Below are 71,450 nucleotides of genomic sequence, written 5' to 3'. Positions count from 1 at the left end.
AAGCGTTCATTCGTGTGTAGACTCACACAATTATTGTGTTGCGCACTGTCTGAATGCTCACTGCATGAATCTGCTTTCTTTTGATGTGTTTCCGTTGTTGTGGCTTCATTGTAGAGACTTGTTTCAGTCTAGTGCGTAATAGCTCAGTGTTACTCCTCAGCATATAATGCAGATGTTAAGTCTGTCTGTATGGTCACTTTGTGTCATGTCTATAAATAGTGAAAATTTACTCTATGACTGGTTTTATTTCGCCAAAGTGTTTCCTGACAGGAAGGCCTGAGATGCTGAATCAGCTGGACAGCAAATATTGCACCGTCCCACATACGAATGTCTCATAAACCTGAGAGATCCTGAGAGGTCTGTGAAGTGACTTCTGACTGAACACTGTGTCCTCCTCTCCCCTGTGTTCAGCCGACACAGTTCACCTCAGATCCTCAGCAGTCACATTTGTGTCATCCTGAATTCTTCACATTTAATCTGATTGTATTCCATAAATGCCAGATTTTCTGCATGATTGCAGCTTCTTTCCAGTGAATTCTTGGAAATATGAAATGTACCGTCCAATCTGGCCATGTGATAGAGCTGGTGGATCACGTAAAAATCAAGGCAATGCGTCAGTGCTGTTTAAGGTATAAAACCTCAAATATCTCTAAAGGTTGTGAATATTTGATACGACTGAGAGAGTTAATCCACTATAGTTAGTTTCGGCACATTTGGTTCCGCTCTGATTGTTGACTCAAATCTCCCAAACAGCTGGCTGCCCTCTGCTGGCTGTGATCAGACCTCAGTTTGAGAAGTTTTGATCCTGCTTGGTCTCTCTCTCTCTCTCTGTTTAGACCAAAAAACAGGTAGAAAACACTCACGTACACATTCATTGTTTTCTTGCTTGAATAATAATAACAAACTTGAAGGAAATGTTCTATGTTTCTCCTTTGTACATCAAAGTCATAGTGGCTTTCATTCTCTTGTGCTTCATCCATGTTCAAGATGTACTACCCTGAGCCTTCCACTTAGCACTTATTGCATTCGTATTAGTTTGTTGCACTTATTGTATTCGTATACAAAGACGAGTTTGTTTCTGCACTGTACTTTTGCTCTGGTTTATGTTCTTAGATGCTTGTTTAAGAAGGGAGATGCACTTATGACTTCTGGTGACTAGTAGTTCTCTTGAATACCTATGTTGAATACACTTATTGTAAGTCGCTTTGGATAAAAGTGTCTGCTAAATGACTGTAATGTAATGTAATGTAATGTCTCTTTTTTGTCACATTTCAAGGCAGAACCCAACTGCAGACTTTGGACAAGCAGGTAAGATGAAAACAAATCTTTATTTGTGAGAAGCAGGGATAGTGAGTTGGTGGCTTGGTGGAGATTTTTGGCAGAGGGCGTCCTGATGTAGTTAGCTGGCTGCAGTGCTATGCAGTTTAGGATGCAGGTAATCATGGAGCCATAGATAACAGGTGTAAGGCAAACAAACTATCAACTAGACAGGCAAGATAGTGTTTAGTGTTAAGCGCTGTAGTGACACAAATAGACAAAGCTGGAATGGCACGATGATGCAGCAGGAACCGGCTGTTGGTGCAAGTTCTTGTAGGGAGGAGGGGATTGCCTGATGACAGCCAGGTGTGCATAGAGAGAGGGAGAGAAAAGCTGAAGGTAGAACGACCAGGCAGACAAAACCAAAACACACCAAGCACACGTCACTCATTCTAAAATTGACAAAAAATTACAAAAACACACTCATAGCAAGCAGGCAGAGACTGTGGCACTTTATTATACTGTTATACAGAAAAGTTTCAGTGGTGAAGTAGAAAAGGAAGACATGCCGACAAAGGAGAAACTCTTTAAGGAGGTAAAGAAAGTTGGTTTATTATCTGATAAATTAAAGTACAGATGCCCATTATATGTGGTTTAGCTATTGATTAAATGAACTTCGAAGCCCTTTGCCTCTTTGAGACACACCCAGTAGGCCAAGATGTGTCACACACATTAACAAAGACACATTACACATTAACCCAAGTAGAAAATAACAATGAAATGGGTAAAAAGAGGAAACAAACCGGAAATGTTGCCTCTGTTTTCCACTTAGGAGACAGATTTTGTTCCTACTCATGTAGGTCTGAGGGGAAATGAGGAGGTTGACTTTTAAAAAGGAAGTAAATTCAACATTTAGGAATATTTTCTAACATTATTGTCATCTTAAATGCCATAATACTTGGTCACGCTAACTTAAACTGTACACTTGGTACAAGAGCGGCAAAGCATCATACAGGTCTATGTGAACAAAACATGCAAGAGAAAAAATTCAGGGAAGGCTGTATTTTGTTTGTCTTCTCTTATAAATACAAAAGGAACCTAGCAAGTTGTACATGCCGCATCATTTTTATTTTATTTCATTTGACTGGAGGTCATTCATCATTATATACAGTTGAAGTATTGACAATGTTAACGGCTTTAAAGTGAGTGAATGACAACAAAAAAGGCCTGATTGCATCTGGTAATTTGTCTGCACTTTCAATCTGTCGTAGAAAGGATAATTTAAACAATATTTTGTGTTAAAATACTTAATTCATTGTACAGTATTTGTTTCCTGTGAGCTCCTACCCAGTTACTGAATCACAGTTAGTTGAAAAAAAAAGTTCAATTTGGTCAAAACCCTTATGAAATGTCTTATGCAAAAGGTTTGGCAAGAATGAAACAGGATTAATTATGTTAATCTCCCTTCCTGTCCAGTAGGTGGCGGTAATGCACCTCTACCGCCAAAGAAGAAGAAGAAGAAGAAGAAAAAACAAATGAACTGAGTTTAACTAATCTGTGGAAAAGATGAACAGAGATCAACACATAAAAGAAAGCATGATTATTTATACTTATATATTTATAATCATAAAAATGTATTCACATTTGACCACAATGCTATTTTCCCTTTTCAGCAAGATTGAAGTATATCATGACCATGTTTAATATGTGTTAGTGTTAACTTCACTTTTACTTGTTATTAGTAACTGTTAATGTAAAGCATTTTTCCACTTGTGTAACATCACAGCTGGCTGTTGTTTATTCATAATTACTGTCTTATCTCTTTCAGCCCCACATATCTATCCAGAAGGGATTATTCACTCCTCCTCTGCAAAAATGCAGAAATTGCTGCTATCCTGCCAAATATCACTGTCCATTTTGTTTGCCTACTTTTTTCAAACCCTGCAAAATACTCCAGAGCGAGGCTTCACGTGGACAATCATCAAGAGAGAGCCATTAATGTTGGAGGTGAAGTTTTATGACATTTTACATTTTGTGATAGCTTGACAGTGTCAGCGAAATGATTCATCACTATTTGATTCATAATACAATGTGTTGTATTATATAAAACATTCCTTTTGACACTGTAAGAGAGATGTGCTGTATGGTTTATGACAAATTAGAAAACATTTATGCAGGAAAGACGGCCCAACCTACTTCAGACAGATGCATTGTGGGATATTACTAATACTTGGGCCTGTGTTTCTCAAATGCACAAAACAAATCAAGCTGCTGTTAAAGTCTGAAACATTTTATGTCTGTTTTTCATGCAAATAAAGCTCCCACATGTCTTTTGTATTCGGTCATACCATTTCTGTGGAGAAAGACAGAGACAGTAATCTTCTATACAAGGATTGTAATGGTTAGGAAGAGCATTCGTTGTACACAAGTTATACTTCCAATGATGTGAAAATTGAGTGATGTGACTCAGAGGGACCACAGTTTCTTCTTGGCCTGGCGATGGGATACCAAACGCAGAAAAGAGTAAATCATGAAATTAATAATTTTGTTCTTTCAACGACCTGAATGCCCCAAAACTACGACTGCGGAGGCCGATAGCAACCATCACGTCTGTTTCTTTTGCAAAACCTGCTGTATTTGTAACTTCAGATGTTGTGACAGGAGAGTGTCAGTAGAGGTCAGCATGACACCATGTTAGTGAGCTCTGTCTGTTTTCTATGAAATTGTAATTTTGCCACTTCCAAAACTATAAGCATTTAATATTACGTTAGTTCAGATAATGTTTTATGCATTCTGGCACCATAAACTGCTTCTTTAGAAGGCTGATTTAAAAGATTGAAATGTTGCCTTTTTGCAGTAGAGTTTTCAACTTTGCAGGTAGTCTGGGACAATTTACAATTAAGGCCATAATTGCAGTTTATATTTAAAAGTCTAGTGTAAATATGTATGATGTGCTTTTCTTAATTTTTTCAATTTCCTCGGCAAAAAACAAAGATTTACCTAAAAACGTTGAATCTCAATCTAAACACCGCGTGATTTATCCTACCAAACCATTCAGTTTTATTTTAGGAGACAGTTCAGACTACTAAATCTGCTTCAGAGTGAATTATAAATATGATTTTAACAAATGTGATAACATTTCATACTGCAAGGCAGTTTAGGTGCATTGGTTGAATTACTATCTTAAAGCACAGATGAGTTGTTCCAGAATCACTATTTTTCTTATTACAGTAGGGATACCCATCAGAAATAAGCTAATGTTTGTGGAGGAATATCTTGGGAGAATACTCCTAAACTCTCTAACTCTCTATAAGCAGATGTTTGTTGCAGAGCCTCTCCACATCACTCCAGCTGGTAGCTGTGTTTTTTTTTCTCCTGGTGGCTCTGTGATCTTTTATAGGAAACTGTGTTGTGTTGTGCAGAACATACAACAAATACACATCTACATTCATAGTGAGGACAGATGTGTAAGAGAAGCTCAGTCCTCCAGCGTATTCATTTCATAGAGATGAAAACTGTTGCCAGGGGCCAAACATACCAGGACTGTAAGTGTAGCATTGAGATGAGTGCCTAACAGGGTGTAATTACTCTTGTTAACAGCAGGCCAAAGCGTGGAGAAGAATCACATCATACTGCGGTTGGGACAAAGTGTGACTAAAGCAGAATCCAGCATGATCGTATTGGAAATGTGTGAGTTTAATTATGTTCTGAGAGCTTCTAATTAAATACAAAGTCATGCTGTACCTTCCTCTGCTTTTATCGTTTGGCAGCGATATGTTACAATTATATCAACTTCTGAACAATGCAGAGATGCTTCCTAAATGGACGGTTCTTCTCCTTCATGCTGCTCCCTTTGTGTCCTCTGCATGTATGTGGCCTCAATGACCAGTCTGCTCATGCAGAACATTTGGTCAGACATGGACATTGTCTGACCAAATGGGACTCTTATATAACTGGTGACATTCATTATATCAGCTCATACTACTACACGACAAAGACATGTTTTGTGTCGCTTGAAACAGAATAAAAAGATTCATTTTTTTCAAATATTTAATAAACAATTCAAGAACAACAATGAATAATAATAATAAAAAAAGAATGTTAAACAATGCCTATTTTCTACACATCTTTCTACATATTTCACATTTGATGTAAAAAGGTTTTAATTTCGATGTAACAATTTGTTAGATGAAGTGGAAAAATCTGCTGAAATGTGTAAAAAAAAAAATTGATTGACAGATCAGTGGCCTGCAGGTCAAATTTTCTTCTCTTGGACATAATCTCTCACAGGATTGTTGGAAATGCAAGAATATTGTGCAGTCCCTGCGTCCTTTTTGCTCGAGTAAGTAAACAGCAGCGAGGATGTTTGTCATCTGTCCTTCGCAGACTGTTAAACAAAAATGTGGGGTTTCTAACTGGTTAAAACTTGCAATTTAACTTTGAGTAAAACTGCAGAAGGTGAATAGCACTACTATCCCGTCTACAGACCTGAAATCATTAGCAAATAACATGAAGCGCAAATTTAGTTTTTATCCAAAGCTATTCAAATTCTAATTATTGATACTTCATACAGGACTCTCTGTGAGAAATGTCAAAACAATGTTATTAAACACAAACATTAAAGTTAGAAAGTGCTACAAGTGTCACAGTCCCAGCAGCCAACAGGACCTTTATTCCTCTGCTGTGGTTTGAGGCGACGGAGCGACCGGATGAGGATGGAGCAGTGTTAAGATGAGCGAGTGGTGGGTTTCTAATCATCGCAGCCCAGCAGCTCCATGCGCAGAGTGATGCGCTCGTGCCACTCCCAGGGGACGACGCGGACGTAGCGGGCGTAGAACGGAGGCTCGAATAGATTCTTCTTGTGGGTGTTGTTGTCAATGTTGCCCTGGAAAAGCTGCAAAATAAATGTCATGGTTTAAGGAAAATATTTAACTATTGAGCAGAAGTTATTGTATGAAGCATGCAATTTTAACAATCATTCTATCTGTTTATATCATATTTTAGTTATTGGTTGTTGTTTTTTACGTTAGAAAACGTAAAAAACAACAACCAATTACTTATTTATAATACTTGTTTTGATCTTGTTTTCTACTTATGTCTCTTATTTGTTTGTTTGCACCGTCCACTCTGCTGCTGTAATCCTGAAAATGTCCCAGCTGTGGGACTAATAAAGGATTATCTTATCTTGTGTTCTCTCCAAGTTTGTTCAGTTTGCAAAGAGCGACAATTTGGTTGTAAGAAGAAACAGGTGATGATGAAGAAAGGGAGCATACTGCAATGTACATGTTTGGTAAATACATCCACTGAAAGTCTTATTAACCATTTCTTATCAGGGTCTGTTAATCAAACTGAGCTGTGCTGCCTTCTGACAACCTTACGACCCCGATCCTTACAGCTCCACCCAGACGTTCTGAGCTTCTCAGACGAAGCCCCCGGAGGCAGCATCATTATGTCATGAGCCAACTGCAGCTCTGCGCTCAGTAAAAACATCAAAGCTACAGTTTTATTGGATCATCTGGGTCCAGCTATTGTAGCTAAACATGTCCTAGTTCTCTCAGAGAACAGAGACATGGCTCCACTTCTCCAGCAAGAGACATAAAATATATCTCATCATCATCACGAAGGAAAAGAGATAACAGAAGGGGAAGAGGACACGTTTGACTTCTTTTTGCAGTTCTTTTTATGCAAAAACACATCAGAAATGAGGCTCTGCATTGAAGTGAGACTCATTTCTGAAGACGTACATACTGTATAAAAGATTCACATATTTCTGACCTTATCATTGCCGTTGTTCTCCTCCTTCACCATACTCCACGACTCTCCATCGTTACTGTAAGCAACTTTAAACAGTGACACAAACTGCACCACCCCAAAGTCCTTGGCCCCCTGAGTGATGATGCCTGTGAGGCGCTTTGTCTTCTCTAGATCGACCTGGTGAAGGAGCAAAGGAAACAGTTATTCTCTGCAACACCTGCTGGCTTTTTGGGGACACTTTTACCAGTAGTGACATTTTCTCCCCCTGCCTCACCTGGATCCACTCTGAGCGGTTGTTGTGTGCAGGAGACCAGGCGTTTGTCTTTCCCTGCTTATCCAGTCGGGCGAACTGAGGATGCCACGTGAAGGTATCGATGCCCCACGTGCGGAAAGTGCTGGAGGCCGAAAGCTGGCCGTCCGAGACGAGGCGAGACTTCATTCCGAGAGGCTCTGAGCAACCTGCCGTGTTTGAATAAACTGTGAATCAAAAGCAGACGGAAAGAGGGAGGGTGGGGAAACCCAAAGCGACAGAAAGAGAAAGAGGAAAAAAAAGAATACACCCAAAGAAAATTAAATTTCACTTTCATCCATCTGAAGAAATATTCAGAAGAATGTGATTGATTCAAAGCATTTTTAAACCCAAGACTGACCAAGAGGAAGGAGCAGAAAGAGGCGCACAGAGCAGAAGAATACATGCACTAATGTGTGTAAAGTGTGTGTAAACATCCACCATGTTTCTGTGTAAATGTTCTAAGTGTTATGTTCAAAGAAGGACAAAAAGATGGAGCTGGTTTTTTTCTCGCTCTGTGTTTGTGCTTTGAATGGCTGCTTTAATTGTTGCACAGTGAGGTCTACACACAAAATACTGTTTATACTATTCATTTTTTATCTAACATGACTGGATGGAAGCCACGTGATGTAATTAAAATAAATGATTCCACTGTCAGTTTGTTTTTCAGCGTAACCCGTGTAAGAACAAATTAACACAGTAAAACAATAGACAGGGAAAGTTAAACGAAAGAGACTTCATAATATGGGAATATTCTATATATTTTTGAACAAAAATGTTTAAAATGGATAGTCACAGAGGCTTTAACTTTTCTGTTCCTTTTCAATAAAATCTAATTTGTCATAATAATAATAATAATAATAATAATAATAATAATAAGATAATTAATCATGAACAAGTTTCTGTACTTGCTCTTGTGTTTTCTGTATATTTACCATTGAGTTCACAGCCCACCAGCTCCATCCGCAGCGTGCAGGCCCTGCGGCAAACCACAGGGATGATGCGGATGTACTGGGCCACGATAGGAGGGTCAAAAATGTTGGTCTTTGTGCCGTCGTTATCCGTGTTGCCAATGAAAACCTGCAGCACAAGGACACAGGAAATTAGGCGAGTATCTAAAGAAAGAGAAGCTTACTGATGGTAAACATTTAAAGTAACTTCGTGTTTATTACAGTGGAGGTCCTCTAACCTTGTCCCTCCGTTGGCCATCCGCTCTGTAAGTGATATAAGCGGTGCCATCGAAGCTGCTCGCCACCTTGAACGCCTTGATGTACTCAGACGTGCCCATGCGACTGGCACCCTGGGTGATGATGCCCGTCAGACGCATCTTCTTCTGCATATTAATCTGTTGTCAAGACATGAACAACAAGTGTTAGTCAGCTTCCCCGAGCTCTCAGTCGTCAGCCTCATGATTATAAAGCGATTGATTCTCCCCACCTCGATCCAGGGGTTCCTGTCGTGGGCGGCGGACGTCCAGGCATTGACGATGCCCTGGTTGTTGAGTCGAGCCAGCTCCGGGCCCCAGCGCTGAAGACCAAGAATCCCGTAGTGCAAAGAGGAAGCTGAAATCTGGGACCCCACGATCACTCCTCCCTCCATCCCCAGCAGAGAAATGCAACCTGGGACGAAGCCATTCAAATATTATCAAGCAAGAGTCACTACACTTTATCCTGTTTATATATAAAATGGCAAGAGTAGTTGGTGAACGTACTAAGCTGGCACTGCTTTCCAACATACGGGGAGGGGCATTGGCACGTGTAGTCGCCCTCGAGATCTCGACATATCCCTCCATTCTTACAGGGCTGGTTGGCACAGTCGTTCACATCTGAAAAAAAAAGACAGCAACTCATTGCATTTCTTCCAACTCCTCAAACTATCACTAATCACAAAAAAAAGATGATTGAGTGATGAGATGTGGTGCAGGTCAGCACAACAAACGGCCCTTAGACAGAGATTGGAGGGAGGTTGAGGGCAACACTTGCCTCACTGTGTCTCCAACATAAGTAGTTCCTCTCTAAATTGTTCACGATGACAGAAATGCCCCTGAGGGCAACACTAAGGAGGCGGGACACTCTTGGCAACCAGCTTAAAAAGGCACAGCCAGTGAAAGGTGAAAGGTCACGGCTGATAATTGTGATCTGTGCCATGACTCTAGGAATGTGACATACATACACATAAGATTTAAGGAGGTTACATCCATGTTGGGCCACCATTAATAAGCCCACAAACTGTTTATGTATTGTGTCAACTGTATTAATATAGTAGCAGATCTGATATCCTGACAAGCATCTCTTTAGAATATATTTTGTATTTCAGATGATAAAATTATAATAATGTCATATGCATGGTTTCCCAGCTTTGTCTCAAGCTAATTAAGATCTTGCTTTGTAGATAAACGCCTTGTTTTCCTCCACGGTAGTCATAGCAACAAAGCAAGTCTGTGGTCACTCCCTTTATCCCTTTTGAACAATGCACACGTATTGCTTTACAACCTCCACTAGATGGCATGCTAGCACAGAGTGTCTACATAGTTTATATAGCTCAGTATGATGATCGTGATAAAATGACCTAAATATTTCCACAGGGGGATGCTAAACCAATTTGTAAGATAAATGACAGTTCAACCACTAATCAGACATAAGACCAAGCAATATTATACATTTTTTCTATGCACATTTTGATTCTTGAGTCCACCGGGTAACTGCAGGTAAATAGCTGATAAGAAACGCAGCAATGCTGTTTTGCTGGAGGTACTGTATTAAGATCTGTAGGTCATTACAGTCTTTGCATATATACATTATGATCTGGTATAAACAGTAGCTCCTTCAGATTTATAGGTTTTCAGTGGATCTTAATGGATGTTTATGGTGTTTCCCTAAACCTAACCTATGCATTGAGACAGTCTTCACTGCAGCTACATCAGGTCTGAGAACAGCTCCACTTCTTGTGGCTTGCCAAACACTTACTGTTAAACACAACTAGGGAATCACAGCCAACTGAGTCTATCAATATATGTGTGTTGAATATCTGAGTATTTAACTGTGTTTTTAGCTGGTGGACCTTTTTGTTTACATTCTGGTGCATCTGTATCATGTAAAGACCTGCTATTTTGGCTACTGGATTACTCTTGATACAGAAGAAAATGTTTGAATATGCTGATTATGAGCCAAGATCTGTTAAACATTTTGTACAGCCTTCAAAACAAGATCCCACTGAAAACTGTTATTTTAAATGTATCTTGTCCAGCCTTATTTCACCTCTCTTACTAACTCTAGCAGACTTCAGGACTAAAGCAGATGACAGGTTGACGTAATGCCACATGGGACAGTTTAATTCTTGTTCCCGTAAACACTAAGAGGATTGGTCACAACTTAAAAACAAATGCCTGTATGGCTGCGACAAGAGTGGCACAACACAGCCAATAACACTGAGAAACAGGTGATCCTACCAAGAGAAGGGCCGGGAAATAGCCTCACTGATTTGATCTAGGATTACTTTATCACATGTTTCGGCAACACTGTTGACGTGACATTAGTGCCAAGTATGCCATTTTCACCCCTAGTGTTTAATTAAAATGAAATGCAACTATTGCTATCTGACAAGGTCACTTTGCATCTGACATTTACTATTTAACTTCTATCACATCATTAAATTTAACTATGACTTCTTGTACATAATATATGGGACAAATAAAGCCTCATTCCAACACTCCAGCCTGTGACGTCTGACTGAATCAAAATTAGAAAATGTTTGGGAGTAGACGACCACACTGCATGAAGACTACAATTGGTGGTCAGACCGTACAAGCCTCTGCAGTAATAGCAAGAAGTTACTTTTATTCTATCTTTTCCATCCCTATGACTTTTTATTTCATTCACACAAAGCTTTTAATTGTTTCAATTCCAATATTATATAGTTCAGAAACATTTATTTTATACCTGAAAATGTTGATAATCACATTCATGCCTAGAGAAAATAATCCTCTATTCCTTCCTTTCTCATTCTTTCAAGTGAAACCTAAACTACAGCAATAATTCCAAGTCATTACATTAAGAGGATATGATAGGATTCACTTTGATCAAATTCTTCTTCATCTGTTTTGGTCAAGCTTTAGCACAAAACAGTTGCAGTGTTGAGCCCTTTGTGGAGGGCGTCTGCATGCTAAGAGACTTGGAGTGGTCTTTTACTAATTAGCCGAAACAGAATTACCGCAGAACCCTGCTGAATGAGGCTCTTTCATGGAAATGCTGAGCTGTCTACACACCTCTTTCACTGCTGATGATGTGACAGGATGGAAAAATCCTGCAGAGAGGTCTGCTGAAAGTGGAGCCTACTCTGCTACTCTGCCTGTTGGAGAAAAAATGGGCTGGCCATTCTCTCATTTGCTTGCTTTTTTATTGTATTAGAATCAATACCGATTATAACTTTTTGTATCTAGATGCATGTCAGCACAAAATGGTTAAATAAAAGCTTTCCAAATGAATTAAATAGATTGCAAAATATCTCAGAAAAAAATGCCAACTGACTGAAATTGAATGATATTTATGGTGAATGTAAATGTTGAAATGCACAGGAGAGGCAGCTCAGACTTATGGATCACATCCACGAGTAACTTACTGATCTGGCAGTGCGCTCCCTCGAAGCCTGGCTGACACTTGCACATGTACTCGTTGAAAACGTCTCCTCGTCTGGTTGGAGTGATGATCTCGCACGAGCCCTCATTCTTGCAGGGGTTTGGACTGCAGGGTCCTGAGAAAGAAGGAAGAAAGGAAGAGAATTGCTATAAAGCGGCGGATGTAACCGTGCTTTTTCCTCACAAAAGGTTCTTGTTTGTCGTACCGGTCTCTGTCAGGTTGCAGGTGTCTCCACCGAAGCCATCCACACAGATGCAGATGAACGGATCATCTCCTATCCCCGTCACACATGTTCCTCCGTTATGGCAAACATTCACCTTACAGTAGTCACCTGAGGAATTGAGAGAAACAGGGAGTTATAAAAGTCACTTCAAACTACATCTCAACACAACTACTGCCTATGCAATTTGCATTTACATTACATTACATTACATTACAGTCATTTAGCAGACGCTTTTATCCAAAGCGACTTACAATCAGTAGTATATTACATATCATTCACCCATTCACACACTGATGACAGGCTACCATGCAAGGTGCCACCATCAGACTCTAACTAACATTCATGCAACATCCAGTCCACACCGATGGCAAGCCTTCGGGAGCAACTTGGGGTTAAGTGTCTTGCCCAAGGACACATCTACTGCCGAAGCCGGGTATCGAACCACCGACCCTCTGATTGGAGAACTACCTTGCTCTCCACTACGCCACAGCCGCATTTGACCCAGTTTGTTGTACAATGGTTGTAATTAACCTGTTACAATGAATACAAGAGACTGTAATTTCTCCACTACCAGTAGCTGCAGTGAACTAGACAGAACAGTGCAGCTACAACACATGTTGTTGTTTTGCATCAATTGCTGGTCTGTGCATGGCGAAACACTTAGCCTCCTGAACTTGTGCTATCGCTTAAATTCAAGCCACAGCTGAACAAAACAAGCTCCCACTCATTCTCTGGAGGTTGTCAAAATGAACGAATTCAGTATGTTAAATAAAAGAGAATAAAGAAGATTGAGGGGTGAAAACAAATAGTATCATCACCAAAATATTCATGAAAAATGTTTAAAAAGGTGCCCTCCAGCAATTTAGTATTGTACTTCCATAAATTCAGGGGATTTAGGAAGAGATAGATTAAAAAAACAACAGAGCCTGAATTATCCTAACATTAAGTCCCAAGTCAAGACTTATAGGTCAAGACTCCAAAATATAGGATCCCACATTCCCCATAATTCATTTCAATAGTGTAGTTTGTTAGACACTCCCTCCCTGGTAAAAGGCCAAGTCTTATAAATTCCATGCCCCCACACGCCCGAGCCACAATAACCCTGATGACATCACCAGGGTTCCCACAATAGTACTCCATGTGACGAGAAATGGGAACACAAAGTTTAAACTTGGTTGAGTGCCCCTTTAATATTAAAGTGAAAACGGTAAAATAACATGCCCAGTTTAGGGATGCATTTGTTGCACTTGTCTGACAACTTAGTGCTCAGAATTCACAGAGTTTTAATATCAGAATCTGATCTACTGTGTTTCTTTGTTGCTGGAGTGTCTGGCCTGAGTGTTAGTAACAGCGGTGCTGCTGCAGCTTTGGCCCAAAGTGCTGAGTCACAGATCCTGGCTGGATTAGGAAAATGATGGTCTGGACCGCCGGTGGGAGTGGCAGGGCACATATTTATGAGTCAGACTGAAGCTGTGAAATGTACAAAGCTTTAACTCATAATCTTGTGCGTGTTCTTTTTTTTTTTTTTTACAAACCAACCCGTTGAGTCACTATAGATGCCACGTCAGAGTCATTCAAGCTCTGAACAACAACAGGTGGAACTTTCTTTTAGGAAATGTGTATATTGACTGTTGTTGTCAATCGTCTAAGAACTGGGCAGTATGGCTTTTGCTGAGGTAGTGACATGTTACAGTAGGAGAGCAAATCTGAGCATTTTGACAGACAATCAAATTGACCAGAGGAAACAATATAAACAGCAGAAGACATGTGAGCCGTTAAGTTGTATGTAGTTAATTAAAGAGTTTAAAATGGAGTTCAATGTGGAAAAATGAAATCACCATATATATATATATATAAATATTATATATAAATATTGGAATACAATTAGTCTGTCTCATGTCTATATTTAAGAAATGGTGTCTTTTTGAGAACAGCTAGGATTTCTTGCATAGATCAGAAATGACTTTTTGGTAACGGATTTATTCTAATAGAAAATGTAAAATGAGTAAACACATAACACATATTCATGCAGACAACCCCAACAACAGAACGTGTCTATGTGAAGGATTAAGAGCTTGCAGGATTAGCCAAGGGTGCACATGCATCCAGCTCCTTCAGGAATGAGCAGTTACACAACATGACAGTGTAGCAGCTCGAGAGTGGCTCAGGACACACGGCACACCTGACTGACAGGTGGGTAATGAGCAAAGCCAAATATGCCCTGAATGTACACAAACATCATCATCAGAAGAATGACAGCCAAACAACAATCAAATTTTAAGATCTGCAGGTTGGCGGCACATTTCAAAGTTGATATAGAGTCAGGTGAGTGGACAGCCGGTTTGTGTTGTCTTCAGATAAGAGCACATATGGTGTTATTGTCCTATCCATCCTCCTCTTTGTGTGATCAGTAAGATGCCCACAGGGATAACAATATATTAAAATGTGTACAAATATTTTGTTTGCAGGAAAACAATTACATTTCACTACATCTATTTTACAAACCTGCCTCTTATGATACAAACCCTACGTAAAATAGAGCTTTGTAATAACAGAGCCTCACTTGTAATAACAGAGTAGTCTCACATTTATTCATTCTACCGTGACAATAATAAGATGGTATGTGGGGATGAAGGACTTACAAAATACAAATAGACTGTGTTCTGGAAAAACTGCATATTTTCCTGAATGAACCCTGAATTTAATTCATGCATAATTTGGTGATTGGAAATGATAAAAACGAGGAAAATTATATTATTATATTAAAACAGCTGTAAAATAAAAAATAAAAGACATTTGGCATCCAGTTGTTGATTAGTGAGGAAGGACAAAACTGTTGCACATTTCCCCTTTTGTCCAGAAGACTCCCACTTTTCCCATCACCAAGAGACATTGAAACACAGTAGGAAAAAACAAAACTGGATCCTCAAGAGTCAGTAAAAGTAATATCCTATTCACTTAAGGCTGGACTAACTTCAGGAATGGGATACATAAAGAAATGCATGGAAAATAAGACTAGGTAGGCCTGTCATAGCTCCATGCCAAAGCTCTCTATTGTATTATATGTAAAAAAATAAATAAAAAAAATAAAGTGGTATTAGAGGTAGAAACCTTTGAGATTCTACACACGTCAACAACATAAACAGACTGCAGGAGTCCTGAATGAATGCGATTAAACAGCTTTATGTCGATGGTTTATTAAAGGACTTACCTCTGACTGAACACAGGCAAAGCAGAAGAGTTAAAGCTGTGGTCGCAGCTGTTAATGCATGTCCAGGACGTCTCATAGTTGTTAACTTGTTACTTTGTTTGTCCGCAGCGACTCGGTGCTGATAAAAAATGTCTATGCTGCCTTAAAGTGCTGTCGGAAATATCGAAATTCCCACTGGGATATAAAGAGAAGGGAGACGTAATGGTTGAGGGAGCAGGGATTTCTCGATAATACCCGAGTTAAGGACGTGTGACGTTGTATGGGCGGAGAGACAGTAACGTTTCCTTGTATATAGTCATCCATGGTAGTTTATTGTGCCTTTGTGCAATTATACAGTACCAGTCAAAAGTTTGGACACACCTTCTCATTCAATGGTTTTTCTTTATTTTTATTTTATATATTTTTATTTTTTATACATATACAGTACCAGTCAAAAGTTTGGACACACCTTCTCATTCAATGGTTTTTCTTTATTTTTATTTTATATATTTTTATTTTTTATATATATACAGTACCAGTCAAAAGTTTGGACACACCTTCTCATTCAATGGTTTTTCTTTATTTTTATTTTACTTTATATATATTTTTTTTATTTTTTTATATATATATACAGTACCAGTCAAAAGTTTGGACACACCTTCTCATTCAATGGTTTTTCTTTATTTTAATTTTATATATTTTTATTTTTTATATATATACAGTACCAGTCAAAAGTTTGGACACACCTTTCATTCAAATTTTACTTTATATTTTTATTTTTTTTATATATATACAGTACCAGTCAAAAGTTTGGACACACCTTCTCATTCAATGGTTTTTCTTTATTTTTATTTTTTATTTTTATTTTTTTATATATTATATACCTTTCATTCAATGGTCTTTTTTTTTATTTTATATATATACAGTACCAGTCAAAAGTTTGGACACACCTTCTCATTCAATGGTTTTTCTTTATTTTTATTTTACTTTATATATTTTATTTTATTTTATATATATATACAGTACCAGTCAAAAGTTTGGACACACCTTCTCATTCAATGGTTTTTCTTTATTTTTATTTTTTTCTACATTGTAGATTAATATTGAAGACATCCAAACTATGAAGGAACACATATGGAATTATGTGGTAAACAAACAAATGCTCTACAAACCAGAATGTGTTTTATATTTTAGATTCTTCAAAGTAGTTGAATGAGAAGGTGTGTCCAAACTTTTGACTGGTACTGTAGATACAAAACATTCACGTTAACACTGTTTGCTTTTTAATTGTGAATAATGTTACTATGACTTTCATGACTTTAAGAACTTTTTTCATAATAGTAGCTACAGTAGCAGTCAAAAGTTTGGACACACCTTCTCATTCAATGGTTTTTCTTTATTTTTATTTTACTTTATATATTTTATTTTATTTTTTATATATATACAGTACCAGTCAAAAGTTTGGACACACCTTCTCATTCAATGGTTTTTCTTTATTTTTATTTTACTTTATATATTTTATTTTATTTTATATATATACAGTACCAGTCAAAAGTTTGGACACACCTTCTCATTCAACTATTTTGAAGAATCTAAAATATAAAACATATTCTGGTTTGTTGAGCATTTTTACCAGTTTACCACATAATTCCATATGTGTTCCTTCATAGTTTGGATGTCTTCAATATTAATCTACAATGTAGAAAAAAATTAAAAAATATAGAAAGAAAAACCATTGAATGAGAAGGTGTGTCCAAACTTTTGACTGGTGCTGTATATTGTTGTTCTTTGATTAATTTAGACAGTGCCTTGCATTTTTAGTCAAAAGCTGCCAATTCAATTTAGCCATTTACTTTTTATTTATTTGATATGTATTACTTTACTTTTATAATCCACTTTTATAATCCACTCATAAAAACTAATAACCTACGTGCTTCATTCACTCAATTCAATTTCGTTAACATAAATAAGCTTTTAATACCTGGTGATCTAAAAGTAAAGTCACTGACGAAATAAGTTCTCACCATGGCACGATACATACACCATTTTGTAATTGTAACCAGTTTTATGATGAGCATTTGAAGGCACCACTACCACCCACATTGACAGGGAGGGTTACCTGCAAACCCATTCAAAGTGAAGATGAACATATCTGTGACACAAAACACACATTACATAAGTACATAATTGCCATGGTTACAGGCTGTATTTGTGTGGTCCTCCTCTCAAAAGTCCAATTTGTGAGAGAAGCGTGAAAACATGAGTCAGCAAACATTTTTTAACTTCAGATTAATCCAATCCCCGTGGGAAAACTCTGGATTTGACCCTTGCCAACTATTTAGCAACACAGCAGGCAGAGTGCCAAACCAAGTCTAGTTCACTGTTTCTCTTTTTTTTAAAGGATGTATTACTATAACACCACACATTAGGTTACTATTAATTAACTCTGGATAAATGGCCAAACATTCAATTTGAAAGGCCATTATGATAACATTATAATGAAGCTGCAAAATCATGGTTCATTGTATCATCTCTCATTTTTTGGCAGAAGTCTTTATGAAGGTTGGAAGTATACATACAATTGAAAAAAAAAAGTCAACTTTACTTTATACATTGCATTATTGTACTGTTTTCAAATAAACTTTATTTTACCGTTTATTAAATGTACATTACTGTGATTAAGAGCTTCATAAAGGAATCTGTTGAACTCTGTCGCCCTCACGTGGATATTATGTTCGACCTGCAACACAGATAAAAACCTTTCGAGTTTGTCCTCTGACTACTGGCTAGAGGGACTAAAGACACATTTGTCACTTCAAAGCTATGATTAATTAAATATATACCTATATAGCAGTGAACTGCGCATGCAATAAGTAACAAGCTGTTGCCATTTTACAATGTGTATGCTCCTAAAGTTGTAAATTAAACATAATTTGTATTTGTTGATATATTCAACTTTATTTAAGACACATGGGTCCATACAAAAAACAACAAAAAACAACAAAAAATAACAAAAAAACAACAAATAAATACAATACGAGGACAACAAGACACAGGTATAATCATTGCAGTTAAAAAGTCACCAATGGTTAAAAGACATAAAGACATTTGTTCCAATGTTTCCATCAACAAGAGGAATACCATGTGTCACTTTGTGTTGGCTCAGTTAAGGCAATTTATGATTTCATTTTTTAAAATTCAATCAATATACATTTAAATTTGTACATACAATTCCTCAACACAGCATGAAAAATGGAAACATTACTATATATATAAATATAAATGATATATAAATCATATCCAACGTATTGGATTGTGTTACCAATGTATCAATTTAAACAGTATCTTCTGGTGCATGCCAGCATATGGAGGATTAGTGTTGAAATGTTATGTAACAGGTCTTTGCTCACGTTCCTGTCACGTTCAGAAAATATCTTTTAATAATATGTGTGACTCTTTGAAACACTGTCACAAACAATGAAACATATATACTATTAAAAAAAAAAAAAAAAAAAAAAAAAAAAAAAAAGGATACACCTAAAATACATGAGAAAGGATGTGAAACATTACATTGTAACATTTCCCGGATAAGGGGGCGTGGAAAAGTACTACGTCATCGTCCGTTTCAACCAATGAGAGAGCTCGTAATGGAGCTCTGCTGTTAATGTGGCTGTCCTCCGCTGTGTTAACTAGTGCGTACTACACAACGCTACAAACAAACATGACAGCAGCCTTAAAAACAGGAGCCCGTCGCGGTTGAGCTGCAGGGAGCTGCTTATTTTCACCTTAAAACAGGTAAGTGGGTTGAAGTTGAGCATGCATCTGTGTTTTTTTTTTTTTTTATTATATATCTCACTGCTCAGATGATGCAAGATATACCTCATTAGATCCATGACGTTAATTCTCCTTTATAAATAGGCTTTATTATTATAAGGGGGATTGAGAATGAATGCTTTCCATCTGTCTGTTATATTATTGTGAAGTTGCTGCGCCAAATATTCAGGATGGCCGGATCCAATGCGTCCTAAAGGCGACACGGTTTTCATTTTCTGGACCAGTAGGGCGAAAGAAGGTGCGTCGGGGATCGCTGGCCTGCTCTCAGATAAACACAACACACATGTACAGGTTAATTTCCTGTTATTTGCGTCCAGAAATGTGCCTATTCATTTCCATTGTCTCGATATGTTAGGCAGCATAGTGCCCTTGTGTCTGTGCACTCATCTCTGGCTTGTTATGAGTCGTGACAAAGAAAGAAAGAAAGGAAGGAAGGAAGGGGAGAGCTAGTGTTAGCAGCTGATCTGATGGATACCTTATAATAAACCCCAGCGTGGCTTATAATAAACACACTTTCTCTTGGTATTAAGGAGACACAACTGCCAGATATAGTCACTCCCTGGATTTGAGACTGGTATAAGCAGTGTGGATTCAGGGCGTGTTATTTAATTACATTACATTACAGTCATTTAGCAAACATAGGTATGAAGAGAACTACTAGTCACCAGAAGTCATAAGTGCATCTCCTTTCTTAAACAAGCATCTAAGAGCATAAACCAGAGCAAAAGTACAGAAACAAACTAATACGAATACAATAAGTGCAATATACCAATAGGAATACAATAAGTGCTAAGCGGAAGGCTCAGGTTCATGATGTTCATGTCATGCAGCTGGGGGATCATTCTGGCATCTTGTTTAATTGGAGATGAGTTGTGTGTTTACAGGTGGTGTTTGTATAAATCCATTACTTCTAAAAGACAGAGCTTGAAAACTGTTTTTGTAGGTGATACGCTAAAGTCAAAGTGTGTGAGAGCAGTGGTGGCATCTTCTCCACATCTCCTAAATGATTAATACACTTAATTCCTTTAAGGATATGTGGGAAGATAAATATACCTGCCCCTGATACATTTTAAGATCAATACACTGGTGTTAAGCAGTTATATATTCAGGTGGACTGATTTTGTTATGAGACAGACAATAATTGAGAAAAGCCAGAAACTCTTCATAGTTGATAAGCTTTGAATTGTGTTTTACGTCATAAATGACTTACAATTAAGTCATTATCAAACCCCATTATTTATCTAATCGTTTGAGTACTAAATTGAATTACTGAATGGTGACACCAGGCTCTCAGGTGCATCTTATCTAGAGTCCGTTTCTGACAAGACACTGGAACGAGAAAAAAGTAGTGTAGGCATTTATATATGACTCGCATCATAATTTAAGGAAAAATTGAAAATATGCTGGTCAATTACGATTATTAAAGGGTAATGGCATTTTCCGTGTTTGTCTTTAGGTTTGACCACATCACTGTGACTTCACCTCTTCACATTTTCAAACCTTTGGAGTTGTTGTCGGAGGCTAACTTCAAGTTAAAATGTAAGTAACAGTAACATTTCAGCTTTCCCTTTTGTTCTTGTGTAACATATCACTATCTGTACCAATGATAACAAAAACTAGTTTGTTTTTAAGTACATTTTATTTGGCTACTTCATCATAACAATGGAAAACACCGTCATATGTTTTCTATCCACAACTTCCCTTTTTTTTGTTGTGGCAGGATACAATGCAACCTTTCTGAAACTCTACAGTTCTTGTTTTTACCTGTCGACTTTGTTTATAGCTTTGGACATATGCCACTTTTAACTAAAGGTGTTAAGGTAAAACTATGTAACGTGCATTGAATTAGAAGTGATGTGTGCAGTATGTCTGCTAGATGAAAAGGTTAATTTAAAGTATTGTCAGCACCTCAATCTTCTCTGTCGTGAGACTTCCTATTGGCACTTCGTTAGCTGTAATGTAATTAAAGTGAATGTATTAAATAAGTGACCGTGCTTTATTCTGACTTTATCTGAGCTGCTCTCACTCTATATTCCCACAGATCTGTTGCTGCAGGGCCCTGGGCACCAACAGGAATATTTAGGTCAGTCAGACATTATCAGAAGTGTCCATCTCTTGGCTTTATCCAATCTTTGCTTAATCCCAGCTAACTACATACTCATGAAAACAATTGTATTCTTTTTTAATAGTCATCAGTGTTTTTAAGTGTTTTTGATTTGATATTTCAATAATAAAAAGCAGTATATCTATTTTCAAAATGCAGCTCTTAATTAATTGGCTGCGTATTTGTAAATGTATTTATTACTAAAATAGGTTCGCTTGTGTTTCACGAGGGAAAGCACTGAAACAAGTGTGGGCCACTGTTTTGTTTTTCAGAATAATCATGAATACCCACGAGTCAGACGTGCACACCATCTCTCCGGAGCTGCCAGCAATGTTCGACGGCATGAAGCTGGCGGCGGTCGCCACAGTGCTCTACATCCTCGTCCGCTGCTTGAACCTAAAAAGCCCCACAGCGCCCCCGGACCTCACCTACCAGGACACCGCCCTCAACCGCTTCCTTCTCAAATCCTGTCCTCAGCTGACCAAAGAGTGAGTAGCATTCTCAGCTCTCTGTCTGTCACTGTCAAAAGCGTTTCCATGGAAATGGCGATGCTTGTCGGCCATCTGGGGCCGTGAGCGAAGGCAGGTTTGTCTGGCGGTGTTCCCATCTGTCATCAGTGTTCCTGAGTGTTTCTGTTTTAGAGATTTCTGGCTGTACCGTCAGCTCTGGCATGAAATAAACAACAGGCTGTATTTTTGGGATTATCCCAGAGGTAGATTGGGTTGTCAGACGTACAAATATAGACTTGTTCACTGCAGGGCACACACATTTGCATGTACGACCATGCAAGTCTCCCCCTCAGGGCAACTCTGCTGCTTACTTTGATTTGAATATTCAATATGGGTTTATAATAATTGATGCAAACCAGTGGTTGTTGATTCAGGGTAGTGGGAGGCAGGTTTCCTTGTATACGCTAAACCAGGTTAGCAGCTGGGCTCTAATGTCCTGTATGTTGTGGTGAACCCTCTACCTGCCTTTTAAACAAAGTAAACCTGATTGTTTTTTCCTGAATGAGCGTCACTGTCCATATCCTGTGGTCTGCTGGTGTTATAATACTTTCGGCTCGGTAGGGTGGCTCTCTTCGAGGCTTCATCACGAGTGTCTGCTTATATAACAGATTGTTACAGAGCCATTTGCCTTTCAGCTGCAGTGTCAGTGAACCATAAGGCCACGCTGATGTTTACATTTGCACCCCGGCTTGTTATCATTCCCTTCTGAACTGCCATATTCTTCTCACAGAAATGTATGCCCCGGTGTATAGTTGAACTGAAATAACTTCCAAGTCCTGGAAACCTGTCGGCATTGTCGATGTTGCTGTTGGCATCATCTGCGTTGTGTCTCTGTGTTGTTTAGAAGTCATGTCTGTAACCCTGCTGTGTTGTATAACAGAGATCAATTACACAGTGGAAAGCATAGGAGGGGTGTGAGGTTAACAGAGTGGACAGCAATTTTGTTAAGCTGTGTTTGGGAACGTGCACACTGGGGTTTTGGCTAACGGAGAGGACAAACCAGAATAAACAACTTTTTCTGAGAATACATCTTGGTTTTAGCGCCACCTTTTTTTTCAGCTACAGGAACTTATTTTGCCTTCAGTAGTTTAATTTGACGGAGAAAGAAGCCTCAGCTGTTGGTTTAGTATTATGCAGCGTGTTTTAGTATTTGTCCATGATGTTAAATCAGCTGTGATGTTACAAGCAGCCAATAGTAAACTGACTCGATTTAAATATATTTCTGCCTTTGTTTAGTCGGATATTGGTGGAACAGTAACAAGTAAAAAGGTAAATGAAAAATATATTTTTTAGAAAAGCAAATTGTCAGGACAAGGCTTTGGTTTTTATTAATTTCTACTTGTACTGTTTGGTATTTCCCAGCCTGATAGTATCAAAGGCCTGTGACTTTACTACTGGACTTTGATCTGAACTTTAGCTCTTTGCTTTATCAAACCACAGTGGCACATCTGTTTCCTTTTCCGTTGCCTAATAGATATGAGGAACAACAGCACACATCACTGTGTTTACCACTTTGAAAAAAGAGACACTGAGATTAGAATGCAAACAAAAGCCTCCCCTACTGTTACTCCCAGGAACTTTTATTTTTTTTAAATAATTACTCAACAACAAGTGCATTTTTAAATCTCTCAAGTTTTGATTTGAGGTTAGTTTAGATCAGCATTAATAATTGAACACACAATGCTTTTCTTCCACCAAGAAGTAAAAGTCCTAAATTATACATGTATCAGTAATTAATTAATTTGACTAAAACATTTTTAATTGGGCCTATTAATAGTTCTTTTTTTTATTATGTTGAAGAGAGGGGAAAAAAACTACATATAAAAAAGCAGTTTGCATTTAAACTTGTCTGTTGCCTCCTGTGGATGAACTCCACTAACCTGGCACTGTGCTTATCCTCCTATCCACATTACAACAACAAGGTCAGCCTCTCTCTCGACTCCTAGATTAAACCTGCAGGGTACCATCCAGAAAAAAATGGGGTTAAGCTTCAAATTACAGTGCATGCTGGAAGTGATTACATTATCACCAAATGGAAGTATTACTGCTCTTTGATTGACAGCTCTCTTATGTAAGAGTGCATTTTCTAGCTGCAGTAATAGAGATGCGGCAACACAAGGTTGGAGTTCTTGTGTAACTATTGATGTGACAGAAACCTTTTGCGCTTTGCTGCTACTAACTGTATCTGTGTGATTTGTTCTGTGTGCTGTAAACACTGCAACTGGTGTCCATGTTGCGCATTGCTGCTTTACTTTTGTTATTCTGATCTAGTTTTTCTCAGTTCAACGCCTCCAAGATGGCCCACACTTCACCTCATTGTCAGAAAATCTAACAAGATTTCATATATTATTATATTCCTTTATTGATCCCCATGGGGGACATTCAAGTGTTGCAGCAGCTCAACTACACAGCCACAGACAATAAATACACATACTATACAACTACACAGACAATAAATACACATACTATACAACTACACAGACACAGACAATAAATACACATACTATACAACTACACAGACACAGACAATAAATACACATACTATACAACTACACAGACACAGACAATAAATACACATACTATACAACTACACAGACACAGACAATAAATACACATACTATACAACTACACAGACACAGACAATAAATACACATACTATACAACTACACAGACACAAACAATAAATACACATACTATACAACTACACAGACACAGACAATAAATACACATACTATACAACTACACAGACACAGACAATAAATACACATACTATACAACTACACAGACAATAAATACACATACTATACAACTACACAGACACAGACAATAAATACACATACTATACAACTACACAGACAATAAATACACATACTATACAACTACACAGACAATAAATACACATACTATACAACTACACAGACAATAAATACACATACTATACAACTACACAGACACAGACAATAAATACACATACTATACAACTACACAGACACAGACAATAAATACACATACTATACAACTACACAGACACAGACAATAAATACACATACTATACAACTACACAGACAATAAATACACATACTATACAACTACACAGACACAGACAATAAATACACATACTATACAACTACACAGACAATAAATACACATACTATACAACTACACAGACACAGACAATAAATACACATACTATACATGTTATACAGGATGTTGGATAGTTAAAGAAAAGTGAGAGAGGTGATCAAATATTTGCTAAAGTGTAATTTCCAAACACTGTGAACAAGTTGGATTTGTTGTTAAAAGCGTGTGTTTGAAGATGTAGTATAATATGTACCTGAACTTGTAAGAACTCACATGTTCCTCAATTCCCCCTTGAATAGCTAATCTATATACTCAATAACAGTGTCACATGAACTAAACATTTATTTATCACCTATTTATGGCTGCAGAACTACATGAAAAGCCTACTGATAGTTTGTTTTGGTTGTTATCCCTACAGCTCTTATTATCAGCTATTATTAGGATAGAAGATAGGATAGGCAGCTGGAAAAACAGACTTTTCCTGTCAGGTTGTCCACATTATTTTGGTCTCAGCAAGGCAATAAGATGGTTATTCACGATAATCCACAACATACAGTAAGGCTCAATATTTCAAAGAAATATTACGTAACTCACAGACTTGACTCCTAGAGCTAACTCCTACATATGTGTAAATGGAATTCAAGTACACGGGCTCAGTAAAACTTACACAGCATTTACTGACGTTAAACATTGATGTCTGTTGGGAGCATGAAGCACTCTATCAAAAGCTGCATCAGAAATGTGACTTTGTAATGCAAAATATGTACCAGGATGTTCACGTCTGTGTCATAAACCACCAATGCAAATTCCTCTGCTCAGGATAAAATTGTGTTAATGCTATTTCAGGGCAGTAACCTTGTGCTTTTATCGAGTGCATTAGCAGAATAAGCTCATGTTTCTATATCAAATTTAATAGCAGAGTCCAATTTTTGTGTTTTTCAGGTACATTCCTCCCTTACTGTGGGGTAAGAGCGGTCACCTCCAGACGGCACTGTATGGTAAACTTGGCCGGGTGAGCTCCCCTCACCCAAGTGGAGTCAGGAAGTACTTACCCATGCAGGATGGGGCCACTGCGACCTTTGACCTCTTTGAGCCACTTGGGGACCATCGAACAGGAGGTGATACTTTCGATCTATTTTTTTTAAATTATTTTTTGATCATTTGCTGCTAGTTGGATTACACTTTATAGATGGTGGCTAGAGATATGTGGATGGAAAACAGACTCAGGAAGTCAAGTCTAAATCTTAAAATGAGGCATGACAGGTTTATAATGCAGCCTGTGAGGACCGTTTTAGAGATGGATTCCTTTCTTTGAATGCCTCAGTTGAACCCTGACATCCACCACTTCAACAGTGATCTCCTTTCAGAAAGCTTAAGTTTCACATTCCCAAAAAAGTATTGTTACTATTTCCATTCTGCTTTTCTAAAGCCATATATCACAGACAAAAAGCCTTAGCCTTTGTTTGCCGTCAGCTGCAGTGCTCCTTTTAAATCTAATAATCTGCCTTTTAGGAGAGTGACATACTCCATGTGACATACTCCATACTTCCATATTTCTCTCTGGCTAACATCTCTTCGATTCCATCTTTCTGTTTCACCAGATGACATCACCATGGTGATATGCCCTGGTATTGGTAACCATAGTGAGAAGCATTACATCCGAACCTTTGTGGATCACGCCCAGAAGGAAGGTTACCGCTGCTCTGTGCTGAACCACCTAGGAGCTCTTCCCAACATCGAGCTTACCTCTCCGCGCATGTTTACCTACGGTGAGACCAAAGGGCTGACTTCAGTTTCACAGTCCTGTAACCTTAAAATCATCTTTTAAAATAGAAATAACTAGAAATGGAAAATATGTTTTTAATTTGGTCAAATCAAATGTTGCTTTTATCAAACCCGCTGTTCAGGTTGGTGCTTAAGAAGCTTTGGTCCGAAGACATTCTCATAGCAGTGAAGACAGACTTATTACTTTAAAGTAGTTTTAAAAAAGGACATCCTTTTGTAATAGCTTCACTTAATTTTTATATAATCTGACTTAGTTAAAGGTATTCTAATATAAAATCTTTGTACAAAATAATGTGAAAATAAAAGCTAAAAGGGCTATATGAGCTTGTTAGTGAACCTAAAGCTCCCAGAGTTTGATATAATAAGAGATTTAAGACCTGAGCTTGTTTAAGAGGTCTAAAAAGAGACACATTTACTGCTCTGAGCTAAAGGCACCTTCAGCTGGAACTGCTGAGCAGAGAGAAAACGCTCCGTCCTACAGAGGTGTTATGTATTGATTTGTAACCGTACCGTTTCCCCTCACAGGGTGCACATGGGAGTTTGCCGCCATGGTCGGCTACATTAAGCGGACTTATCCTCAGACCCAGCTGATGGTGGTGGGCTTCAGTCTGGGTGGAAACATTGTCTGTAAGTTCCTGGGCGAGAACAGGATGAACCAGGAGCGGGTGCTGTGTTGCGTCAGCGTCTGTCAGGGCTACAGCGCTCTCAGGTGGGTTGTTTCCTCTCATCTCGTAATTAAAATGCATCGTATCATCAAAGCACTTTTACAACACCAGCGCTTGATGTGCACACATTTCTAAATATAAATTAAGCTCAGCATAATGCCACAAAATAATTAGCGCTTGCAAAATATAATCACACGTGTAGTCTTCGGGTCTAAGCATCTCTCATCAGCTTTTTAATCATTCAGCTATTCTATTTACTATAATCTTCAGTTATACACTCACTCTGTTGCTTAAGTTGTAATTTGGATTTTTTAAAATGCGAGCAACAAGACAGGCAACCTTTTTAAAAAGCTTGTTGTGAAGGACCATCAATGGTGTTTTTTGTGTGTTCAAGCTGTGTTTTCTATAATATGAATCTTTGCCTCAATACTTTTAAATGACAACATGTCCAGGATAAACATTATGTGTACAAAGTGTCGCATTTGTGAATCACGCAGCACAAACACATGTATTACAGTGGTGTGTTTTTAAACCACGAGTGCGTGTGGGTGTTAGAGCCACACCTTCTGCGTTTCAAATGCAGCCAGCGTCTCTTGGCAGACATGACAGGCTGGGTCTGTTAAAGTTTGGATGATGGCCGTGGGGAAGGGTGTGTGTTGTAGAGACTGGCCTTTTGTGAAATTGGATTTGCAGTTTCTTCGCTTTAATGAATGCTCTGCTTTCAAATCAGTGTTCAAACCTAAGATGGCCCTTCTGTTAGCGTTCCTTGAGAGCTGTGGCTCTCCCTTTTATCCACAAATAATGTGTGCTTAACAAACACATACTTTTGATTATTTTTATTGATGTATTTGACCAGAAATGGTATTGAAATGATAAAAATAAAAACATTCTATCTAATGGTCGGTTATTTTTTAAGTGTCTTTAGTTGCTGTGTTTGTTTAGCCTGTCTCTGTCAGTGAGCTGCATTTTAATGCCTGACACCATTGCTTCTCTCCACTCGACTCTTTGTCCAGTGGATTACAGAGTACATTTAGTGTGTTGTTTGGACAGTCTGCACAAAGCTAACTTCCTGTGTGTTTGTCTTTATCTCTCAGGGCACAGGAAACATTCCTACAGTGGGACCAGTTCAGACGTTTCTATAACTTTCTCATGGCTGACAACATGAAGAAAATCATCCTCTCACACAGGTATCAAACATTTTACTACCTCCTATAGTTTTTCATTCCTGCAAAGTTCTATCCACATGTTCTTTATTGCTGTTTGCCAAAAACGGTGCTTTAAATTCTCACCAATATAACATACAACGTGGTTTGTCAATTATCTAAACATTCTCTAAACTTCCACATAAAGAGTGTGGCTCACCCTGCAGATACAGCAAAAGGGTTTTCTGGATCAGTCATGTTTAGATTGTATTCAACGGTAGAGGCAGATGACCGCTCTATCAAAGATCTGTGCAGGTTAAGCAGGTTGAGGCTGTACATTTTATTCTGCTGTTACTTATAAGAGAATATGGTTGGGGTTTAGTAAGCGTTAAACCTAAAAGTAAGGGACTGCATGCAGTTTATGAGGGAGGGGATCGGAAAAGGAATCATGATTTTTTTTTTTCTTTTACTAAAGTAAGGGGTAGTCTTACTTATAAGGAATGTACGGGAAGGTCTTTTAATTTGTTTATCCCATTATGTAAAACCAAATCCTAAAGTAATATTTTAATTTAAAGTACTCAAGGTACACCTTCTTAAATAGTTTTTTCTTTGCCTCTTTTAGTTAAGAATGGTAAATCAAGTTATACCAATACTGTTATATTATTTTGAGATATTTGTCAGACGCTATTGTAGTCTTTTCACAGTCAAGGGAGCATCCAAATTAAATAATAATATCACTGTGGAGGGTCATGCTTTTGGAAAAAAATAAAAAAAACATAAGGTTCAGCCCCCTCTACATAAATCAATCATTTTCATACAGTCCCTCACTGCTTTGCACTCGTGGTTGAGTAATATACTGCACGCTGAGCAGTCAGTGATTTCAACATGTTCTATGATTAATGTTTGTGTATGTATTTTTTGCGTGTTACAGGCACAGTCTGTTTGGGGGAAACCCAGTCAAAGTGAGAGATCTGGATCTTGGTCGTCTGTACACAGCGACATCTCTCATGCAGATTGACGACAACATCATGAGGTATGTTGAGGAACAAATTATTTCAGATTGCTTCCAGTGAAAGTCACAGCTCACAGTGTTGTATCGATGTGGGGGATTACAGTAATGTTCTTCCACTTGTCAAGGGTGAGAATATGAATTATTGGTCATGTGTTTGTTCAGTGGCACTATTTAATGACACTTCCTGTTTTTGGTGTGTCAACAGAAAATTCCACGGCCACAGCTCTCTCAAAGAGTACTATGAGAAGGAGAGTTGTGTCCATTATATTCACAACGTAAGAACTTTGCACCATCCACCTCGCATCATCTGATATGATGTTTCTCTCTTTGGTCTGTTTATGCATTTGTGTGATGTATTATTGTTATTGTTCCAGGTAAATGTGCCACTGCTGCTAGTGAACTCTGCAGATGACCCTCTGGTTCATGACTCACTGCTCACCATCCCTCGCACACTAGCAGGTAACTAACCGCATGAATCACAGCTACAGCAGCAGCAGTACAAAACCCTAGTATTAAAAAACTGCTATTTTAACCATGTTCACCTTAACACTTACAAAGTCTACACACATAGATTCTTATGATCTTTTATTGGCCATTTACTTGCTAGTATTAACTCTGAATTTCATATATTTCATATTATTCTACTTACATTTCAGTGATGGGGACAAACAGTGGTGGGCGATGCTGCGGCTGCAACAGATTTAAATAAATCCCATAGTAAAAAAAATGACCTTGAAGGACACAGCTAAGTATTTGGCTTAGCTTAAAACCAGATAAACTACACGTACCATATATGTACCATATTTATTGATTTGTTGTAAAAAGATTTCCACAAAAAAAAAGGATCTCCTTTGACGAGAAGATGGTATTCAATGCAGATTGAAGCACATATTTGCAGTTGATCCTCTATTGAGTCAACAGGTTTTTAAAATAACAGACATTTACCTATGGCTGCAGTTTTACAGCAGATTTAGAAACATGTCTGCAATCTCAAAAGAACCTTTGATGAGTTGGCTTGAACACCACAAGGTGTGGCACACAGGGCAAGTCTATGAGTAACATATTTTGGTGTGTTCCAGCAGCTGTACCAGTCTCTTTAGCTATCTGTTTAAAGTGAGTTTAACTCTTTCACATGTTCCCAACATTTTTGGTTTTATTCTCTAATGATCTATGCATGTTGTTTGAGCGTCATTTACAAACGAGAAGAGGCCGTCTCTTCCCTTCTCCTCAGCCTGTGCTATATTTAAACTTACTTAACTATTTTTGGAAAAGGAAATCATTTAACAGTGTGTGTATGTGGGTGTGTTTGTGTGTATAAGTCCTGACTGGAAGTACATGTGTCTCTATCCTTCATGTGCCTCTAGAGAGAAACACTGACTGAAATGTGGATCAGCTGCCCTTTGCTCTAAAATGAACAGTGACTCAGACACATGACTACCAGGGAGGGACTCAACAGAAATACAGTTGCTGTGTTGGTGCTGTAATTACTCTAGATTAAATATGTTTGATGATAAGAGTTAACTGCGTACTATGAAGGCAGTAATATGAAGCTAAAAGTGTTATTATATTTGCTCTAAAATGCTTAGACAAGGTATAGTCTCCTCAGATTTCCTTTACTGCATTAATGTACTAAATGTGGCTTTAGTATAATTTTTGATAAAGTTTAAAGAGGCAACAGGTTCAAAAAAGTGAAACACAGTGAAACCTTGAGACAATAGTTTTGCTCACTGATGTGCGTATACGTTTGTCTTTAATGATTGAACGTCTTCTTTTTAGTTCGAGCTGTTCTCCAGAACGTTCTGTTTCAACCTGTCGCTCAGCGCCGGTTTAGGCGGTGGCTCCAGTTGTTGGGGAGCACTCAGCTGTCCCGGCAGCTGTCAAGAATAGTTCATGAGTGGTGAAAGCCCCGTAGGGATCTTGATCAGAAGTCAACCGCACCAGGCTACCCCACTAACCCAGATAAGAGCAGGAGAACAAAGAGATTCAGACCGATCCTTTTCAGGAGACCACGGTGCCTGGTCCTTGTCCGCAGCAATCCAGATTGGTTCAAACGCCAGTCAGAAAGATTAAAAAAGAAGAGGTTATTGGTTTGGCTTCAGTATGGAGGTGACCTACCTCAAGGTCAGGGTTTATTTACTTTGGATTAAATAAAATCAGTAAGAATTAAATAAAATCAGTATGAATGAACGATGTTTAGAGACTGTAGAAAAACACAGGTGTAACGTCAGTCATTACCCATATCTCTCCCAAGTAGAGTTTTAAAACCTGGTGTGTAGGTGTAGCACTAAATTCTGTCGTGTCAGTTGGTAATGATTACACTACATGGCCAAAAGTATGTAGACACCTGAACATTAGACACGTGAATGTTCCAAAATCAGGAGCATCTAGGCTGCAGGGATTTGCTCCCATTCAGCCTCAAGACTGTTAGTGAGGTCCAACACTGATGTTGGTTGATATGTCAGTGCTGAGGTTCACTCTTAAAGAGTGTGATGGGGTTGAGGATCAGAGCTCTGCAGACCTGTCATGTTCTTCCACAGCAAACTTAAAAAAAAGTTCTTAATGGACCTTGGTTTGTACACAAAGGCATAGACAATGTCCACATACTTTTGGTCGTATTGTGGCAGCTAAGCAAGCACAAGGCTGAGTGTGAGTCAAAGAGAGACTTGTCTCAAATGTTTATATCCTATAAATCACCTCCAAGTTACACAGTGGAAGAACTAAATTAACCAGTCAGAGCCTAATCTTTGGAAGACATTTACTGATTGAATAATTCAACAGAGAAGCTGTGTTGTGTTTGAGACACTGTATCTTTAGCAACTTATTGATTGGTTCAAACCTTCCGCTGTAGTAGTGGCTGCTCATACCTGCCAGAAGTTGAGTCATGCTTTTATCTATTTGACCATGCAAACACACCCTTGCTATCTGTAATAGGCACAGAATATCCACTGGAAAACCCATATTTGGACGTGTGTCCATTGTTGGTTTTCAGATACTGCTGATTTCACGTCATGCACAGTACAGAGGCCTAATGACTGTGTGCTGTTGTGTCATCCTTTAGCAAAGAAGCCGAACGTCATCTTCTCCCTGACGCTACACGGAGGCCACCTGGGCTTCTTCGAGGGCGCGGTGCTCTTCCCCCAGCCGCTCACCTGGATGGACAAAGTGATTGTGGGCTACGCCAACGCCATGTGCCAGTGGGAGAAACAGAAACCGCCGTGCCAAAGTGGCCCCCTGAGTGAGAGCTCCTGCGCAGAGCAAAAAGCGTAAACCTCTGACCTCTGTATCTCTCTCACTCTTCCTCTTCCCGCTCACCCTCTCCAAACGCCACTGCCCCAGCACTGAGGAGACACCTGAACTAAACCTTAAAACTGCTCTCTCTCCTCTGCCTTCTCCTCTGGTGCTACTCACCGCTCCCGACCCAAACATCCCGGTCAAACACTTCTCCACGCCTTCTCCACGGTTCCCCTTTGTAATCACAATCACCTCACAGTGTGTGAAGGAACAAAAAACAACTAACTGCCTTTGTGCTCATTTCCATCGCGAAGACTTTGACTTCAGAGCAGGAACATTTTGTTTCTTTTCATATAAGACAACAATGATCCTTGGTTAATGGAGGCGTTGACCAAATATGACCAGAGATGAAGTCGAGCTCGCATTAAAAAGTGAAGCGAGAGCGCCACTTTGGAGTAGTACAGTGAAAAACAAGAGCACACAAAAAGCCTCTTATTACAGTAATCAAGGACTGTCCTGCAGTCGGTGCCCATTAATGCACCTGTAAGAAGCTCACTGCTTATCACCGCCAAGGCCATGTAGCCTAGTCTGCTGTCTTAACCAACACAGCGTCTTTGTAGTATGTATGTTGTGTGTGTGTATGTGTGTGTGTGTGTGTGTGTGTGTGCGTGTGTGTGTGTAACTGACAGATGTAGTGTGTATGCCTGTGTGCGCCTGTGTAGACCGAGAGGTGAATACCAGTGACTGAGTGTGATCTTTGTGTTTGGTAGGTGTGATCCAAAATCTCCGTCATGGTCTATTGGCCCTTCTAAAGTCCGTTCTTTAGGGGTGAACTGTTGTTCCATTGTTTGTAGAAAATGTATAGTAGAAAAGTAAAGTATTATGGTGGGATTTTAAACATTATTTCCAGCTCATAACATCCCCCTTGGCACTTGCGTTTGGCACTTGAAAGTGTTCAGTGCTTAGCAGACATGACCAGGGATCAACCCCAGAGGGGATCCATGCACATTCCCCACAGGTGCATTTTATCACTTTGATTCTTTACACCCTTTATGACACAATCTTTTCTTTTTTTTTTCATTCTTATTTTTCTCTTCACTAGCCAAAGCGCAGGTTTGGAGATTATTAATGGTTTAGCATTCCTTTGTTATCGAGAGGAAGGACTGGAGGGAGCGAGGATGATAACGAAAAAGTTAGATGACTCAAGTGTTCCCCGTGCTGTCTGTTGTCTTTGAGCCCTCTTACTCTTTCGTCTGCCTTTGATCAGCTGCAGGTCCAGCTAAGACTATGATATCCTTCTCTTACTGCACAGACGCTAGCACTCCACCTTCTAAACACCTCATTTGGTTCAAACATCTCCGTTCACTTTTGCATTTTCCAGCAGATGATTCTGTGGCAAGGACTGATTGGCCATAGCGGAACTGTTAAAAGCAAAAATTCAGCAGTGTGAAGTAGATTTTTTTTCTTATAATCTGAGCTGGGAGGTGTGATGAGTAGGAGGGCAGAGGACACCAACGCTAAACCAAATGTTTATTTTAATGGATTGTTTGTACTACTAGTAGTTATACAGGTGATTGTTATATTGTTTAATTAGATGGAGAACACTACATGCAGGAATGAAGAGACAGATTTAAATGCAAGGGAATATTTTTGTTGCAAAGACTGCATTCAAAAGCTTTTCTTTACTTTTTTGACTGGGCTAAACGGTCGTTGAAATCTATCTAAAACGTGTCTTGATGAAATCGTACTGCAATAATGAGACCTGCGGACTTTTCAAAACCTGAATTTAATTGAGATTTTTTTTTTTTGCAAACCTTGTTTAAGGGCTTAGGAAGCTTCTTCCACGGCAAAGTCCAGCCAAGTAATCTCAACACTGTGATCAGACAGATGGATGGTTTGAAATGACCAAGGGATAGGCAGTGATTGAAAGCAGTTTATTTTGTAAACCTTTTTAAGGCCAAATTAAAGACCTGGGTTTGATGGTATTTGAAACAAGTAGCGTTTGTTTTAGTTAAAGGAAGTCTGGCATGTCAGGACAATTAATTTTTCGTCTTTGTGTCCGTTTGTCGCAACATTATGACTGAAGAATAATTATCCTGAGCATTAAAGTTCATTCTTGACCTTGGAAATAGTAGTTTGAATTATATAGTAACCAGTCAACAACCACCAGTTAACAAAGCAGTTGTTGTGTGGCTCGAGGACAATCTCACAACCATAGTTTATGGAGATTTGTTGTTTTTCGAGATGTAATTGATTTAAATTTAAACTCCCATTTTTGGAGGTTATTCTGTGTGATACTATGAAACCTAGGTTGTAAAGTTCCAGTGTGTGGCATTGTGTGGGATTTATTAGCAGAAATGGAATATAATATTCATAACTATGTTTTTATTAGTGTATAATCACCTGAACCCTTCATATCTACAGCACACAGGGAGCGCATCCCGTTCTCGGAGACTGCCATGTTGCCCCTGCTGTGTTTCTTCATTAGCCCAGAACAGACCTTTTATGTTTTCAGGTTACCTGAAGGCCTCTGTAGTTCACTGAAACGCTTGGGAAGTTGCAGTAACGTGAGCCACTATCACAGTTTTGCACTTGGCGTTCCACGATACCACAGTTTTGGAAAGGGAGGGATGAGCGGTGGGGAATTCCGTTAATTGCAACCACACCACTAGACGCTGTCAATCCTACACACTTTAATGTCAGTAATGCTAACTTTGCTAACAGGGATTCATAGATCCAACTTGATCCCTCTCAACTCTGCCAATACCAACCACCAATCCAACACCAGTGCCCTCTTCTCACATTTAAAAACTGTTAACCACATTGATTGGAACTCAATCATTTGTATTTACTGTAAGATGAAATGAGAGTAGGGATTGCCGTGACAGTAAGTCAGCAGCCTGTCGTGACTGAATTAAGGAACTAAAAGTAGAAACACTACATGTTATGATGACATTGACAACTAGAAAAGGAACTCAGAGAGTCAAGGCCAAATGTCCTATCGCACAATGTCAACAAAAGTGAAAAATAGTTAGTGCATCCGCCCTTCAAAATGTGGATCCGCTCCAAAATGTCATAGGTTCTTCCTTGGCACATGCTTCACCCTTTCACCAAGTTTCATTAAAATCCAACCAATAGTTTTTCTGTAATACTGCCAAACCAAAACTCTAACTTAGGTAATGATACTGTAGTTAATGTGGATCAGTGACATCTTGGCAGATAACCAATCAACTTAAATGTGTTTAGGTCGGTGCATTCTCAATTGAAAAGTGTAGATTTGTCTCATAGACTGTATAATAGAAGGTCTGTCTGAGCAGCCACCTTTTTGTCTTTGCCTCTAAATATGGTCATCCTGCATCGTTCAAACCACAAATGACTGTCGCCATCTGTTGTCCTGGAGACCAAACTACAACCGCAAACATCCCGTCATTCATCTGCAGTGAGATTATTTTGATGGTTCATTCTGTCCATAGCTCTCATTTCAACAAAACCAGCTGTTGTTTGGGATTATTCCAGCTCTTAAAAATAATCAGATGAATATCGATGACACCAGCACAAACCCAGTGTCTGCAGTGAGAGCCATTTGTGTTCTTTTTAAGATGTTTTGCTCCCCCTAACTTTGCACAAAAATGCAGGTTTGGATGTATTGTTTGGATGTATTTTTTTGTAGTCAATTATTTAGGGTATTCTTTTGTATTTTGTACTGTTTTTATGACTTCTTGTGTTTTTTGTTTGTGCAAATGCTTCAGAGGGTGAGTGTTGAGTAAACATACAGTAGACGTTTACTGTCACCACCTCTGATTGACAAGAACCAAAACTTCTTCACTTTAACAATTAAAAAAACTAAATAAATATATGAATATAGTGTATATTAACATATTTGAGGGAACAGGTATGAAACATAAAGGCAATAACCAACCAGGAGGGATTCTCTTATCATTTCAATTTGACCTAATATAGAGTCAAAGTATGTTAGACCAAAACATGTCATGAGATAATTCTCTTGATGGAGTGTGGGATCTGAAATGTTGTTTTACTGTGTTGATATGAAAATATGCTCCTGTGTATTTAACCTAGACCCACTGCTTCAAACGTCTTGTTTTCTTTTGTGGGCTCATGTTTGGAAACTAAAGTATTAAAATCTCTCTGACTTTAAATGTCAATGGATTAAAAAGAAATACGTCTTGGATGGGGATGAACATTACTCAGTGTTGTGTTCCTCTAAAGTGATTTTTAATTTGAAAATGTATCAACCTAAGCAAGTGGATGAGAGCCCACAGTGAGTTAACCCTCCAGTAACCGTTCTACAGCTTTAATTTAACATTAACAAACATTTTGATGCTTAACGATGTGAAGGGACGTGGCAAGGACTAGAAGACGGGGCACACATCGTCACACAACATGATGTACTCTGATGTTGAACACTGGGTGTGTTTGTTGAAGAAAACCAGTGGTGTGTGTGATCTAATTATGTGAGGAAATATGGTTATTGTGTTCCAAAATAAATTATTTTCTCAAAAGAAAACAAAAGTTTCAGTCTCTCTTTGATTTTTATAATATTTTTTAAACACTATAATGTTGTTGAATAAGAAGTTATCTGGTTAATATGCAGGTTTATAGCTATATGCTGACATTATACGCAAAATTGTTAAAGGATTGAATTTGTTAATTCAAAATAAAGTTGAGCCCCCTTGTGGCCACCACTTTATATATTCTCAATATGTTTTTCCCCGCTGCCAAACTTTAGCTACATAGTTTGCACTATAAGTAAAGCCCTTTATTCTTAAAGGTTACTTAACTAAAAGTACAGAAAAATATAAGCAAAATGTACTTAAAGTAGCAGAGAGTACTCATTTCATCCATGTGACTGATCTATTATTATGACATCAGATTTTTAATACTGATGAATCAATGTGTACGCTGCATTTTTGCTCATTTAACTTCTTTAACAGTTCTGTAGTTTAGTCCAGTGGTTCCCAACCTGCTTTACACTTGTACTCCACTACATCTCAGAGACAAATTCTTCTTACTTAACTATGCTTATTTTACTCTACAGATTATTACAACAAAATACTAATAACAAATCAATTATAATTATTATAGATTACACTACATGGCAGTGAAAAAGTAATTTAAATTTAGCCCCACTTTCGCCATCTGCAACGTAAAAAGCATAAATTAATCTAAAAAAGATTCTTTTTTTAATTAATTAAATATTTGATGCTAATATTTTTAATTTTGGTACTTTAAGTATACTATCTGATGTTTGTACTTTTTTACTTTTACCTAAGTATTATTTTGAATATAGGACTTGTAAGAGAGTATTTCTACACTGTGGTATTGGGACTTAAGAGAATGATCTTAGTACTTCTTCCACCACTGGACTAGAGGAACAAGTTTCTATGGTTACTTAAGTCAACTAATTTAAACTGCCTTTATGAAACAGAATTAGCTGAAAATAATCCTGATTTTATGGTTGAACTGTCTATTGTTATGAAATACCCTCCAGGTTTGGGGATATAACAGGAAGACAAATTATTTTAAAAAAAGACAATTCATATAAAACTACAGACACACACACAAAACAATTTAATTGAAAATGTCCTAATCCAGTGCAAATTGCAGAATGTTTTTGTGGTACATCAGGCATTGAGTCTCATTTTAAACAAGGCTGTTGAGACAAATAACTGTTTCCATGGCACTGCATCAGGAGGCTCTCGCTCCTAAAACAATAATCAAATGCAGGCACATCCATAATCAGTTTTACCCTCTTCAAATCTTTCTAAACCCCTGAGACTGAAACACCTCTGTTCTCATTCAACTGAATCAACTGAATCAAAAGGCTGCTCTGTGTGATGTGAAATTATACTTTAAGGCGAGGAACTCTAAACCAAACTGACTCACATTATCAACTCTCATTTTCCCTCTACTTGTAAGGTAACAATGAATGTCAGTGCTGTGAAGTAACAAACATTAAGCACCAATTCTTCTATCTGCAACATCTAAACATCCTTTTTCTTTCCCATTTTCATATCACCATATATTTAATCATTTTCCACCTTCCCTCTGCTCCTAACTCTAGATACTTCTTTTTTGCTCGTAGCAACTGCCTGAATAATAACACAAAATGTCAACCTAGCTTCAAAATAGACCAAATCTGATCACCAACGAAGCATCTAGGGTGAAGGACACTATAACACTTGGGTTTTAAATAGCTATACTTTCAGAGAGCGGTGTCTTCAGATCCAAAAAGCTTGGTGGCGATGGCCTGGCAGTCTGCAACAGGGGCTTTCCCATCAAAATCTGCCGGCAGGATGTCTGCATCGAATTCTTTGAAGTAGTTGGTGAGCTCGTCGCCGTGGACAAAGACCTGAGGGAAGTTATGAAGAGTATTCAGATGAGGAATGTACAAATCTTAATGTTGTGATTCAGATTAAAGGTTAGATAGTCCTCCATTCATACCCTCTCCAGCAGCTTGCTCTTCATAAAGGGTTTCACCACGTTGTATGTGGTGGTGAAATACCAGGGCTGGTGGGTGACGTGGACCGCCTTGAAACGGGCTGGGAAAGAGTCCTGCACATAAACACAAAAAGAGAAAAAAAAAGAGATTTGAAGAAACAGTTCAGACGTCCTACAAAACTATGTTTCCTGACAGCCAAACTGCACTTTCAATACGTTTTGAGGGAAATATTGAACACTGGATGTTTTTGTTGAATTATTTTCTCAAAAGAAAAAAATTAAGTTTCAGTCTCTCTTAGATTTCTATAATTATTTTTAAACATCTTGAAAACCAATGTTGAATAAGCAGTTATCTGGTTAAAATGCAGGTTTCTAGCTTACATTGTGCAAAATTATGAAAGGATGGGGTTTGTTCAATTAAAATACAGTTGAGCCCCCTTGTGGCCACAACATTATAAACTCTTAATATTTTTCCCCATCAATCTTGAGCTACATGATAAATAAATAAATAAATAAACTGCATTCTCAATACGTTTTGAGGGAAAAAAAATGTCCTCGTTTGAAACTTGTAGTTCACGTCGTAAATTGAAACAAACTAAATAAAAAATGCTAAAAAACTACTATGTTAGGTTATGCAACAAAACATCATAATTTGGCATTAAATGACTGCAAAATTGAAACAATATACATGTATAATATAATATATACTTGTTTAGGCATCAAAAGTGCTCTGTTCACATGGGACACAGTCTTCTGGGTAAATGTCGTAATCAACAATGCAGTTTTGATGTATGGGAATTCTTTAGGAGAAAGGGCTACTGAGGTTAAACATCAAGAAATTGTCATCTTTTCCTTTGAGAGTCTGTTCTGACCTGCAGCATGTCCACCATCTTCTTGAGCTCAGCTGGCTTTATTCCCGAGGCGTGCTGCATGGTGAAGCCCTTGAAATTCTCAATCAAGACGAAGCCGTTGATCTGGGTTTCTTCATTCTCCAGCAACTTCTCCAGGATCACACAGTATGCTCTCAAGATCTGTTACACACAATCATTATTTTTTTTTTTTTTAACAAATACATCAGAATGATTTTGCAGCCTTCTTTGAATTTGCTTTCTTGCTACCTCGTCGAATGTGATCTCCTCCAGGTCCCAGTTCTCGATGTTGAAGAGCAGCACTACGTGACCGTGCTTGTCCCTGCTGGGCAGAACCACAGGGTAACCCGCCTCGATGGTGCTGCGGACGGCCTCCGGGGTCAGGTTCTCAAACAGCTCGGGATACTCCTTCCTGAAGCGCACGTAACCTAGAAGACCCAAAACACACACGCACGCTTTTGTTTTCACGAGTTTTGGGCACATATTCATTTCCTGGAGACTTACCCTAATCATAACCTTTACAGTAACCTTTACACTAACCTTAACCGAACCTTAAACCAAGTCTTCACCCTAAAACTTAATGGTTTACGTTATGTGAACATGAAATTAGTCCATTCTGTCCCCCCCCAAAAAAGCGAGGCCCCACAATGTAGCTGTGTAATCATATAAATGTCCCCACAAGACGGGTAAATCACACACACTCACACACATCACAACTGAAATATCAGCTGCATTCTCTTATCAAGCTCTAATGGTTCACAAACCCTTTGTGTACAGTATGAGTGTTCAGTGCAGGTTGACGTGCCAAACACAATGACACCACTATGCTTCGACAGTGCTGCTCTAAGCTTCTTCATACCGAGGCACCAATTAACCCAGAGTGTGTGTGTGTGTGTGTGTGTGTGTGTGTGTGTGTGTGTGTGTGTGTGTGTGTGTGTGTGTGTGTGTGTGTGTGTGTGTGTGTGTGTGTGTGTGTGTGTGTGTGTGTTCAGTGTTTTTACTTGCAAGAGGCAATTAACCCCAAAAAACAAGTTCACGTTCACATCACATTGCTCGCTCACACCAACAACTTCTGCTTCTCTATATTCATAAATGTGTGTGTTTGCTTTCTTGTGCTTATGTTTTGAAGAAAAAAACAATCCAAACTAAAACGATGTTTATTGGCAGCTACAATGGTGTTAAGGTTGAGTTCATTAGATTAGAGTTTAGATTTAAAATTAGAGGTGTTGTGAGCAGGTTATTTGGCTCAAATAAGGCTGATTGAAGGTTACAGTTTGGATGATTGCTAATTAGTTTTGGTTTTACAATTACAAATATAATTTTGCAATCTTTCCTAAGCACACATACAAACAATGAGCAAGTCATAAGCTTCGTACCTTCTCATAGGAGTGTCAATACACATTTTAAAGTCATCTCCTCTTCCAGGCCGACACAATCAGCACATGCGCGGTGGAGTTCCCAGGAGAACACTGTGAGTTCACAAGTAAAGTAAACTTTCTGTCCCGTTAGGAAACAAAGGAGGGCTTTGTCAGGGGGAAACTCAGAAGCATCTCAAAGCCTCCAATTAATGAACACATGCCGCCCTGTCTCATTGATGTGCAGGATTCATGCAAACTCGGGAGCACAAAAGAGGTCTCCCCCTCTAATTGATGGAGCTGCTGGAAAATGTCTGCAGAAACTGAATCTTCCTCGGTTTGTCTCTCTACGATAGAAATTAAAATAGTTTACTACTAACGACTACTAACCCTTCATGAGCTCGTGGGCTCTGACGACTTCAAACTTGCGAGCTCTGAGGAAGCGCAGAATCAGAGAGTCTGGTTTGTCTCCGAAGTGCTCCAGCACCAGTTTGGCCAGGTCGTCTCCCTCCGCCACTCTCTCCTTCATCATGGTCCGCAGCTCCTTCAGTGACGACGCCCGCCTCTCATCCGTCTCAGTCAGCTCATCCTTCGCCTTTGGGGGGGGGAAAGAAAAAAGGGGAGAAAACGAACAACGTGGCTTTAATATTCAGATTTTAACTTGTCTGTAAATGCTGCCCTGCAGTTACTGTTATGTCACCTTTTGCACAGTGTGTCCAGGCAGTTTGTGGCATGGCCCAAACACCGGCCCATGATCCTTCACTGTCAAACGCTCCAGCTTAGACCTCATGGCCTGCTCCTCCTCTGACACCATGCGGAAAGATCCAGTCTGCATAAAGAAGAAGAGAAGCTTTTAAAAAAGACAAGATCATTTACCAATTTTAAGATTTTTTTTAAAGTAATTTGTTTGAAATCCTCCTTTATGTTATAACATCACTTTTTTAAGCCTTAGCGGCTGCATTTTTTTTTACCTTCTCCAATGCTTTAATGCCTGAATACTTCAATAGCAACTCATTACAATGACTTTTAAGTTCCGAACCCAATCAGACCACAAACGATGCACACCAGTGAACGGCCGGTTAATCTGCCTCACATGACTACAGAAAAGACTTAAAAACAGCTTAAGAGTCCATCCAAGAGCCAGAATCTACTGGCACAATACCAGCATTATGCGCTGACAGGGAAATCTCCCAGAGCACCAACCAGTGAAGTTAAGGCCACACACTGACAAAATGACCTAAATAAAGACAAAGTGACACTCAGGTGCTCGTTCTTTAATCTGTTGTAAAGTAGTTAAACTTACAGCAGCCATGGTTACGGCGTCTCACAGCAGCTTCACTGAGAAGAGAAAAGAATTGGCACAAACAAAACATGAGCACATCAAACCATTTATTCAGGCATTTAGTTTGTTCGTCTCAGAGTTTGTTCAGGAGAGACCATGGGATCAGAAATTCATGAATCCAATTATTGGTATATTACAAAATCCACATAAATGATGGAACAGGTGGTGTTATAGGGCCAAAAATCTTTTGGATCAGTGAATACTGAGATGAAAAAGTGATTATTTTACTCATCAGTGGAGCAGAAATCCTCTTACATAAGAGCAGACAGAATACAGATACAAAACAACAGATGTCCACTGACTGCTGCTCTCCCATAAAACTGAATTACCTAATATAGACCGGGTTTGTTCCTCAGGTATTACCGTTACATTTGAATCACAGAGATAAGCACAATATAGATGCAACTGACAATATAAAAGTCTCAACTGAGACATGGAAACTGAAGATTTTTACAACCAGTTGGTGGGACAGGACTAAGAGCATTATGGAAATATCTTCACTACAGCGTTTAGTGTTTTAAAACATATTCTAAAAACGTGTACTGGACGTAGTACATTGAAAGACCAAAGTATTACAGATCGAGCCATTCAAGCCAATCAAAACTTCAAATTACTCAAGAACAAAAGCAAACATATATTTGGCCAAATAATGTTAAAGTGGAATAAAGCCAAATACTGATATTGACATTAGTTGACATATAGTCACAGATCTGACAGCTGTGTGTTAATAATCCACCACCTAAAGTTTAAGACTTGTAACCTTTTACATATGAAATGTTGATGGGTGTAAGTTAAACATCCCAATGGTTATCTGTCTTTTCACATCCAATGAAAACAAGTATTGCTTTATTGATTACTTCTTATCATCACACAATGCAATACCAATATCCTTATAATGCTCATCAGTTATTAATATATACTGATCTATGTCAGGGTTACTTATCTAAAGAGCAGAGCAGCCTTACCTTTAAGCAGACGGGATGAGAGGAGCAGACGGAGTGGCAGAGGAGACAACAAGAGGAGAGGGGATCAAGAGGGGAGGGGTTATTGAAAACGTCACTCTAAGAAGGATTAAAATGACACAGTGGATTACAATGAGAGGCTAATCTACATGATGCAAACTGGATGGGATGGGGGAGGAGAGGTGTGCAGGTCTGGACCACCATTCCGGTGCTCCGGGGGTCCTGAGGAGGAAAATGTTGAAAGAAACACATCAAAACAATAGAACACTTTTTTGAAATCACATCGACATAACAGAAAAGCCAGGAAACATGTTCATTTAGAAAACATATTTAACAAAATTCCAAAAGAAATGACCACATCAAAGTTAGAGAAAACTAATGAACGATATAGAAAACAAAACTGAAACTATATTGTTCATGTGTGTTTTGCACCTCTGAACCAATCTGGTGGTTATTTTTATCACCATTTAATTTAATTTTAAAACAAAAGCAAATGCAAACATAACTCAAAGAGAAACTAAAGAATGAGAAGATACATAATTAAGTATTTCATTCGTGTTCAGATTCCAGCTCCAGCTGTTTACCTCTTAAACATCACATCATACTCACGGGACATTTGACCCAGAACATGTGACATGAAAAGGTACAATTTGAGCTTGATAGTCTTGTGCCTGTGGGAATATCATATGAGAGAGACGACCACCTGTGAAGCACTCACACTTTCAACTTCACATCACACATTCCTCTCCGCACATTCTTTGAAATCCTCATCAGAGGGAGCTACTTGTTTTGGGACCCACATTATGGATTACTTATCCATGATTGCACAACATCAGACTACTCACCTCTCTTCTAGTGCCAGGCAATAATTACAGTTACTGATAATAAACTTTTGGAGACTGATGATAGTTTGGCATGTATCTATTTCCATCTTCATTGTCTCCGCCTTTGTTACCTACACCTATCAATAATTCTGATGTAATTGTTTTAACTTTTGGTTGGTTGGTTGGTTGGTCCTCGGCTTTGGTCCAAATATCTACTTTTTCATCTAGGGCTGTCATCAAGAAAAAACTTTAAGGTGCAATATGCAACATTCAGAGCATTAATATAACAGTAAACAACTATTTTCTGTGTAAAGAAATAAAGTCAGTGGAGTAATGTCTCCCTCTGTTTGTGTTGTTATTAAAGCTTGTCCTTGCTTTGTGACATATCCAGGCCGTCTGCCTGTGCTTTTTGTGCATGTTCATGCATGTTAGCACGCTCTACTGGTTAGCTCACGGCCGCTGCTCTGCACTGGTCATATATGGTGGTCACATCTGATATTCAAACCGACAGCGTTGTTCGCAGATTCGCCTGTCCTCTGGTTCCCCTCTCTTTAACCTCGTTCAGACTTCTTTTTAAGAAGAGAGTTTTTAAGAGATATCTTTATACTATAATAAAGCATTAATATATTTCTTTATGTTATGTTTTGAATGAGCAACCATGGCTTTTTTATCTTCCCTCTTGACATTGTGCTCCCTGAGAAAAAAAGCATGGCGTGAAAATGCAGAGCTCGAGTACTCTAACTGTAGGACATGCATCATATATGCGGGAGCAAAAGGGGGAGAATACAGTTGAGTGCCATCGCTGAGCTGATAGAAGAGGTTAATGAGCTGTTGGTGAACAGAGGAAACGGCCATCCGACGCTGAAGCTGGAGGCTCTGCTGGGTCTCCCTCCTCCACACACTGAGGCCTCTGTCATCCAGAACTGGCAGACTTACTGTTGTTCCTTAATCAGCACCTCTCATTAGTAAACGTTCATGAATAACCTCCTATATCCTCACAAACACATACAGGGGTTAACAATGTCTCCATGTGGCTGTACAGTTAAGTACTTTGATGTGTAGGAATTCCTGACAGTTATGTCACCCTGCAAGCCAACAAATAGGCCTGCATGAATACAAATGAGTCAGACTGTATGAAATATTTATGTGATCTATTATTTGAAGGTTTGAAGGGGGGCATACATGGTTTATCCATCAGGTGATTGATGAGCACACAGGGTTGGAACAGAAAAAGATATGAAAGAAGCAATAAAACTTTCAAAGCTTGTATTATTATAGAATTCCATTACTTGTTTGATGCATTAACATGTACGCAGGTTTTTAATGTTGCAGCTTGCTGAGGTGTAGCCTAATTTTAAGTATTTAATATTCTGTTGGGTAGTTTAATTCATAAAATGAATCATATTAAATCTTAACCCGAAAAGTACAATATTTCACTCTGAGATGTAGCACAAATGTAGCAATAAATGAAAATACTAAAGGCCTCAAACTGACCTCAAAACTGTACTTTTAAGGGCAGTATTTGAGTAAATCTATCTATCTATCTATCCATCCATCCATCCATCCATCCATCTATCTATCTAAACAACTTTATAAGTAAAATTAAATTACAGTGCTGCTGAGACTGAAGACTGATTCCAACATAAAATCACAGGGGTGTTTTTCACAGCCGTCATTCTGACTTGTCTCCTGGTGGATTAAGCACAGGTGTTACTAATAACATTAACGATGGCTCCAGGTGTCCCAGTAAGCCATGAGTGTGATTTGGTTGTCATTATGTTTATCATTTACACCTACCTGTGCTCTTTCCCACTGTGACATGTCAAAATATCTTCTGTGAAAAAGGTAAATGAATCAAGGAGGCCAGAGGGTATTAAAAGTACTTAATACTAGTATACCTGTCTCTGTGAAATACTCCTTATTGGGAGAGGCTATCAATGAGAGGATCAGCACTCCCCCCTGGTGGCTCCAGTAATCTGCTGCTACATTATCCCACATGGCATGAAATCTCCCACAAGCCCTTATCAGAAACATTCAGCAGAAGCTCATACTGTAATTTAATTAAAGTAGAGGAGGAGAAACCATAATATGTTAAGAATAGTTGAAATGGTGCACTGTACTAACAATAGGCTCACTGGCACCAACACATAACAGAAGATCCCTCCACATTTGAACATTTCTATTCATGATTATTTTATCTGAAATGTTCTTATTTCTGACCTGCTAATATAACACTTATTTACTATATATAACAGTTACTTAACTACACTTTAGTGCAGGTAACTGAGCTATTTTGGGACACTATTAACCTGTTACTAAGTAATTCATAGAATGTTTTAACATGAACTTTGCATATATTCAAATTATATTCATTTAGAAACCTATCAATAAACATTATTTATTTGTTTACATACCTTAAATGTCTAAATATATTCCCCTGAAAGCATAATTTTAGGCAGATATACTAAAATAACGTGTATATTAATAATAAGCAACATTTGCACACAGAAAACAAGCAGGCAGAAAATTCCTCCTTTATCTTTACTCTGATCAAGTTTAAACAACAGAAAACAAAGATGTTTCTCTGATGAGATCAACAATCATAAGGCACAAAACAATACATGCAACTCATGTTTTATGTAGACAAATAATATCTTTACACATTATAATGCACCAGTTGGATAAAAAGTGAAAGTAGTTTCGTTCCTTTCTAGGAACAGTTCCATATTATTCGTTTCATTAGTGTTGATCAGATTACTTTAATTAAAAAAAAACAATTTATCACAATTGATTTGAAGTTGAAGTTTTTCTTTTGCTGTGGACATGTTTCTTGACAATCAACCCACACAGTCCAACTTCCTGCTATTTGTTCTAACATCTGACTATCACATGACAGACTAAAAGAGGAATTGAAACTAAACTAGACAGTTCATAACAATAACTACATACATGGACTTCATTTGATGTCAGCAGGATGAATGAATGTACACGATGTAAAAGTACTGTCGTGTCCTGCTTGGTTTGATTTCCACAACATACGTATGTGCACAAGTAAAATCTGATAAATAATGAGTTTTCAGAATTAATTCTTTATCTTAGATTCTCTTTGTGCTGATAATTAAAAGCTTCTTTGTTGGGCCACTGTCAAAATAGAAAACTATAAGTTCTTGAGTGATTTAATAAAGCAGCATTTTGTTTGTATTTAGAGACAAAATGGAAAAAGTTGGAAAACTAAATGTTCTAAACTGGGACAAAGGTCAACATAATGTAAATAACAAGGATCAGCTTGTTAAAAAGGTTGGTTGTTAAGCCTTGCTCATTGGTGGAGATAATCACTTTGTCTTAGGGAAAGTGCAAACAGTATAAAAAGAAATCCCACATGATTTCCTCATCGTCGCCACTCTTTTCCGCTTTTTGGGGAATATAACTTCTTAAGGCATCAGGAAGACAGTTTACGTTACACTAGTTTACAGGACAAATGTAAAACATGGTGCTATTTGAGAAAAGCGACCTCATGATAGAAACTAAATCTAAAAGCAGTGCACTAAAATGCCAGTGTTAACCAGATAAACCTGGGTCAGAAGAAATACCATGAAGTTTGAAATGCCAACCATCCATGAGCCTGAAGTAAACAAGCTACAATAAGGAAACACTTCAACAAAAGGCACAAACTGTCATGCTTTATGGAAGGAATAAGCTTCCAGTTGGAATACGTTTAAAGTAAAATGTAAACATAAACAAATGTGGTGGTACTGATTTACTGACCTGATTGAATTAATGATACGTGCAACATGACCCTTTGTTCCCAGTAGATTCCTCTATGGGGTCAAAGGTTATTGGCTTTTGTTTTGTTTGCAGGTCCAGAGCATGTTTCAATACAAAGTTAGTGATAAATGAGGGGACTCTGTGAAATGCCACTTATTTACCGTGTAGTTCTCTCAGTCCTTCAAAAAACATATAATTGCAGTAAGTGGTTCCTCTTTACATAAAAACCTCCTGAAAAGAAATTAAATACATATATATAGATATACTTGTGATTTTTTAAAAACTATATTAAAAGCACATGTGTGTCAGTAAACCTCCTTTTTGTCTTTCAGTACAAAAGTCAGGTTTGTGTTGAGCTGTAGTAGTTGCCACAAAGCGACCAGGTCAAATCCCGACTCAGCCTATAAACGTCAGAGCGGCCATGATGCTGAAGCCCAGCAGGATGAAGAGCACCTTGAGAAGCTGCTTCCCGGGGGAGTTGAGCTCATGAGGGAGGATCTCTAGAAAGGTGATGTAAATAAACGTCCCCGCGGCGAGCCCCTCCAGGACGGCCTGGATCAGCGCCCCGGCCGCCAGCTGGGCCTCCATCACGCTGATGCCGATGCCGATGCCTATGGGCGACATCAGGGCGAACACTCCGATGTAAGCAGCCACCCACAGCGGGCGGACCGCGCTCTGGACCAGCTTCACCGACAGGCTGAACACTATGATGCTTTTGTGGACCAGAATAGCGATGCAGATCTCTAATACCTGCAGGAAACAAACAACAAATCCTTTAATAGCTTCCATACAAACACAAATAGAAGTTAATATTGATCATTTTGTATATAAAGGCTAAGATTGGGCAATATGACAATATCTACTACAAAACAACACACATTTGTCAACCTTTGGAGATGTTTGCCATACTGTTGTTACCATGGTAACCATGTGCTTGATATCTCTGGTAATTTAAGGTCATTGATGGCAATGATGTCATTCAAAGAGGAGGTATGCGTTATAGATTTCTATATTAGCTTTATCAATCAATTGTACCGATTTCCAGGTGTATAATTTGCAGGATTATCATTATTTTATCCATTAGCTCTTTCTTATTTCTATGTCAAATGTACAATGAAACAACATATATAAATATCAAAATATAAAGAAACATTTTCTTAGATGTACTGCAATAGAAGATCTATCCGTATCTCCCACTTCCAGGGGGTAACTGAACAATAATCAGTGAAGCCCATTGTTCTCTATGGAAAACGTCCTCAGTTTTGGAGATTAACATGAACTCAACAGGCCGGCGTTGTTTATTTAACTCACATCAAACCCTTCTGCACCTGTAATCTCATCAAATAGTGCTGCCAGTGTCCACCAAACACATCCTGAGGACTCTTTTACATTACTGTAGCACGGTGAGAAATACAACCACTGCATTTGTTAAATGACTCGATAAGCCGACTCCCTTTTTCACTCAGTAACCAACAGCCGAAAGCTGTTTGTGTTTCCTGAATAGTGAAGAAATGTTCCAGCTCAGAAGACACATAACAAACACACAACTGCATGTAGAAGAAAAGGCATGAGGGAGCATTGATAGGATGCTCAGACTGCTTAGGTTGTCTTGTGACCACGAAGGTCAAATCTGACTCTCATGATTCCTTTCCTGTCAAAGCGTCCTGAAGCTACAAACTGAAACCCTGCTTTCTTCTGGTTACATGAGTGCAGCACTTTTCTAAGACAAATGTTTACAAAGTGCATGACATGTTATTAAGCCAGAAGACCCACAGAGGAAACTTTGTATAAAAAATTGGTTAAAAGTGTAAAAAGAAAGTGGAGCAAACAACAAATGCTGTGTATTCTGTGGAACTTTGAGTAGATGAAAGGCCACTTAAAGGGCTGTGGAGCTGTTTTTCACATTGTTCTACTGATCTAAAGGTGGTGGTAACCCACTAATATATGCTGCAATGCACCTACAAATGCAGGGAAGAAGAAAACTGCAAGCTAGTGAACATGGATTAAAAATAAACAGGTTTCACAAATGTTTGAGGAAGGAAATGCACTCAAAACACACAATGCATTTTGGTGAGTAACACTGAATGTAAACATGGCTTTGTTTGTTTACAGTAAAACTCTGCAAGACACCTTTAACATCAGATGTTTGTGTCTTCTTACCTTTGAGTCTGTGCTCTGCAGGCCGATAGCAAGACCCTCAAACACCGAGTGGAGGGAGAGGGAGAGGAAGAGCATGAAGGAGCGGAAGGGTGAGTGAGCCTGGAAGTCGACGTGGACGTGGTGGCCGCTGCCCTCCAGATCAGGACTTGTTCCATGTCCGTGTCCGTGACCGTTTTCGTGTCCGTTTTTGTTGTCCGGTATGAGGAGCGCCCTCTCCTCCTGAGACCCTCTCATCTCCCGACAGTTCAGCACGATCCTCTCCAGAATGAGGACCATGAAGAAGCCGGACGCCATGATGAACTCTGGGAGAGGGAAACTGGTCTGTTTGAGACCGACAGAGAGATTAATCAGTTTGCAGGTTCAGTTTGATAAAATCAGGAATTAGGAAGCAGTGATTATAAACAGATTATATTACAGTAAATCCATAAGGACCTTCAGTCAGCAGGATAGGATATCAAGAAGTGCTACTTAGAAAACAACAGGAATGCTGTTTAACAGGAATCCAACTGTTGATCACATGATCTTACACAAGTCTACATTACATTCCAGTCATTTAGCAGACGCTTTTATCCAAAGCGACTTACAGGAAGTGTATTCAACATAGGTATTCAAGAGAACTACTAGTCACCAGAAGTCATAAGTGCATCTCCTTTCTTAAACAAGCATCTAAGAGCATAAACCAGAGCAAAAGTATAGTGCAGAGGCAAATTACTACGAAAACAATAATTGCAACAGACTAATCCGAATATAGTAAGTGCTACAAACTACTACGAATAGGATAAGTGCAGTAAACTACTGCAGTAAAGTCTACTTTATTCTTTTTCTTTATCATAGCATACACAGGCTGAATCTTTTTTTTTTAAAGATAATTAAACTGAAAATATAGTTGCCTTAGTACTCCTAGTAACATTACAGTATACATTACATACATGGACAGATGTAATCTCTACATTGTGTGTCAATTAAGCTATTGATTGAAAGTGATGGCAAATCATTTTGGTAATTCATAAATTGTAAATTATCAAATAAAGACACCAAACATTCCCTGGTTCCAGCTTCTTAAATGTGAGAATTTGCTGCTTTAGTTATTTTTTCTATCATTTTTGGGGTTTTGGACAAAATAAATAACTTGAGGCCAACTCCCACACTGAGAAATTAAGATATGCATTTTTTTTTTTTTTTTTACTGTTTTCTGTCATTTTATAGACTAAATAACTAAAAGTTAAATCAAATAAATACTGATTGATACAGTTAAAATAAAAAATAAAAATGTGGGTTGCAGCCCATGTGTGCCATAATATATGTGACAATTTATTCAGATGGAATTGTTCCAAATCAATCAATACTCTGAAGTACCTCCACCATCCGAGCATCCAGCTCAGCCTTTATGTCGGACAGATAATCTGGAATGATGTCGAGCAGACATGCTGCCAGGAAAACCCCGCCGGCAAAGCAGCTGATCAGACTCAGAACTGTGCGGTGCGTTTCTGCAAATGCAAAGACAAAAACATTGATTATGTTTCGACATGAACTTACACACAACGGTACAATTATTACAGACAATATTCCATTAAGTGCAGAGTTAAAAGAGCTTTTTTTTTCTTCTTTTCCTCAGTCATGTGTTACTCTGCTTTTGTGCATTTCTAAGCAGAAAATCTTTCAATGATTCATGATTCTCTATGAGTGTTTGGGTCATTTTACATTTTACAACTTTTACAACAAAGGATTGGTGGTACACCTCAGACATTGAAAGTTGGAACAATTGTTAGAAGATCATGTGACACATCATGATCACTCAACAGACCACTAAAAACAGAGAAATGATACTCTCACTTCCCAGTTCCAGCCAAGAAAAGCAAAAGTTCACCACACAGATATTAAATTACAATAAATGTGACTAATCCAAGGACTCTTGAGGCTTCAGGCGTCATCCTTGTCAGGTGACTCCAGGGAGGGGTGGAGGATTTGTTCATGGTTGCAGTGAACTTACTTAGGTTGGCATAAATGACAGTAACATTGTAATGGTACAGAAGTTAATAAACAGTGTCAGCTCATCACGAGCTTTATGGAAATGTTCCAAGAAGATACAACATTACATTGAAATATTACTTTTTTTGCTCATACTGGTGGATTGATTTAAATCTGCCCTTTTATCAACCATGTTACCACTTCTCTGTTATCAGTTTGTTAATGGTTTCTGAGGCACAGTTGATAAAATCAATAGCAGATAATTGCCTTTGCATACACTATCTATAGATACAGCATGTGATTCAGTTCAGACATCCTTACACCAGACCTCATGCAAATTCCTGAACATTTAAGGTTGTCTTGTTTATCTGCAAAGTGTAATACATCTTAGAATAAAAATGAAAACACCAAATGAATCAGCCACTTGTCCTGTTTACTTCGGCATTGGTGTCCTACAGCAATCATAGTAAAACCTTTGATTTAGTGCATCATAACCTGCATGGTTTAACAGTGAGTAATGTTTATTAAAAAACACCAGTGCTCACGTGAGCAGCTGCTCGTGTTAGATGTTAATGTGATATATATAAAGGGTGAACTAACCTGTCCCGTTTGTGTCTCTGAACCACTTGATTCGTGCAGGAATGAATCCAAAAAGCAGAGTTAAGAGCAGCAGACCGACCAGAGCTCCTATTTTCACCTGCAGAAGATACTCCATTTCAGCAGCATAAGATGTTCAGTTCAACAGTGAGCTTCTTCTTCTTCTTCTCTACCTAACTGCACTGGCATTTGATTATCTAATCTATACTAAGATATGAGTTTCGTGAGAGCAGCAGCAGCTCCTGCTCAGTGTTGTTGTAGCAGACTGGTTCTATAGGGCAGGCTACGGTGGCCGAGAAGGGAGGAAACAAAAATCGCGAAAAAGTGAATAGGGAACCCAAGCGTACTTATAATAACAAAACATTGTTGTGGAAAGTGTTATATGCTGTTAGTACTGATTGTTAAAAATATTCTACACTTTTATACTTTTATCAGAGCTTTAATATTATTCAGTGGCAGAAAAAGTACTCAAATTACTTATTACTTATTATTTATTACTTATTATGTATTATTTCTAACGTATTATTTATTATTTATTACTTATTCCTTATTATTTATTATTTATTCCTTTTTATGTATTACTTATTACTTATTATTTATAACTTATTATTTATTATTTATAACTTATTATTTATTACTTATTATTTATTATTTATTATGTATTACTTATTACTTATTACTTATTATTTATTATTTATTATTTATTATTTATTCCTTTTTATGTATTACTTATTACTTATTATATTACTTATTATTTATTATTTATAACTTATTATTTATTACTTATTATTTATTATTTATTATTATTATTATTACTTATTACTTATTACTTATTACTTATTACTTATTATTTATTACTTATTTGTTATTACTTATTATTTATTACTTATTATTTATTATTTATTATTTATTATTTATTATTTATTATTTATTATTTATTATTTATTATTTATTATTTATTATTTATTATTTATTACTTATTATTTATTATTTATTACTTATTATTTATTATTTATTATTTATTATTTATTATTTATTATTTATTATTTATTACTTATTACTTATTACTTATTACTTATTCTTTATTCTTTATTCTTTATTATTTATTACTTATTATTTATTATTAACATTACTACTATACATAAGTGGCCTACATTACTCTGTACTTAACTGCTTTTTGCACTTATTTGTTGTCTCAGTACTCTGTGCAATAACAATAACGTTGATTTTAATCTAATCTTTTAATCTAATCAAATACAGTGTTTTATTTTTATTTTAGGCTTCAACAATAAAAACAATATGATAAAAACATTAAATCGTGCATAAATAAGAAAGCCTCAATGATAAGACTGTAGCCTAATTTAGTGTTATTCTAATAATAATTAATAATACATCAAATGACTTAAATAAGTAAGAATAATTAACTAAAGTTAAATCTTATTATAATGATCTTTTTTTCGTTGGAAACGTTATTAATGTGACTTTTTATTGACTTTTAATCTAATCTTTTAATCTAATCAAATACAGTGTTTTATCTTTAATTTTAGGCTTCAACAATATAAACAATATGATAAAAAACATTAAATCAAGCATAAATAAGAAAGCCTCAATGATAAGACTGTAGCCTAATTTAGTGTAATTCTAATAACAATTAATAATACATCAAATTACTTAAATAAATAAGAATAATGAACTAAAGTTAAACCTTATTATAATGATATTCTTTCGTTGGAAACGTTATTAATGTGACTTTTTATTGACTTTTAATCTAATCAAATACAGTGTTTTATCTTTAATTTTAGGCTTCAACAATATAAACAATATGATAAAAACATTAAATCTAGCATGAATAAGAAAGCCTCAATGATAAGACTGTAGCCTAATTTAGTGTAATTCTAATAATAATAATTAATAATACATAAAATGACTTCAATAAATAAGAATAATTAACTAAAGTTAAACCTTATTATAATGATATTCTTTCGTTGGAAATGTTATTAATGTGACTTATTATTGACTTTTAATCTAATCTTTCAATCTAATCAAATACAGTGTTTTATCTTTAACTTTAAAAGATAAAACCTAAATAAATAAGAATAATGAACTAAAGTTAAACCTTATTATAATGATATTCTTTCGTTGGAAACATTATTAATGTGACTTTTCATTGACTTTTAATCTAATATTTTAATCTAATCAAATACAGTGTTTTATCTTTAATTTTAAAAGATAAAACCTAAATAAGTAAGAATAATTAACTAAAGTTAAATCTTATTATAATGATATTCTTTCGTTGGAAACGTTATTAATGTGACTTTCTATTGACTTTTAATCTAATCTTTTAATCTAATCAAATACAGTGTTTTATCTTTAATTTTAGGCTTCAACAATATAAACAATATGATAAAAAACATTAAATCAAGCATAAATAAGAAAGCCTCAATGATAAGACTGTAGCCTACCTTATTATAATGATATTAATGTGACTTATTATGACTTTTAATCTAATCTTAGTGTAATTCTAATAACAATTAATAATACATCAAATGACTTAAATAAATAAGAATAATGAACTAAAGTTAAACCTTATTATAATGATATTCTTTCGTTGGAAACGTTATTAATGTGACTTTTTATTGACTTTTAATCTAATCTTTTAATCTAGTCGAATACAGTGTTAAATCATGCATAAATAAGAAAGCCTCAATGATAAGACTGTAGCCTAATTTAGTGTTATTCTAATAATAATTAATAATACATAAAATGACTTAAATAAATAAGAATAATTAATATTTTTTCGTTGGAAACGTTATTAATGTGACTTATTATTGACTTTTAATCTAATCTTTCAATCTAATCAAATACAGTGTTTTATCTTTAATTTTAAAAGATAAAACCTAAATAAATAAGAATAATTAACTAAAGTTAAACCTTATTATAATGATATTTTTTAATGTGACTTTGTATTTATTATATATATTCTGACCAGCAGGTGGTGCCCTCTCACCAAACTTCAACCCACACACACACACACACACACACACACACACACACGATGATAATTGATGACGACATCTTCCTGCGCCGGATATGTTTTGCCCCCATCGAGCAGGAGCCCCTGAGTGCTGATGTGTTACAAGAAAACCTCTCTGCGGGGAGACTTGTGAGCTTGTCTCTTGATGCAGCAGTAAGTGAATGACGGGTCACAGGTCGATGTCCACGAAGACGAAGCGGAAGAGATCAACAGCAGCGGGTCAGAGAGCCAATGGCGGTGAGACACACACACACACACACACACACACACACACACACACACACACACACACACACACACTGAGACTGTTTACTGCATGTGAAGCTGCTGTGCAGGGTGTTTTGGGATCAGTGAGACCAACACAAGCTGCAGAGGAAGCTATAAATTGGTGTATATGTGGAAGTGAAGAATGACTATTAAATATTTTGTTGTATAGTATGTGTATTTATTGTCTGTGTAGTTGTATAGTATGTGTATTTATTGTCTGTGTAGTTGTATAGTATGTGTATTTATTTTTGTGTCTGTGTAGTTGTATAGTATGTGTATTTATTGTCTGTGTAGTTGTATAGTATGTGTATTTATTGTTTGTGTCTGTGTAGTTGTATAGTATGTGTATTTATTGTCTGTGTCTGTGTAGTTGTATAGTATGTGTATTTATTGTCTGTGTCTGTGTAGTTGAGCTGCTGCAACACTTGAATTTCCCCCATGGGGATCAATAAAGGAATATAATATAATAATAATAATAATAATAATCTTATATATATGTGTGTGTCATTCTACTACACAAGCTGAGTGTTAATGGTGCAAAAAGCAGGTTTAAACACTTCCAGGTCATTTGTTTACTAAATAAATCAAACTTTTATTTCAGACTCCAACAGGGTCCAGTAATGACAGGACATTACATATAATAAATAACATTAAAAAGCACAGTACTACTACATTGCATTACATTACAGTCATTTAGCAGACGCTTTTATCCAAAGCGACTTACAATAAGTGTATTCAACATAGGTATTCAAGAGAACTACTAGTCACCAGAAGTCATAAGTGCATCTCCTTTCTTAAACAAGCATCTAAGAGCATAAACCAGAGCAAAAGTACAGTGCAGAAACAAACTAGTACGAATACAATAAGTGCAACAAACTAATATGAATACAATAAGTGCAACAAACTAATACGAATACAATAAGTGCTAAGTGGAAGGCTCAGGGTAGTACTTCTTGAGATACAGAATTGACTTCAAGTATGTAGAAGTTCCCAAATACAAAAAAGGAGATAACTTAAACTAGCTATAATCTTCCGTTCTTATCAAGTATGTTTTTATAGTATCTTAATTTAACATTGTATTTAACTATATACATGTTTTCAAATACACAAATCAATTACAGAACAGAGCATACAACATAATACATATGCACCAACAGATCTACAACTAAAAAGTTGTAAATAAAGTAGTTCTGTTGTCATGATTTAGATCATTTTGGGAAATAATCACTTAAAAAATGCAAATTCTATTCATTTTTCACATACAAGAAAAGGGTCTAGAGATACAGAATTGACTTCAAGTATGTAGAAGTTCCCAAATACAAAAAATGAGATATCTTAAACTTTAGATATCATCTCCATTCTTATAATTAGACACCAATGCTAAACACCTTCAAAGGACAAAACAATAAAATTTTCAGGTGTCAAGTTTCCCCATACTACATTTGATTTCCAAAGTTGTTAAAGAGCTTTATTATTATTCAGGTTTTATTTCTGATTAGCTGTATATCGTATATTGATACATCTTAAGATGTGAGAACACAAAAAAATCACAAATCTATAGGTTTTTTTTAGCAGAATCTATTAGATGAATGTCAGATATCAAGTTATATTTACTGCCTTCAGAAAGCAGGAAGTTTAGACAAGTACAATTAGAATTTCATGTCTGAAAAGCTGTTTTGCAGTTGTATTTACTCAACATGCCTTTATTATTTGGTGTGGTTGAGAAACAGTCCCACAATGCTGAAACTGCTCTCTGTGTTTTACTCCACAGCCCAAAGGGAAAGTTGGCACAAAGGGAAAGAAGCAGATCTATGAGGAGAACGGCGCGACTCTGAAGTTCTACACCAGAGTCATCCTAGGAGCTAACGTAAGAACCTCAATGAGATGACAAAATACATGTTTAAATATCAGTGAGATGGATGCTGCAGTTCTTGAGTGGTATCACATTTACCTTAGTTCACTAATGTGATGTCTTTGTTAACCTAAATCTCACTGGATCAAAGCTTTGTTCATTACTTCAGTTCTGCAAGTGAATCTAACGCAAGCTGCAGATCATCACAATGTATTTTTCACATTATTTTATGTTATATCAGTTACGAATTAGGGGTTATACAATACAGATAAAATCCTCTTTTTACAATAACAAGTCAGTTTTAATTGGAATAATGATAAATACAACTTTTAATATAGTAAATTATTTAAAAATTAAATTGTAAAACTGTCTTTTTGTTGCTCCTACAGTGATTTGTTTGCCTTTAAAAAAGGAAGGTACTTGGTTATTTTCAGAATTGATTTATATGCAAAGTAGTTATGGATTTTTAGTCTAAGAAATGTTAGAAAATAGTGTTGAAATGATTGATTCCTTATCATAATAGTTGCAGATCAAAAACTACTATTTTCTTACCACCACTACCATTAAACTGTCATGTTATTCAAACCCATAAATATACTTTTATTCCTCCTCCTCAGGCAATATATGCTGCGGTAAATCTTTTGGTTTTCAACGGTTCCTCTACATTTTCGACATGGGTGAGTGCATGTAATCAATATCACTTAATATCTCAATATACCTTATTCTGATTCACCCCTCCCTCCCCACCTCTAACGCCTTCTTTGCCTCCTGCAGCTCCTGCTTATGTTCGCACTAGCAGTGTACGTCGGGAGTTACCGCTCCATGTCGGCGATGGCCAAGGCGGCGTTTGCTGAGGACGGAAGTCTCCTGGACGGAGGAATAGACCTCAACATGGAGCAGGGAATGGCAGAGTAAGTAGTCCCCGAAATCCAAATAGGGCTCAAGTATGGTGGGAAAGGAAAGTCTACTTACACAATGAAAACAACGTTACTTTGTGAAACAACTTAGAGGTGCACATTGGTTGAGCATATGGAGAACAGGAAGCTTTGCAGACATTACTTGGGGCTGAAAATACTTCTCAACCTCCTCCACTGCGTAAATGGCTGAATTTATACCTTCGTGTAAAGGTGACAATGTTAAAAGGCACAATATATAGGATTTTTCCCAGACTCATACTAGAGTAATCCCTCTCCCTCATCACTTATGACCCACTAGAAGTGTGTGTCGGTGTCTGTATCTGCAGAGATCCTGCCCTCTGCCTAATATTGCTTTGGTTGGAAAGTTTCTGGGCGTTTACCTTTTATGAAAACGTAGAAACCAGGTGCCAGATTGTAAGCACGAATCCAAAAGGAAGCTACGAAAATGGCTGACACAGCGCAGAAAACACAAATTGATATCAGACAAAGCAAAACGAGCAATGTAACCCTTGTTGAGCCGCGGAGGAGGAGGAGCCAGCTTTTAATGTTGTGTTCACAAACATCAACCTACAAGTCGTACTCATTGTGCCTTTAATTTAAAGGTGATACATTTGAAAATCAGAGCATATATAGAGCCTTTAAACACCTCTCAACATGGGGGACAACTGAGACGACGGATTGCTGCTAACAGTGCGAACAAAGGCAACGGTGCTGACAGAGCTAACAGTGTTTACCTGCGGGGAACTGAAAGGTGGCCGTTACTCTTCCGTGACGATGCCAGAGTCGGCATCATCAGCTGTAACCGCTGTATGAGCGCAATGAGCATAGTGGCGTGTGTGAGCTAACCAGTGGGGCACGCTCACATGCACGAAAAGGCACGAGGCCTTATCAACATGTATACATTACTCCACTATAGCTCTACATTGCAGATATTTGTTTACTGCTTAATTAATGCTCTGAATGTCTTTAAGAGAACCTGATTTATGTTGGTGAATCAAATGATATTTTTTTGTCTTTGGGTGTTTGTATTCTGTGTTCATTCAATTATTGGTTAAATATACACATTAGTTTCATTTCTCTATCAAAGAAACTAAATGTAATGTTCAGTAGAGTTTTTGCACTAATAACATAAAAGCTTTGGCCACATTTCTGTGTGTTCTGTTGGGCCTATGTACGGCACAAACACCATTTTGATTATAATATATATATATTTCTTTGCGTATTATTAAAGTATGTAAACAGCAGTCACATTCTTTGTTAGTCCTTGCTGAACTGGACAATGTTTTTCTTCTGTGTGCACAGAAACATGTAATTTTTCACTGATATTTTATGTTGTGTGTTCTGGTTTTAGGCACCTGAAGGACGTCATCCTGCTCACAGCCATCGTACAAGTCCTCAGCACAATCTCCTCTTATTTCTGGTATCTTTGGCTGCTGGTAAGACCACATCCTTGATAAATCCTATGAGATAGCTGTTAATGTTCTGCCCGATTCCTTTCCTGCTTTCCTCTTGTCTCATAACTTAATCTTGTCTTCTCTGTGTGCGTGTGTCTGTGCGTGTGTGCGTGCGTGTGCGTGTGTGTGTGTGTGTGTGTGTGTGTGTGTGTGTGTGTGTGTGTGTGTGTGCGTGTGCGTGTGTGTGTGTGTGTGTGTCAGGCCCCGGCCCGAGCCCTCCACCTGCTGTGGGCGAACTTCCTGGGTCCCTGGTTTATGGCAGAAAGCCCGTCGGCACCGGAGGAAGTGAATGAGAAGAAGCAGAGAAGACAGGAGCGCAGACAGATGAAGAGATTCTGATGCTGCAGGGCAGACGGAGCAGTATTTTTATACACAGAATCTAATATACAGATAGCGAGGATCTCATAAGTTATTCAGGAAGAAATTTGGTTATTAAATTAAACTCAATCCAAATCTGATACTGTGGAATCTGCATTTCCATGTTTGTTTGTTTTTTCTTCTTTCTCCCCTAATCCAATTTTCTCCCTAAGATATTAAATGTGGTGTTCCCTATTTAGATAATGTCACGGTCCAAATCTCATTCATCCTCATGCAGAGATTTAAGAGTTTTTTTGCATTTGCACAATTCCTCCACACTGACCCCTGCAGATTTCCATCAAACGTTCCTTAACATCCACATATGAATGATGAAAATGAGTCAAGAAGCCATGGCCAGCTGAATATATTCTGCTTTATCATGGCATGTCTTTTATTTTCACTTAATTTTTTATTTTTTTAAATCTCTCTAATGTAAAATAATTTATCCTCCATGACAGAGCTGATTTTGTTTGTGAGCTTGTTGGCCTTCTAAGAATCAACTGGAAAGAATTCAAGTTTTAATAGACAAAATAACTCTTTTTGCAATAAAAAAAATCCCTCCAGTGTGGGATGTTGATCATCACATGTGTTTCAAGGATTTATTTTTGTTATCGTCCACATGACTTAAAGTACTGAGCAATAAACCTTTTTTTTCCAGGAGACTAAAATTATCTTTTTAGTAACCTGTGAAATCAACCGAGCATAAGAGACAATTAACGGTCCACCTGAAATGTTCTGTAATAAACTTTAAGGGGTTTAAATGTAATTCTCATAAAGAAATGTGGAATTTAGCCTCCTTAATGAGAAGTAGGAATGTGAACCGTAAAGGCCAGGACAGACTGGAGTTATTCATACTTTCCTCTAATAGCTTTCTAAAACCTTGCCAAGAATTTTAACTTCGGTAATTAGTTTTGGTGTACATCTTTATTAAAGTGTTACTAATCATATGAAAACTTCTATTTAATTAAATAAAGGCGTGAGCACTGCAGCCACAAGAATGATGTGGCAGCTTCAGGGTTTAGAGGACAGCAAGCAGGTTTTTATTAATTAGAATTTTTAAATACAGTTTGAGATAATGTCAGACAAATAAATTAATTAGAACGTCACATTAAAGTACCTGGCTGTAACAAATCAGACAACACCTGTCTTTTTCCAGAGGCTCTTGAAACTGCTCATATATTTGAGATTAGAGATTTAGGATCAAAGCTGATAAATCAGTGCCTAGATGACAGTTTAATCCCCAAATACGAAAGAAATGCCAACCGCTCTTCTGTTTCCATCCGGTGAGTTGAGCCTTGTCCTCAGGGGAGAAAATGTTATTTATTATCAAGTCTGCTAAGAGACTTTATTCTTTCTATCCAGTGTTGACAAAGTGTATTTAGTGATTATGTTCATGCTCAGACTCCAGAGATAGTGAGTGGGCTCGCAAAGCCCAGATCTGCTCCAATTATAATTACAGATTTCTCATTATTGTTTCATCCAGATGCTCAGCTCAACAAGCAAAAACCTGCAGTCAGGTTTCACTGTTATACTGTGAATCCTGTTAGAAGGAAAGAAAACAGCAGGGCATTTACAAAGTTTGTCTTAATACATACAAGAATTTGTTTTTTTTCCTAATTTTATACTCTTCCTAAAGTCCCCAAAAAGCTTTTTCCAAAATGACTGCTTTTACTTTGCCAGCGTCCTGCCCTCCTTCATTCCTGCCGTGTGGTCCTATACTGTCTCTATTATAGGGTTATAAACAAAGTAACCAAAATTAGAGCAGCACGGCATCCAGTTGTCAGGGCCAATCCCAGATGTGGGCTTTGAGAGGGACCATGTTGCAGTGTAATTTAGCACTGGAGCCCTTCTGCGTGTAACCCCACCCCCTCAAAAATCACATATGTACTTTGTGTTTTCTGGCTGTTTTTTTTTTTTGTAGGAAGTTTTGCAGAAATGGAGATTTTACATGTTTATCTTTAACAATCGCCTACGAAGAAACTCCCCCGTTTAAACTTTAAAAATGTTTTCCTTCTGGCTGGAAAAAGGACACACGATTATTTTTGTTCGAAACTTTTTTCATATGCAAACTTTCAGTTTTCTTTTCTTTTCTCAATAGCACGGCATTGTCTCTGCTCTTACTTTGAGGTGCAACGCAAAACAGAGAAGTATCTCCCAAAATAACTTGTGGCATGCAAGAGTCCCTGTCTTGGCTGCTGATTTAAGATGGAGAGAAAAGGAAAAGGAGTGGGAGAGAGAGGTTCTTGTTTGCAGTTAAAAAAAAAAAGGCAGTTTAAAAAAAAAAAAAAGGGTTCATCCTCATGTAATGAGGGAGTCGAAGCTGCATTCCATTTTCCAGGCTTTGTGTGCAAAATAAAAACTCCCATTATACAAGCCAGAGAAAATAAATGCTTAAGTGAACAAAATGCATTAAACCTGCGATAAAGAAAGTTGAAGTGGAACCTTTTGTCTCACTGGCTCCAGCAGAACATGGCCCTGACATTTTAGATCCCTTTTCACTCACAGAGCCAGACAAAACAGGAAATTGGGGGGCATTTGGGCAACAGTCGAGCCTTTGACCCTTGAACTTCAGCGCTCCCTTTCTTTGAAGTGAGGAGAGAGAATCACAAGCAATTACATGCGATGCAGAGTGCGTTCCCTTGAACATTTAGCCTCCACTGTGTAAACAGAATAAGAGCTCTCTGAGTGTGTTTGGCAGAGAGGTGGGTGTAGTCTGCTTAAAGTTTATGATCTATGCTGTGTTTTGGCCTTGTTTTAACTCAAGCTAAGCTGACCCAAACACTTCTCACAGTTTGGGTTACAGCACAGGACTTACTGATTTTAGTATTAGTGTTTTCTCCTGCTAATGACAAACAAGCATTACTTTTTCCAGCATTATCCTTTAACTTAAAGACGACACCGGCCAGGCAGCGTTCACAGCTCCCACCCTGGCCTTAAAAGAAAGCTGTCAAGAGTTCCTGCTGCATTTGACTTTGTGTGTGTGTGTGTGTGTGTGTGTTGTGTGTGTGTGTGTGTGTGTGTGTGTGTGTGTGTGTGTGTGTGTGTGTGTGTGTGTGTGTGTGTGTGTGTGTGTGTGTGTGTGTGTGTGTGTGTGTGTGTGTAAGCATCAGACTCTACCCTCCTCAGAGCTTGTCACCTCTGTTTTACATCTTGCTGCGTCTCCTGTCAGCCGGTCATCTGCTCCTGTTTGTCACCAACTGCAAACTGAAGGCAAAACCATAAAACCACAGACGTAATGTTTCATCTCTTGATGAGCCACAGCCTTTAGCGGATTAATAAAATACATTTGTTAATTTGATGGAACATGCTGCTTTGGACTGTAACATCTTTAAAGATGAATTAGGTGTCTGCACATAAACACCTCCCTGAAAACGATCTTTCTCGTCGTCATACTGTTACATAAATCAAAAATAATACTGCACACTTTTATGCTGTAGTTAAAACGTCTGCCAAGGTGTTATCATCAGTGTAAGGCAACACTTTTTTTTAATGATGGTCCCATCTTAATAATAAACTAAATATAACTGCATCTTTACCTGATGAGTACTTTTAAAGGGGAACCCTTCCAATTTTACATCTGTCTGTTTGCAAGTCTGGTGGAGTTTTATTACATATGTGAAAAAAGTAGCATGAAGCCGTTTGTGGCTCCAGAATAAGCAGTGTGAAATCTGATAAATTGCCTCATGTGATGTTACTTGAGTCAGCATCAGTTGGGGCTGAAGACCACCAGTTTGAAAATTAGATAAAACTGTCAGTGTGAGTTAGAAAGAAGTGGGTTTACCAGAACTCTGGAGTCAAATGGTCTAACACATAGCAAAGCACATCCAGAGTAAGGGGAATACAGTTCAATGGTAATGCATGCAACACTTAGCCACAAAAAGTCTGAGCAGTAAATAAAATCTATGTGCTAAATTATAAGACAAAATAGTAATACAATGACTAAGACGTTAATCATATTACTGCAACTTTCCGGCCAGTGACCTTTGTTTCATGTCATTCTCCGCTGTCGCCATCTCTCTCTGGCTCCTCGATTGTTTCCTGTCTCTCTGTCTGCTACCAAATGACAAATAAGTCAAGCAACAAAGCCCTATCATGTAAGCAGCAAACAGATACTTCTACGTCAGTTCTCCAAAAAGGTTTGTTTATGTCATCAATCTCAGTTCAGCATTTGTTATATGATCTTTTATATGAAGTTACTCACCATTTTCTGCCAAATTCTAGCTGGAAGGGTTATGCACTTTTTACTTTTTTTTTTGTACATTTACATTTACTGTCTAAAGCAACTCCATGGAGATGCAATCTCCAAGCCTGACTATTTCTTCAACCAAGTACGACGCACATGCTACAGACATAGCCACCACATCAGGAATGCTAGCTCAGGTCACTTGATACCTCCAACCCCAAGAACAAACCTCCTCAAACGCATAGTTATCTACCGTTCAATCATAGCTTGAACTCACTACCTCCTCATATACCTTTAACAGGTAATAAATTGTCATTTAAAAATCAATTAAAGGCTCATCTGAGGCCACTGACCATATGACTAGAACTCCATTGCCTTTGTGGGCTCCTGATCCTTCGTGGAAGAAGTCATTGTGACATAATGTATTTGGTCGGTTCTGATACAATACATCCTAGTCCAACTATATCTGATTGTACTATTTAAATATTCAGACTGTTTGTTTTACGTCATGTATTGTTTGTATTATGTTTTGTCCTTTCTGTGGAGCCAGGGAAGATTTGCAGCCACCGAGGCGTCAGCTAATGGGGATCCAGTTAATAAACAATATACAATAAACAATCTCATGAAGAGATGCTATAACTGTCAGTGAGAGTTAGCTTCACATTATTCTTGATTTGGAGAAACTTCAACTACATGAAGTGCTTCAATTGTGGATACATATGTTTGAGGTGACTGAATAACAAATTGACACATGGCCAATCTTTCTACTTTAATCTCTCTAATAAATGCATTAAATGCCATAAAATACTTAAAAAGTAAGCTCCCAACACTGCATTGACACCTGAGCAGCTGGTTTTAATAAAAGGATCCAATGATGAGATGAACCCTCTATGTTGTAAACTCTCAAAAACATATTCTTCCTGGGCACAGACCACATCAATTCTACCTCTATTCAATACTTTGTTTGGTTGTTTGTGCTTTCATTAAAACTAAAAAAGAAAACAAAAGGTCCTCCGTGAGGAACCACAACCATTAGTAGCAGCGGTGGCGCCACTGTCCGCATGACTCGGGCTGACCTAGGATCAGTGAGCGACAGGCTCCATCACACCGGGTTCCCTTCCTCTTCCTTTGTTTTCATCCCGTTTCCTTCCTCGTTTTCTCAGATACTGTTCCCCCCCAATGGAAGTCTAAACAAAATACAATACTGTGAAGTAAACAAATGCATAAATATCATGTCCTACAGCCTTGGCCTTTACCAAAACCAGACCCAGCCTCATGAGGATCCCAGGACAGGGTTTTGGTTGGTGCTTTGCTAAAGGAGCTACAATACGGACTGACTGGGACTCAATGTATGAATGTGGTTTATGACTCTGGTGCAGCAAAATAAAAAGTGTGTTATTTGTTTTTTTCATTTATGTTCACAAAACGATAGTGAGCGTGCTGATTCAGAAAGAAACAGGATGGTAGAAAAATGTAATAACAGGTAGTTTCTTTGCCTGTTTGCCTCAGAAAACTTGAAAACAGGAACAGTTAGCTTGGAAACATCTACGTCAGCACAAGCACAACAGAGCTGCAAGGCCATTTTTGTGTTTACTTTAATATTAAGACCAACAGATTTACATCAGATCTTAAATCTTGAGCTCAAACGCTGTCCCAACCTCCAACGCCCAAATAGCTTTTGGCCAAACTGTTATCACAAAATGTTCTTGAATACAATGTTTTGTCCTGAAAGCAAGAGTGTTTTCTAGCAACAGTGTGTCCGATGCACTGGTTGATAAGGAAGGAGACAGCCAAACCTAAAATGCGCTCTAAGTGTAATGGGATATCAAATAGGGGAATTTATGCCGAACAATCCAGCGTCTCTGTTAGACATGAGGAAATATTATGCATCCTATGATAATAAATAATGGCCCTAATGGTCTGTGGCACATGGTATGGTATTACAAAACATGTTATAGAACTTTCTGTTATTGAACGCTCCAAAATAGTCAACATGTCAGTCTGCATTTGTGCATATAAACACTTAAAAAATCTGAAATGTGTCGTGGAACAAAGAGCTGGCGATGCAGCGTCCATCAACCTGCACAGTTGTTAACTTGGCTAATGCTTGCATTAACATTAATGAGCTTTTACACACTTTTTACGCAGCTCTTGTGTCACCCTTCTCCACTGTTTCGATCCCCGTCCATCCTCGCCCACCTCATGCTATTAGTAGACCTATAATGGAAGTCTAGATTAATGGTTAATTTCCAGGAAACCCCTGTGTTCTGTCATAAAGTGCTTTCCATTAATTAGTGGCTCTGTTTCTCAGAACGGAGGGGGAGAGAAGAAGAGTGATTAATGAGCTAACTAGTGCAGCCAGCGGCTCGCCTAGCTCCAGTGGTGAGCGTGAGAAGAGTCGGATCCGCAAAGAGAGGGTAAGAAAATAAATATGTGGCCCTTGAAAAAAAAAAAAAGTGCATGGAAATTCATTGAAAGGGTTGTTGAGTGCAGTTTCAAAGCGATTGTGGAACATTAGAGCTGAACTCAGAGAGAGAGAGAGAGGCTTGATTACGCCCTCTCTGGTGCCAGAGGTCCAGCAGACGGGGATGGGCGTGTGCTGCCGAACGGAGAACTGTTATTGGGAAAGCAGTTCAGGCGACTTCTTGACTTCTTTTGCTCTCTGAAGGTGTAAGGGTCATTCTCCCGAGGGTTGGGATGAGCTACTGCAGCAGGACTTTGCTCTAAGAAACAACGCAGGCTGAACATTTTGAGACTACGCTGAATATTATTTAAACTTCACATCCTCAAAAAAATAACAATAAATATTTATAACCCTTTGTGCAAACACGCTGACCCCACTTTAATATTGGATGCTGTTTAATGTAATTGTTGAAGCAGTTCACATTTTCTCTTCTGAGATGAGAAGATCGATAGCACTTTCATGTATGGATGCTAAATATTAAGCTACAGCCAGCAAGATATAACTAAGTAAGCTTTAGTGGGTTCTTTATGGAAAAGTGATTTTTTTTAACCAGACGGAGCCAGGCTAGCTGTTTCCCCTTTTCTTTACGCTAAGCTAAACTAACCTGCCCCTAGCTGTAATTTAATATTTAAAGGAATGGTTTGACATTTTGAGAAAATATGGTTATCTGCTTTCTTGCAGATGATCAGATGAGATGATTGGCACCACTCTCATATGTGTTAGTTAAATATGTATCTACAGTAAGCAGTCGGTTATCTTAGCTTAGCATAAACACCGGAACCTGTGCAAACTTAATCTGTACAAAACCCAAATCAAAGTAGTTAGTGAGCTGGTATATTTTTGTGAGTTTTTTTACCATTGAGCAGAGCCAGGCTAGCTGTTTCTCTGTTTCCTGTCTTTATGCTAAGCTAAGCTAACTGGCTGCTAACTGTAACTTGATAGTCAACAGAATACAAGAGTGGTATTGATCTTCTCATCAAACGCTCTGAAAGAAAGCGAAGATATGTATTTCACAAAATGTCAAACTACTCCTCAGGATTAGCTCCAAACAGAGGAATATTTCCGCTGGCTAATGTTTCTACCCCGTGGCAGTATTTCTGTCCAGGGACTCCTATGGACGTCAGATTAGGAGGGCAGCCTGGCATGAGTCCAGAGGCAAGGCTAGACATTATCTCCAGCACCGCCGCATGTTTTGATAAGGGGGCCTCCCAGTCTCTCCAGTGCTGCCCTGTAAGTGGCTGGGAGTGGGCAGCAATAGTGTTTGTGCGTGCATGAATGTTTATGTACGCATGTGAATGTGTGTGTGTGTGTGTGTGTGTGTGTGTGTGTGTGTGTGTGTGTGTGTGTGTGTGTGTGTGTATGTGTAAGTGCAGAGTAAACTGCCGCCTTGGTGGGGCAGCAAACTGTCTCTGGTCTAGAGGAGAGCCATTAGGGGAGCGATGAAGCTGATGACATGTTGTTCCTGTGACAGGCCGCCGGGCTGCCGGGCCGCCGGGCCCCGGACTCCTCTCTGCTGCTGGGAGCCCGCGGGTCTGCTGCTGGACAGACACGGAGACACAGGGACTGAGTTTATTTTGGGAGGTGGTTTGGTGCCGGACACCCTGTCTACTCTCCCACGAACCTTAATACACCACCAACCCCCCTCTTCCAACACTCACAACACACACACACACACACACACACACACACACACACACACACACACACACACACACACACACACACACACACACACACACACACACATCTTATCGCCAACACACACACACAACCAGGACGCTTTTACATGGCGTCAATAACAATTGTTGAGCTGACACAGATTCTGTTTAAGGGGCAGTTCACACAACTTATACAAAACAAAATCAGGTTTTGATCCGTCTGTCTCAAATTCAGTCCAAATTAAGTAAATTTAATTTTAATTATAGTGCTCAAAGTTTTTAAAATACCCTTTTTTTAACCTTTTTTCCTTTTTTATACTTTTTTATACTTTTTTATACTTTTTTATACTTTTTTATACTTTTTTTTCAGAAATCTGTGTCCCTGGTTCGAATCCAGCAGGTGACTCTTGATCCCTAGTTTCTTGTCCTTTTTCTACTGTATCTAATAAAGGCATAAAATGTCCCAAAAATTACTTTAAAGAAGAAAGAAACATTTGTGATCATCTTTTAAATAGAGCGTGCATAACAAAACTCTTTATTTTATTGGATGAAAGCAATGCTTCTTGTCTTCTTCTACTCTCCTTTTACTGTTTATCTTCTATTTCTGTTTAAGGAATCAATGCACGAACAACAGTAATAATGACTGAGCCTGTAATTCAATGATGGTGTGGCTGCACAGACTATTGCTTTTTTGTCAAGTCTCCAATAACCAGTATCCCTCCGGTCAGCTGGCCAGTTTGTCCTCTTTGAATTTTAGTGATGCAGACGGTTCTCTGACTATTGATTCAGGATTCAGGTCATTTCAGAGAGCTTTATTGTCATTGTCTCTAAAGTAATTACAGTTGCATGTCCAATCAGGCGCTGAGCCATACAGAGATATGAAAATAACATTATTACTGTACCAAAATATACAGTAAAGAATCATTTTTGGAATAATATAAACATATTGCACTTAATCTCTGTATACATTAACCACACAAAGCAGAGGCATGTGATAGGGAGGGAGTATTGCTCAGGTTAATGCCATCCTGTCTCACATTAATTACCACCTGTCTCACACTTTGGGTTGGGTCTGGTGATGTCATTGCTGCTGTTATTATAACATAGTTTTACTGTTGAATTATTCTCACTTATATGCTTTAGGGAAATATAACAAAAAGCAGATCCTAAATTATTTTTTCTATCGAGTGTCCTTACCTTATAAAAAAATACTGTGTTTTGAAATACTACAAAGAAAGTTATTAATAAAATAATTAATTATGTTGTAAAATGCATCCAAACTTTCTTTTCACACCTGCCCTGGTAATAAAAATACTGTGTTACAACTTGAAAGCTTCTTTTGTAACTGAGTTTTGACTATTAGGAATGTATGTTACACCCACTTTGATTTATGTGTTTGACTCTGCTGATGTCATATACACCATCTGACAGTTCTTAATAAATTATAGAAAACAATAATATATAGAAAACAACACCAGGGTTGTAGTCAATGCTGCTTAACTTCTCATGATTCTGTGATATATATATTTTTTATAAATAAAATGGTTATTTATTGTTTTTAAAGACCAATAAATCACACGTGGCTGTGAGTCCCAGTGGTGTTTATGTAGCCGCTGAAACACTCAACTGTGGTCCAAAACACTTCCCTCTCTGCATCTGATTGAGTTACACAGGGAAACACATTTTGAAACAGGTGCCCACTGCTGCCACACACACACACACACGCACACACACACACACACACACACGGGTCTCCTCTTCTTCCTCGACTCCTTCCTTCTGTCATTGTAACTCGACTCCCAAGTCTCCAGCCAAACCCTGTCGTACCTCACATACCCCAGCAGAGTCCCAGTCTTGATACGAGGCACATAAAAACTGTAACTGGAAGAGCCAGTGACACGCAGGGTGAACTCCTCTGATACGAGGTGTGAACGGTCACCCACCAGGGAGACTGTGCTAATGTTCTGTCGTAACATCCACTTGAACCAACGCTTGTAGAGTTGTTAAAATGCCAGTCTGTGGAGGTGGACACGTTGGCACGGAGACTGGCACTGGGAGGACTGGCGCGATGCCACTTGGGGATACCCTAACCCCCTGTTTACCCCTTGTTTACCCCCTGTGGTCTTTGCTAGTAATACTCGTTCCCTCTACTAAACTGTGTGTACAGCCACTATTTGGTCACTGCTTAAAGGCACAGTGTGTAGGATTTAGTGGCCTCTAGTGGTGTGGTTTCAGATTGAAACCAACTGAACA

General features: G+C 38.0%; 5 protein-coding genes across 7 annotated transcripts; 2 read left to right on the top strand and 3 right to left on the bottom strand.

The window, feature by feature from the left end:
* Nucleotides 1-5,372: 5,372 nt before the first annotated feature.
* LOC129099911 (EGF-like repeat and discoidin I-like domain-containing protein 3) lies at nt 5,373-15,549 on the bottom strand. 2 transcript variants are annotated; one of them, XM_054609350.1, is made up of 10 exons: nt 15,369-15,549; nt 12,140-12,265; nt 11,918-12,049; nt 9,012-9,125; nt 8,738-8,919; nt 8,490-8,645; nt 8,236-8,380; nt 7,286-7,488; nt 7,033-7,188; nt 5,373-6,151 (listed from the first exon to the last, which is right to left on the bottom strand). In XM_054609350.1, exons 1-10 carry the CDS (start codon nt 15,442-15,444, stop codon nt 6,008-6,010), a joined length of 1,434 nt encoding a protein of 477 aa, XP_054465325.1. In that variant the 5' UTR covers nt 15,445-15,549; the 3' UTR covers nt 5,373-6,007. The 2 variants fall into 2 exon arrangements, with proteins under 2 accessions (XP_054465325.1, XP_054465335.1); XM_054609360.1 differs by having other exon boundaries at nt 7,286-7,470.
* A 3,512-nt stretch (nt 15,550-19,061) lies between these two features.
* On the top strand, nt 19,062-37,229 carry LOC129099931 (monoacylglycerol lipase ABHD2). 2 transcript variants are annotated; one of them, XM_054609393.1, is made up of 13 exons: nt 19,064-19,142; nt 19,331-19,419; nt 20,638-20,720; nt 21,223-21,264; nt 21,558-21,773; nt 25,818-25,993; nt 26,477-26,644; nt 27,186-27,369; nt 28,420-28,512; nt 29,399-29,500; nt 29,685-29,754; nt 29,854-29,938; nt 32,538-37,229. In XM_054609393.1, the coding sequence occupies exons 5-13, from the start codon at nt 21,565-21,567 to the stop codon at nt 32,744-32,746; spliced, it is 1,296 nt and encodes a 431-aa protein (XP_054465368.1). In that variant the 5' UTR covers nt 19,064-19,142; nt 19,331-19,419; nt 20,638-20,720; nt 21,223-21,264; nt 21,558-21,564; the 3' UTR covers nt 32,747-37,229. The 2 variants fall into 2 exon arrangements, with proteins under 2 accessions (XP_054465359.1, XP_054465368.1); XM_054609384.1 differs by lacking the exon at nt 19,331-19,419 and having other exon boundaries at nt 19,062-19,142.
* A 1,055-nt stretch (nt 37,230-38,284) lies between these two features.
* rlbp1a (retinaldehyde binding protein 1a) lies at nt 38,285-42,705 on the bottom strand. Its single transcript, XM_054616788.1, has 7 exons — nt 42,697-42,705; nt 42,094-42,222; nt 41,784-41,988; nt 40,288-40,466; nt 40,042-40,200; nt 39,173-39,283; nt 38,285-39,080 (listed from the first exon to the last, which is right to left on the bottom strand). Exons 1-7 carry the CDS (start codon nt 42,703-42,705, stop codon nt 38,934-38,936), a joined length of 939 nt encoding a protein of 312 aa, XP_054472763.1. The 3' UTR covers nt 38,285-38,933.
* A 4,338-nt stretch (nt 42,706-47,043) lies between these two features.
* slc39a1 (solute carrier family 39 member 1) lies at nt 47,044-53,263 on the bottom strand. The gene is made up of 4 exons (XM_054615044.1): nt 53,015-53,263; nt 51,803-51,933; nt 50,447-50,767; nt 47,044-49,036 (listed from the first exon to the last, which is right to left on the bottom strand). Exons 1-4 carry the CDS (start codon nt 53,127-53,129, stop codon nt 48,683-48,685), a joined length of 921 nt encoding a protein of 306 aa, XP_054471019.1. The 5' UTR covers nt 53,130-53,263; the 3' UTR covers nt 47,044-48,682.
* Nucleotides 53,264-56,076: 2,813 nt separating this feature from the next.
* Nucleotides 56,077-61,475, top strand: tmem208 (transmembrane protein 208). The gene is made up of 6 exons (XM_054618915.1): nt 56,077-56,282; nt 58,084-58,179; nt 58,782-58,841; nt 58,939-59,075; nt 60,433-60,517; nt 60,737-61,475. Exons 1-6 carry the CDS (start codon nt 56,277-56,279, stop codon nt 60,872-60,874), a joined length of 522 nt encoding a protein of 173 aa, XP_054474890.1. The 5' UTR covers nt 56,077-56,276; the 3' UTR covers nt 60,875-61,475.
* The last annotated feature ends 9,975 nt before the right edge of the window (nt 61,476-71,450 follow it).

Source organism: Anoplopoma fimbria, chromosome 2 (genome assembly GCF_027596085.1).
Source record: "Anoplopoma fimbria isolate UVic2021 breed Golden Eagle Sablefish chromosome 2, Afim_UVic_2022, whole genome shotgun sequence".
Classification (NCBI taxonomy): Eukaryota; Metazoa; Chordata; class Actinopteri; order Perciformes; family Anoplopomatidae; genus Anoplopoma; species Anoplopoma fimbria.
The sequence above is the reverse complement of the archived record's forward strand: the minus strand, read 5'-3'. Positions and strand labels throughout refer to the sequence as shown.

What these genes read in the sequence shown, in the direction of transcription:
- LOC129099911 (XM_054609350.1), bottom strand. Translation starts at nt 15,444, where the DNA reads ATGAGACGTCCTGGACATGCATTAACAGCTGCGACCACAGCTTTAACT. An exon ending in CTGCAACCTGACAGAGACCG is followed by an intron (nt 12,050 to 12,139) that starts GTACGACAAACA and finishes CTTCTTTCTCAG; the next exon opens with GACCCTGCAGTCCAAACCCC. An exon ending in GGTGGGCTGTGAACTCAATG is followed by an intron (nt 7,489 to 8,235) that starts GTAAATATACAG and finishes TTTGATTCACAG; the next exon opens with TTTATTCAAACACGGCAGGT.
- LOC129099931 (XM_054609384.1), top strand. Translation starts at nt 21,565, where the DNA reads ATGAATACCCACGAGTCAGACGTGCACACCATCTCTCCGGAGCTGCCA. An exon ending in ATTGACGACAACATCATGAG is followed by an intron (nt 29,501 to 29,684) that starts GTATGTTGAGGA and finishes GTGTGTCAACAG; the next exon opens with AAAATTCCACGGCCACAGCT. An exon ending in GTGTCCATTATATTCACAAC is followed by an intron (nt 29,755 to 29,853) that starts GTAAGAACTTTG and finishes TTATTGTTCCAG; the next exon opens with GTAAATGTGCCACTGCTGCT.
- rlbp1a (XM_054616788.1), bottom strand. An exon ending in AGGAGATCACATTCGACGAG is followed by an intron (nt 40,201 to 40,287) that starts GTAGCAAGAAAG and finishes TGTGTGTAACAG; the next exon opens with ATCTTGAGAGCATACTGTGT. An exon ending in AGAGCAAGCTGCTGGAGAGG is followed by an intron (nt 39,081 to 39,172) that starts GTATGAATGGAG and finishes AACTTCCCTCAG; the next exon opens with GTCTTTGTCCACGGCGACGA.
- slc39a1 (XM_054615044.1), bottom strand. Translation starts at nt 53,129, where the DNA reads ATGGAGTATCTTCTGCAGGTGAAAATAGGAGCTCTGGTCGGTCTGCTG. An exon ending in CAGAGACACAAACGGGACAG is followed by an intron (nt 51,934 to 53,014) that starts GTTAGTTCACCC and finishes TTGCATTTGCAG; the next exon opens with AAACGCACCGCACAGTTCTG. An exon ending in TGCAGAGCACAGACTCAAAG is followed by an intron (nt 49,037 to 50,446) that starts GTAAGAAGACAC and finishes TGTTTCCTGCAG; the next exon opens with GTATTAGAGATCTGCATCGC.
- tmem208 (XM_054618915.1), top strand. An exon ending in CCTCTACATTTTCGACATGG is followed by an intron (nt 58,842 to 58,938) that starts GTGAGTGCATGT and finishes TGCCTCCTGCAG; the next exon opens with CTCCTGCTTATGTTCGCACT. An exon ending in TCTGGTATCTTTGGCTGCTG is followed by an intron (nt 60,518 to 60,736) that starts GTAAGACCACAT and finishes TGTGTGTGTCAG; the next exon opens with GCCCCGGCCCGAGCCCTCCA.